Source organism: Aplidium turbinatum, chromosome 10, assembly GCF_918807975.1.
Source record: "Aplidium turbinatum chromosome 10, kaAplTurb1.1, whole genome shotgun sequence".
Classification (NCBI taxonomy): domain Eukaryota; kingdom Metazoa; phylum Chordata; class Ascidiacea; order Aplousobranchia; family Polyclinidae; genus Aplidium; species Aplidium turbinatum.
In genome coordinates, this window is record NC_137481.1 from 18358761 (window position 1) to 18430849 (window position 72089).

Below are 72089 nucleotides of genomic sequence, written 5' to 3' on the forward strand. Positions count from 1 at the left end.
TTATTTGTTTTCTTTGCTAGCCATGAAATGCGTTGCATTCTACGGAAGCACCACATTTCAAAAGCATTAATCTTTTCTGCCATTTTTGTTGAAATATTCCAGGTTTCATAGTTGTAATGAAAAACAGGATAAATATAGCACTTTAAAACTCTAGATCTTGTTTTAAAGGAGATATTTTTATTGCAAAGAATTGGTTTCATTTGTTAGAAGCTTGCTTTTGCTTGGGCTGTTCTTATGTTGAGCTCTGTTTCGTCTCTTGCATCCCAATTCACCATAGCATTATAACAATATATTTTACTTATTTAACTTACAAATAGTTTTAACAGTTGAACGTTTTCGGTTTAACTAAAGCCCTCATCAGGAATCTGAAAATATTTATAAAATGCAATAAATTTCAACTTCCTGAAGGTAAAATTACATTAGGAAAAGGCAACTACATAAATAACTACGAAAAAATTTGCTTCACAGGGAAGGTGATAACTTACCTCAAGTAAATGTTGAAGAGAATAGACACGCCTCCAGCAAATAATTGTTTATTTAAATTTGAGTTATAGCGTTTGATTAACAGTGCTTCCTAAATTTTGGTGTCAATTTGGGATTTGTCTTTGCATAAAATTTTAAATGAGTCGGCAGAGAATTTTCGATCAGAGCATAAAGAACACTTCATGAAATGGTCTTTAATGGCATTTTTCTTTAACTCCCTAAAGTTCAGATGCTCCTGTACTCTCGTGGTCAAATGTCTGGTGGACATACGTACCGATGTATCGTACATCAATGCCGAATCACACAGACATGTAAAACTGTATACGACGTTTGAGCAGAGAGACGAAGGTGTCTGGGACTTTAGTTGAAAATACGAACTAAATTTGAATGTTTTGTAAGTAGAAGAAACGTCCACATCAAATTTATTATTTGCAAAATTATGGTTATGTTTCAAACTGTTTTCGTGCTAGTTGTTGATTTGATTTCGTACTTATTTGTGTTGACAAATGGATAGCTAATTCTATTTTGTCATACATGACGAAAACGTGGAGATCTATAGAAGATTCCAAGAGTGGACGTAGGGATGAGGAAGCTGATGTTGCTAGTAGCATGGGGTTCACTAGGCCAACTTCTAATCTGATTGAGAGAACGAATCCTGATGTATCGGCAACCGGTGGGTTGGGGCTGTGAGCAGTGGCGTAGCCAAAGAAGGGGGTTGGGGGTTTCAACACCCCCTCTCCCCTTTGGCACGCGTGTTACGTCACGATATTGAGAATGATGCAAAACAAAGTTTGCCTAATTTTAAGCGAAACTGCATTAAAAGAGCGAGTTTTGCCAATACCAAACATTCAAATATCTCAGCCAGGAATTAGCAACAAGAAAACATAAAGACTTAGCTTTATTTCTGAAAAATGCCGAAGAAAACATGATCTTATCGTTTTGCTATGCCACCAGACAGCACCATTTTACAGGAATATTCATACCCACATTTGTGTTGAAACTGCTCTCAGAATGCACTAAATTCAAAGTAATTTTTCAAAATTTTCTGCGGGAGGCCCCCCAGACCCCCCCACTGCTGGGTGTCGTCTTAGGCGAACACACCGTCGGGCTTCGCCCGCCGGCCGTCAACCCCCTCTCCCTTTTCGAAGTTCCTGGCTACGCCACTGGCTGTGACTGCCTTTCAATATTAATCAAAGTGATTGGCATTGGCCTATTATCACTGTCACAATTGTCGCAAATCACTCGGCCGACATTTCTGAATTAGCTCCCCCCAAACTTTTTTTCTGGGTGCGCTACTGAGTTGGAGCACATGGCCACCGCTTCATCGAAAGATGGTGATTGGTCGAAGAGGATGGAAAAACTTCTGCAGACTCTGTAGAACTTCTGTGGACAAAAAAACACAAGAACCAGAAGGCTAGTTTTTTAATCACATCTTCAATATTCGATAATTAATTGGGGTAGAGCCAACAAAACGTTAGTAGGCTACACAAGGTGGAAGTAATTCAGAACAAATTTATTAGAGCGTGCTTGATTGGTGACAGGAAAACCTCGACGACCTTCATGTACAGCAAATTTCAAGTAAGTTTTATTAAAAGTGAGTGATCTTGCAAAGCTGGCATATGCACATAGAGCACAGTTCATGTTCAAGTACGAAAATATTATTTTGCCAGCATGTTTCTCTGGCTACTTTGTTAAACTAGACGACATACATCAATATGGTAGCCTACATGACATAAGGCTAAAGCCAGATTTTTTCTCCCAGGTTTGAAACAAACTTTGGCAAAAAAAAACACTCCATTTCTTGTGTGTGCAAGTGTGGAGTGACATTTCACTCGACATAAAACATTTACTGTTCCATCACTTTAAAAAAATGTCAAAAACCAACTGTTTCATGAATATACATGCGTAGCCTACCTTAAGTGCTCAATACAAAGGATAACTTTCCTTTACAGTATATCGTATCGTACTTTTTAATCTTTGTTCTCTACAGCATCGTAGTATCAAATTGTCCTGTTTTTGTAGGCCTATGATTTACATAATAATTGTTGCAATTCGGTAGTGGCAGCCTATTCACATTTCCCCCCGTTATTTCAGGAACACTTTCGCTAGGGACAACTTTCGCAAGTGCTGTAGGCTCTGTAGCCCATTCTAGCACACAATCACATATTGGTCGTTGGTTAATTCTTGGTCGCTGGTTTGAGTCTTCATCTTCGGCTTTCTCAGTCTGAGAATGGAGATTCAAACCAACAGCAGTTGTTTTTCAATCTCAGTGGCGAACCCTTTTTATTCATTGAAGTAGTGTGCCTGCCTCTGCACACTAGTGTGTATGAATGTGTAGTTAAACTTACTGTGGTGGGGTGGTGGCTGACTAGAAGATGGGAAAAACCTGAAACATCACACAACTCAGGCGAAAGAGAAATTGAAAAAAGAAAACTAATGGGGAAAAAATGATGGTTTGCGAAAATGAGAGAATTGAAAGTAGTTACTTCTATACTTGTGAGAAAGAAAAAGTCAGATGTTTAATTTTGCATCTAGTTTTCTTTTTTCAATTTTCTCTTTCGCCTTAGTTTGTGTGATGTTCTAGGGCTAGGCGTTACCGATTAGATCAGGGGTCACCAAATGGCGGCCCGCGGGCCGCATGCGGCCCGCCACGCTGTATCGCTGCGGCCCGCGGAAGGTATCAGCGTACAAGTATAACCAAAAATACTTTTCTTGAGGAGTTAAAGAGCACGAAGGCAAAAAATACTTTCCTGGAAGCATATTTTCGCATTGCATACGATTCCACCAACCGACCAATCAGATTATAGTTCTAGGTGGGGGTTGCTTAAAGTTATTCCAATGCGATGTCCAGCCACACTGTCCCAGTGGTTGATTAAAAAGTCTGTTTTCGAATTTTGAAATTGTCTGTGAGCATAGGGTTGCTTATTTTAATTTTGCAAACGTCATGTAAACACTAGTGCGAGTTTCACCGTTATTGTGTTTCACGAGCAGTGTTCTCTTTATGCAAGTTTTTGTTGGCAAAATGGGTCGGTGTGCCAATTCAATTTATAATAAATTGGCAATATATTACATATAAATTTAGAGACTTTTTCTGATTGTATTATGAAAATATTTAGCTTAGTAGGCCTACTGCAAAACGTTTTTTTTTAAGAAATATGGAACGCTTCAAGATTTTGCGTGTCATCCTTGCGCAGGAGCCATGCTAATCTGTATCGTTCCAATTATAGTATATGTACTGCCGAAGCAAGTACTGCAAAATGTTGTTAATCAACAAATTCTTGCCACGCTGATGAGCACCGCAAGTGACAGTTGTCTATAATAAAAGAAAGACGGTTTTATAGATTCTCACAAAAAGGATGAAAAACCAACTCATTGCTTTTTTAGAGGGAAGACTGTTCATAAATTACGATTTTTCGGTGATTTCCACAAGCGTTTGTTTCATGGTACCTGGTGTGATGATGTCTAGTTTAGCGTTGCTGGTGCCTTCAACATTTAGTTGCAGAATGGTCACTCCTTGACCTAAAACAGCTGGTGCTGTTCGCCCTGACAAGGGCGCTGTGCTTGGTCTGGGGGTGCCATTCTGATGATTGTTCTTCCGCATAACTTTATAGCGACAGTTGTAGCAAGTTTAGTTTCCCAAAGTCGGTATTTGCGGGGGCGGCCACGTGGAGGTACTTGCTTTCGTCGGCAGAGAGTGCTGCTTGTGAGTGTGGTGAAATGCAGATGGCAGCACACATTATCAAGGATTGCCGGCTATACAGACCTCCTCATGGTATGGAAGGCCTAGTTTCCATCGATGACGACACCAGGCAGTGGTTAACCAACGGATGCCCTGACATATAGCGACAACACGAGAGAAGATGGTACCTGGTTTCTTTTTCCCTGTTATTGGAGCCTATTTTTCGCTGATATGTTTGCAGGTCACTATTGTTGCCTGTATTGCGATGTGTCAAACATTTCCTTGTTTACTGAAACTGTTAATTGCAAGATATCTTTTGCGAAGCGAAGTAACAACACCACTCTTGCTTGGCGATGAATATTCTGATGAAACCGCTCGCCTCGCTATAAGTGCACAAAACAAGTGGCGTCTATTTATTAGGCATTGTTAAAAAAGTCAAAAGTGTTGTAAAAGGAGCTTGGCCTGGCAGTAGCGTTGTTCGATTAATTTTGTTGCTACGGTATTCTAACATAAATATGAACAACATGTAACGCTGGATACTGGGTACAAAATGCGTTCTTTTCTAGCATAAGAGTCAACCTACCTAACATTTTATTAGTGCGGCCCGCCACAACTCTCCTTAGTGCCAAAGTGGCCCGCATGCAAAAAAGGTTGGTGACCCCTGGATTAGATGATTGCTTATGGTCTTTCGCTACCATCCTGATTGCGCCATAATCTAACCAATAGTTGTACAATGCATTGTTTTGACAATTACATTTACTCTGCTTGTTTGTTAATATATGGCGCTGTTAAAACATAATAAATTGACTTGAATCATATTTTTCCGCAAAAATCAAGATCCGATGCTGATTTTCAATGATTCTTTTTACTGTAATCCGTGAGCGTGAACAAACTGGTAGGCACTTTAACATGCAGATATCCAATCCACCACGAACCAATCAGATGTTACGTTGTCTGTCCAATGTGACCATTCCAGCATTCAGCCAGAGACTTGATTATTACTTTGAACTTTGTTCGGTAATTACAGAAGAAAAAAGAGCTATAGCAGCGGTGAGAATCAAACCCACGTCAATGAAATGACTAGCCTACCACCACCCTAACCCTCTGCGCCAAGCCAACCGATGGCAAAGCGATGTCTTAATTCAGCTAGAAATTGCGTTTTTCCTTTGTTCTTTCTAAACGCAACCTTGATGACGTCATGAACAGCGTAGCTTCTGATTGGTTCGTGCTGGATTGGATATCTGCATGTTAAAGTGCCTACCGAACAAACTGAACATCCCTGGCAAAGTTGCCATTTCCGCAGTTTTCCCGCGGAATTCAATCAATCAATGTTTTATTTGTCTGTAACAGGAACATAGGTACATGTTTGAAATATGCAATTAATATACACAATGCAAAAGTTACACAAGTTCCCATACCGACAGGGAGACAACGAGACGACCATCAATCAATCAATCATCAATCATTTTATTTTTTGTCATTAACGCGTCCGGGACGAAAAAGATACTAACTACAAAAATTGATATAAACCTACCAGCACGTTAACGAACGGGAAAAGATGGCAAAACCTTGATAGGTTTAAAACGTGCCTGAATGAAAAGTTATTTAGTAGGCTATATATCAGTAGTTAGCACGGCCACAAAACCCAAAAAAACAAATAGCAAAAAATAAAACAAAAACAGAGAAGCACACATTCTCTGTTTTTGTTAGTAGACCGTATGGTCACTAGTAGACCATAGGGTCTACTAGTCAATTGCCACCCAATTTATTTGCATCAGACTCAAGATGGTCTATATTACAATCAAACATAAAAAGTAGAAACAAAGCAGATACTCAACTCCGAAGAGCTGAGTTGTAATGTACCAAATACAAAGATTGATAGTAACAGTCTGTTTGCATTAGTTCATAAATCAATTCAATTCAATTCAATTTATTTTTCTTTGTCAGAATGCAAAAGAAATGATATTGAGAAAAAGAAATACAGTAACAAAACTAACAAAAGGAAAAGGTGGCAAAACCTTAATGGTTTAAGACGTGCGTGAAAGGATCTAATATTGCGGTATATGCATCAATAAATATAGTCAAGCACGGCCACCAAACCTGATACTTTAAAATAAGTTGATGAATTAGTTAAGAATCAGTCGCCTCCTCGTTCCTGGAACAACTGGAGCGCCAATTCTTAAAGCAATGAGAACACGACTGAACCCAACATCACAAAAACAAACTAATATACACAGTTACACACACATATTGAAATTACATAACGGACTATCAAAACAAGGACTATTTACAGATTTCATACAGAAATAAAGTGTTCGCAGCAACGATATTAAGTAGCCTATATATTGTAGAACAAATACATAATATGGCAGCTCATTATCAAGATAAAATAGTTAAAAAAGCTTTGTTTTTTAAATTAATTTCCTGCGCATGTAAGAGCATAACAAGCATGATGATATAGCAGCGTGTTTTTGGTATTTCTAATAAGAGTTGAATCATCTTTGATAGCGTCAGTGAGGGATGGAGTGTTTTTGGTATCGCTAATGAGAGGTGGAGACTCTTTGGTAGCGCCGATGAAGGATGTAGTGTCTGAGTTGTTTCATGCATCTTTTCCAAACCAACCTAAATAATAATCTTACGAAAAGTCAAGCGATCCTCTGAACGAACATAATAGCTTATAATAATCAGGGGAGTAGTTAGATGCAAGCTGGTAGTAACTTAGTGATATATTCTTATCTGGCAAATATTAAATTATGCAATACGGTATAGTAGCTTATTCATGGAAGAGTAAAGATAGTAATCATCATCCTTATCCGGTCGGGTGTAATATATAAGATATATATACGTATAGTAAGATATGTTAATGTATAATATAGTAATATATGATATGTAGGATAAATTTACAAAAGTGGCATTTGGAAAGGCATGCTATACCAGGATATGGTGCAACAATCAATAATACAGTCAGATAATTAAAGAGTTACAGCATAGGTTGTTAGAGGTTAATTTTCAAAACGCAAGTGCTTTTTCAGGTTACTGCAAAATATTGAAAAGTTTTCAATTTCAGTTTCAAATCCATGTTTTGGAGTCGCGGAAACATTTTAGCATTCGATTTTTTTTGTTTATTTTTGTTCCATTTTTGCCAAAATTTTTGTGATTATAAATATATTTAATTAAACTACCATTCAACGTTTTATAAGCAGAGAAAACTTTTTCTCAAACCGTAGAAAATATATTTTGCGCGAATTAGTCACATTTTGAACTACCTGTGGCCTAGCTTTATCATTTGTTGGCTACTTTTGCGCTTTTTTTCAGTAGCAATTAAGCTGAAAATTGAAATAAATCTGGCAACTTTGATCTCTGGTATTATTTTTTTAGACCAGTTCAAGACGATCTCTATAATCGCCTTGGTCCAGTTCAACAATCCACAAAGTTTGATTTTATAACTAAATTAAGCAATCTAACTCCCATTGGACTAACAGAGTCTGAATCGGAGTAGAAAGCATAAACTGTATCGTGGTTTATCGAACTAAGTCCACCAGCACAAAAGTAAGGACACAGTTGTTCCTATTTCATGTGGGGAGTACTGGCCCTGCTGGGTATTTGTTTTTATAGGCTACAAATGCACTCAGTCTTAAGTAGAAAATAATATTGCGAATTTGAAGAAGAGTTTATTAAAACTTGTGATTAGGTCACTGTTGTTTGTTGTGCCAAACTAAAATGCTGGGCAAAGGGGATGCAACCTAGTTCGTACCCTGAAAAGATTGAAAGAAAAAATTAAAAAAGCCGAAGTCGCTGATCGCAGTTTTCGCAAGGTTGCACCCGGGCAAAGGTGACAATGAAAACAGAAGACATTTACTTCCATACATCACATGATGCCATTTTCTTGTCTTTCTAATGATCACCTCTCAAGACTCATATAATTGAACAGATCAAAACGTAGCTTGTTAATTTGTAACAGAAATGTAGTAATTGGTCTATGTTTTATTTATAAGTGATTAGCTTGTACTGGCAGGATGTTAGTTGAAGAATAGATAATGTCTGAATGCTTTGTTCAATGCTATTGGTATGGCAGGTATCGTAATCAATGTTATAATATGAAACATGTAAGTTTATAGTGTTAACAAGTCATTATTTTTAAATAAGCAAAGTCAGCAAGGTTTGGCTAAACTAGTTTTTGATAACTTTTATTTTGAATACTGCTATTTACATGACAAACCAATCTCATCATCAGAACTTCGATAGTTGAGATATCTTGCTATGTAGCAAAGATTTGGAAATATAAACATATTTCTGTATTTTACCCCTTTTGTTTTTATTCTAATAGGCTAACCTTAGATAATATTGAGCAGAACAAGTGCGGTCTATGTCAAATTACCGTATTAAGTTTGACTAGTTCTCTGCTCAAAATTGCATACATACAGTGTGCCTCTGCTATTTTGTTTTGTATGTTTCGTGAAAACCAATGAAAAATTGTTTTTTATAGCTGCTATGTGGCTGCCTGTTTTTTGGTGATGTACAACATCAAAAAGCCAAAAACAAATTGAGATAAGAGAGTTGTGATGAAATAATTGCTACATACTGATGTATATATAAATTAGGCTAGTTTGTATTTGTTTATAGTTTTATACTCACTTTGCAGAAAATAACTATAAAAAGTAACAGTTTTCTTTATTGCAAATTTTACAATGGCTGAAGCATCTGATAAATCTGATCAAGCAAAACAAAGCCCAAGCAAACCAATTCTTATGAGACCTCGCTTGTCACATGGTGATGGAGATGCCGCTTATGTGACTCCAACTCACTCCCCCAATTCTGAACATCGCTTTTTAGTGCCAAGTCCTATGGTAACTCGCCGTACAAGGACATTCTCAGCGAGTCGTCATGCCACTGAAGGTCCTATGCATATTGGAGAATGCAAGTTTTTTTCTCGTTCCAAAGGTCATGGATTTATTCAGCCGAAAGATGGAAGTTCCGATGAACTCATTTTTATGCATGTGTCGGACATTGAAAGTGAATATGTGCCTCTGCCTGGAGATACTGTGTCGTACAAACTCACTCGAATCCCACCCAAAAATGAGAAGTTTCAGGCGGTTGAGGTTCAAATTACTAGTCTCTGCATGGATGATGCTCAGAAAAAACATATTCGCTGGGACGGCACTCAAAGTCATACATAGATATCATTTCAGACATAACATTTGTCTTATCAAGTTTTAAATGAAAATAGGAAACCCAATCTGGTGGCATTTTGTAGCCTACTGCTTTTGGTTTGCTACGTATTTTGATTGATAGTCATTTGATTCTTTTTGATTTCTTGGTCAAGTTTAATTGAAATGTGTTTCTTTCCAATGTTTTTCAACTCTAATTTTGGTATACAGCGTATTTGTTTGGTGAAGCATCATGCTATGTGTGAAGACAGGTCACTGTATAAAAATGACATTTACGACAATATAACATCACTTTTTTGCCATTTGGTTTGATAAATTTTTTATAGTTTAAAATGCATATAGTTGGTTTTATCATATTGTATGTAGTCTAGCTGCAATTGCCTCAAACAGTAATCAGTTATTTACCTGCAATTAATCTGATAAGCCTATGTTGTTTAAACTTAAGGCTTGTCAAAGCTCAAGACTTACATTTTAATTTATTCTTTTGTCTGCTGCGGACCAATCCAACATATTGCAATGAAAATGTGCAGGTCTTATTTGTTAAAACAATATTTTATTTGATTCTGTATAACTTAGTGAAGGTGCAATAGCAATTCGCATTTACCCAAGCAGTTCTAAAATTACGGTGCACAAACTTATAGTTTCTAGCCTATCTCACTGCTACTGTTTTTGTACATTTAAAGCATTGTTTGCTCCACAAAGATACCACAATTTGTTTGACATCCCTATTGCTTTGCTTAATAGTGGTTTAGGAAAAACGTGCGAAGCTAAATTTCAGCCAAATTTTTGCAGCAACCTGTGAGTTGTGATTTGCGAAAATTTGTATTTTCTTGAAACTCTCTGTACTTAGGGTTCCAAACCCAAGATCCAAAGACATTTACAGGTTCTCGAATGCGTTGATTCAAGTATTTTCTATATGTATTTAAAGTAATGTTGCAAAAAAAGTTCACTCTTAAAAGTTTTGAAGATTTTTGAAATATGGACCCGTGATTACAAAAAGTTTGGGAACCACTGTTCTACTCAAACGCGTGTGCACTATAGTCGACCCGCGCATGTGCATCACTCTGCCATATTCTCTTGCATTGCTGGATACATTTTGATTGACATATTGTCTTCATCGAGTTGTAGTCGACCCACAACAGCTTTTTTACGAGTATACAAAATGATAACCCGCCATGATCTTAATTATTTATCACATTGTGTTTATAGTGCAAAATATTGATTTTAGATTTGGATCGCCATCGGGTGAAATATCGCACGACTTAACTAACGTGGGTCTATTTGGACGTAAGAATTAGTGAAAAGCGAATTAAATTTGTTTTAACTGCAATTGTACATAAAACTTTTATAAGCTTGATTACACTTGTTTTGTTAATTCAATCGCCATGTGGGTGTGTTTTTGCGTTGAAAGGCAGGTAGCACTAAGACTAGATTCTGAGTCAGATATTGTGTTGTATCTTACCGTACCGTAGTTTGGACACATGAAATGTAGTGATCGAATAAACCCCGGTTTCGATCAGACACCGGTCTTTTTTTCAACTACGACTCTGGGCTAAAGGCAATGGTGGCTTCAGATGTGTGTGCGGAAGTTGACTCTATAAACAAATCACGTTCACTTGTGAAATGAACATATTTCAAGTGTCAGTAAACTGATATGTAATTCAAACGTTTCCAGATTTACCTGACGTCAAAATTAAACCCCAACCGAAACTCCACGCCAACACCACTAGATTTAGCATGCTTGTTTGTCGTATCCAGGCTTACACCCGGTTACTACTACAAGCCAATCTTACTACTACTGCTTACTACAAGCCAATACTACTGCTTACTACAAGCCAATCTTCGTGTCCACCTTCAGGCATGCCTTTAAGTGTCCTGCCAGAGACACAGCCGCATGCTCTTGAGCGGTGTCGAACCGGCGCCCTTTCGATTGCCGTTCCAGGGCTCTCACCACTCGGCTATGCAGCCTACTATTTAGCATGATACGGCAGAAAACTAAAAAACACAAACGTGTTCTGCTACAATCTACCTCTAGCTCAAGGACTGGCAACTTTTTCAGTCGGCGGGCCGGATATGGAAAAATAAAGTACTTGGCGGGCCGGATTACTGAATCGATACATCAATCGCATATTTATCCACCTATGCAAGGCATGAATGGTATTTAATGTAAACTTTAAGTTTAAAGCATAGAGACCATAGACATCTTATTATAACTAGACCGCGCATCGTCACTTCTCTCGTTTACGATTTTTGAAGAAAGCAGGTTCAGACGTCAGCCATTATTAGTGTACCTATTCCGCGCGTTTGCCAATGCTTTTGTAGGGACCCGTAATGAATTTTCATTGTTTTGAATTCAATTCAATTCATTTTTCCTTGTCAGAATGAAAAAGAAATGATATTGTGAAAAAGAAATACAGGAACAAAACCAACAAAAGGAAAAGGTGGCAAAACTATAATGGTTTGTTTAAGACGTGCATGAAAGGATCTAATATTGCGGTATATGAATCGATAAATAGGCCTATACAGTAGTTAAGCACGGCCACCAAACCTGATACTTTAAAACAAGTAGAAGTAGATGAATTAATTAGTTAAGAATCAGTCGCCTCCTCGTTCCTGAAACAACTGGAGCGCCAATTCTTAAAGCAATGAGAACACGACTGAACACAACTTAACTTTCTACAAAATGTAATTCTCCTATAATATTTGCGTTTCTTAAAAAACTCAGTTGTTGTGAACAAATAATTGACAAAACAAATAGTTTTCTATGCAACAACACAACCGCAGCTTTTACCAGGATTCTGTTCAATAGAGATTGATGGCTTTCGATTTTCTCCGTTGTAGCAAAACGTTGCATTATGACGTAAATTCGTGTGATTTCATCAACAATAACTTTTAAAGAAATAGCTTCAGTTTCAAGTTGCTGTGAAATAACAACTAATAAATATCTCCGCAATTCACCTAGTATGACGAAATCTTTATATGATTTCACCTTTGCTGTTCTATAATCGCAAACATATTGTTGGAATTTGTTAATTTTAAATTACGTAATTGCTTCCTTTTTTTTTGTTTTGAAAGTGCTTTATATACCTCCGCACAAACAAGTTTTACATATAATATAGTAGGCCGTTTTGTCAGTTTACAAAAAAGCTGCAATTTCGTACATTGCTGGTTATGCTGCCAAAATGTGCGCAAAGATAACGTTATGTGCAAGGTGCCGCTTTGAACTGAGTTCACACACTTTACCTGTTCAACCCAGCTTCTTATCGTTTAAAGATAGAAGTGGACTTTTTAAACCTTCTTTCAGTGTTGTATATATTTGTGAGGAAACTGAATTATGCATTAAACGGTTACTAACTACCACAGCTGGGAGATTACCTCTTCGTCCAGGCATTGTGGAAGCTATTGCGGTAGCTGTGCTTGGAAATATAAATCATTCCAAGATATTTACTAATCTCACGGATCATGTGTATGAATGCACCGTTACCGATAATCACATTTTTACGCTAGTCAAAACTGTGTCCAAATGTTATTTAAAAATTAGGTTTTACCACATTGGTAAGGAAACCTGCAAGCAAATACAAGGCAAATTGGTTCGTAAAACGCTTAACAAAACAGTGGTTTTCAAACACCAATAAACCACTTCCTTTCGACATCACATCAGTATTGGTGAATATTTAATTTGTTTTGATTTTGTTGAGCTATAGGCCTACGTTATAGCCGCTATAATATAGCGTATCATTCGCTTAGGTTTGATGTAATAAACTGTTTGTTGCTATTTTTACAATAGGCTAATCATCAGCTCAGCTGTAACGCCAAATTGAATACGGTAAGAGTTCTGCTGAACTGCTGCATTCAGTGTATCGTATACGTGCTCTCGCATCGCAGTGTTTATGCTTTATATTATAGACTGTATGTATAATTCTGTGCAATTTAACACATGCTTTTATTCATTTCATAGATGAATAAAACCTCTATTACACCAAAGTTCTAAATTATAGTTAACAAGTTAGTTTTCTGCAGAAGCGCAACCAGCTCAGAAATGTTATCGTTAACAGCGCAGCTTTCACGCGAGTTTGAGACACTAACAATGGCCGCCGCCTTTTTTCAATTTCTTCAATCGAAATACGAGAAGCGCAGTCTAGTTATAGATAGAGACCAAAAGCAGTACTTAGCAGTAGAGATGTACCGATATATCGGTGATATCGGCCATTTTTTGAGTGTCGGTATCGGCAAAATTTGGCCGAAACTAAACATGTAAAAAAAAGCGTTTGCTGCGGATTTTCTGCTAAAGCAAAGATATAGATTTTTTAAAGTAATACGGTAAGTAACGTTACATTGATGTAGAAACATAACCTGTTTAAATTTTTGATACCTCACACTCCCATGACTTCATGCGCGCACCTTTTGCCATTGTTTGCTTACAGTGATTCTTTCACTCAAACAAAACGTTTTGTTTCAGCAGTTTTGCGTTGTTCGATTCTTAAGTTGTGAAGGAGACTCAATTTCTCCAATATTTATCATTTGTGTTTCTTTTTTACTCTCAGCAGAGAATAAAACCAGGCCAAGACTACCCAGGTAGCAAAAATGTATAACTTTGCATCGTTTTTACGTTGCTAAACGTTTAAAAAAACCATGTAACTTGATTGTTTTTAGTAAGCTGGTTCTATCAGTTTGTGATTTAATTTCCACCTTTATTTGAAATAAACTCACCAAGCTTAAACAATGTTATGGCAGAGTAAGTAGGCTCAAAATGAAAGCAATGGGACTATGAATCCCCCCGTCCCGGGAATCACCACTAAACTAATCAATAAATGGTCTTGTTGCGCCTGAGATGACAAACTCATTGTGAAGAAAGGAGCGTTCTTCCCGTCTATCAGCACAAGGCTGAGCACTCACTACTAGTACAGCGAGCAGTTGCGATTCGCTAACCACAACGGTGTAGCTTTCACGCTAGCCATTTAGACCATCCAATCAACTATATGTTTCTCGGCAGCCGTTTTGTAGCAAAAATTGACATCGACAAGAATTGAAATGGCTAGCCTACTTTTTAACAAGACTTTCGTTGCACTGAAACATACTGCTTTCTTGCCGACCTGTGAGAAAAAGTACTTGGGCAATGGGCATCCAATCTTTGTTAAATTCGCGACACTGCTTATCAACTTTATGTTTCTTGGCAAAATCCATGGGTAAAAAAATTATTGTACCTAAATTCCAAATCTAATTTTAACCGAAAACAAAAAGTCTAAAAACACAAAGAACTAAAGAATAACTAACAATCACTATTATTTGTGTCCGTTCCGCCTGTAACGATTACATTAATCAGCCAAATGCCACTTTGATGCATTTTTCCGGTTTGCGCTTGAGGCAAGGCTTGAGACTGAAGAAGATTCAAACAAGAGACAAAGAAAAAGATGAAAAGGTCTATGGCGGGACATGACATGCTTGTCACAAAAAACTAAAGAACAACTAACAGCCACTAGTATTTGACGTAATAAGCAAGTTGTGGGGGATTGTGGCCACGGGCCACATTATCACGTAAGACCGGAAACTGTATGCATGCCGCTCAAAATCTCGTTGCGGGCCGGGTCCGGCCCTTCGGCCGTATGTTGCCCGTCCCTGCTCTAGCTGCTTGTTGAGCACTGGTTAATAAAATTTATGTTCAATTCGAAAGGCATTTGCTAAAATTCTCTTGAAAATTCGAAAGAAGGTTTACTGTTTAAACACGCCTGACATTTCAGTAAGCCAATGTGATTTCTAACGGCGCTTTTTTGTTAAAGTAGTAAAACCTAAGTGCTCACTCTCGTGGCCAATTGTCGCGTAGACATACCCAGGCTAGGTGGAGACCTCACATCGCGTGAACAAGTGAAGTTATTGGCTTCGGTAGGTTACATGATATTCGAACGCAAGTGAGGTGATTTGAAACAAAAACAAAGAATTTTGCGTGGAGACAAAATAATTTAGTTTCAAACGCAATACACGTAAGGTCTATACGTCTTGAAAGGTCCATATCAGTCGTTCATGCTTTTATCACAGAGAAATTGTAATAACTTATATGCTTTTAGTTCTTCGAACAAAACGCATTGTTGCTTTAAAGTCGGCTACAGTAAACAATGAACAAGATCTTCAATACACCAAAAATATAGAATGATTAATTTTTCTTTCGCGTTTGCATATAGTGGCGTAACTTAAAGTTTGTGCTAGGGCGTTAGCCGTTACGTACCTGAACGGAGATACCAACCAAACGTTTAAAGTAAATACCGTACGCAAGACTGATGCAAAATTAAATAAACGAGGGCGCAGGTTTTACGGAGGAAGTTTATCTGTCAGTTACGTCCGGCAACTGCAGTTAATGTCGTTAGACATTGAAACAATGTAAAGAGTGAAACTTTACCGGTTGGTTGGAGAAGAACAATGTTTGAGAGAAGTACCGACCAAAAACGTCTGTTTAATTTGACTGGCTTAGAAAGGAAAATAATAGTGGCCGCACCAGAAGCCATGGTTTTCTTAAGAATACGCTTGGAGAAGTATGAAGACGTCTTCAAATGTATTGATCACCATGTGCACAAAATGCAATAGCTTACTAATAGAATATGTACAGTAATATAAATAAATCTCCAATCAAACGGAAAAACAACAAAAGGCTACCGTGTGCATTACTACTAAATAAAAATAGATAAGGGCTGTTCGAACACAGCTCATTCAGGGGGGATAGAAGCGTCATTTGGGGGAAGGGAAAGAAATGGTATCATTGGTAGGCAAACCTGCTTTAATATAACTAAAAATTGTTAATGCATACGATAAATCATTACAATTTGAAAGGAGGGATCATGATTAACAACAGTACAAGAAAATATACCATTTAGCAAGAGATTAAGGACATAAAATAGTGCATTCAAACAAATAGGCAGCCATTGTGTAAAGGTGCATCATGGAAAATGTCAGTGCGCATAGTATCTGGGCATCGAAGAAAAAAAGAAGAACTATTTGATCGTTCTAGGGACAAACGCCATATAAACAACAACTAAGCCTCTTACACCGCGTAGAAATGCGCAGGGTAACACATTAAAGCATTGTTCTTGTCACAAGCAATACACACCACACAAGTATAAAGATGATTATATGAACAAATGTGTTATTTGTACCAAACGATACTGCAATGTGTGGAAGTTTTCAACGAGCAAACATATGCAACGGACTGTTTCAATATCATATGACGCTCCAAGGGGGAACTGTCGAAGTTATCATATGGGTGTGAAAAAAAACAAAAATGTTGTCACATGTTATCTCAACGGCCCATTCCGTGTTCACAATGCAATTTCAAAAGGTGGGGAGGGATTTAATACTTCGCCACAGTTGGCAGAACATGATGAAGTTGTCGATTAAAAAACTTGCGCTGTCTATATCTCCCAAACATGCACTCGGAAACAAACACACCCTGCTGTGATGCACAAAGTTCTCACCGTGACGTCACGTGGGAAAAGGAAGTACCTGAGTTGTCCAGTGTCCACGCTGGTGGAACTATTGTCGAAGTTTGTAAGTCGAACTGCGACAAAAATTTTACAAATGAAAGGTAAAATTTCACAACAGTCTTTTTAAATAGCCGTATGGTTTGCATGAATGCCACATACAAACATACCTGAAACATAAAAGTTATGGGCAAACCTAATTAATGAGAGGTCAAAGCTGAATAACGTATCTGGAATGACGTTGCTAGAAATTGCCACAAACCGTTAATTCAACTTTGCTGTATGATAGGTGAGAAAGAGCAAGGGGAGCATGTAGGGATTGTAGAGTGCTAAGACAAATGGGTCACGATGACGTAGTAACACCAGACGGAAATTATAAAAAAACAAACAATGAAGCATCTCTTCAACATTTCTTGACCAAAATTAAAACAGTTTTTGAGTCAATTATATATATAATAAGTTGAACCTATTTGGTAACAAAAAATACAAGTATTCAAGTATTCTCACGATTGCCGTATTTTACTAAATATTCAACACTATTCACATTTCTAATAGTCTGCATACAACTAGTGGCGTATGCAAGGGGGGCATTGGGCCATTCCGCTCCTTTTTTTCAAAATTGTTCTTAGACAATTAAAACTTAAAGAAACGCGATTTGGTTGGTTTTTGGGTAGCAGCAGTCAAAACGACTCCAAAATTTTATCCAGAAACGAATAAAAACCTAAACCATGACCCAGTATCCCCTAATTCATCCATAATAAACCCAAAGTAGCCCACATGTTACCAATTTGAACATTGGTTTCGTTAACACATGTTAAGTAAAACTATCATGTTTTTAAAAAAAGGCATGCCCCCAAGAAAAAAATCTTCCGTACGCCACCGCGTACAGTATAATTGCATGCAAACGCAGTGCACATACACGACAACGCCAACAAACACGACAACGCCAACAATGATACAGTTGCCAGTAAAGAAACAATAAACATTTCATATACTATATAGTTGATTTCAATACACCTATATCGTCTATTGCAAGCACACACTAAACGTTTGATAGCAAATTTACAACATCAATAACTTTCTTTTCTCACGGTAGCTGCAACGTTCACCTGATCAAGGTGAAAGTTTCGCAGGTGAACGTTGCAACTGCTGTCAGAAAAGGTAACAATCCTGATGAACACGCAAACTTTTCAGTTTTCACCATGAAATTATGATTTTGTTACAATCAAAGTTTTTGTTTTTTTTGACAGACGATGTACCATTGTACCACCAGTGATGGCAGTTGTGGCAAAATCATAACATACGCTCAAAAGGAAAATTTATCTCTTGATGCAAAAAAATGTCACAAATGATAGATTGCACAACAAATGATAGTTATAGGTAGTATTATAGGGTAAGCGCTAGGGCTATCATATGAAAGGAAACACAAGAAAAATAAGGCTGATTTGCACTTAGTATGTCATAAAAAACACGTTGAATAATTGAGAATTGATCCAGTTTAAGACACAATTGATTTCAAATGAAATAAAAAGTTCATTATTCAGACAAATCCGTTTCTACGTTGCAATAATTTTGCTAAACGTTGTATCCCACAAACGTAATGTCTTACTCAACCTTAGAAGCAATGGCCTCATCTATCGAAGGAGCTACTAGTAATAGCTTCTGCAGCATGACTGTAAAGCTTCCCACCCCAGACATGGAAAAGAAACCGGATTTCATCAACCAGTACAACATTGTGAAGACGGTTATAAGCCCAAAGGTCAGAGCATACAGGGCTTGTGGCTTGAATATTAAAGGGACCATCACCAGGTAAGAGCACACGATCACTGCTAGAACAGCTGTCAATCTGTAAACCTACAAAAAATGAAATTCACTTTGAACAATGATTACTTTGCATGGTTGGATTCGTAAACTGCTTGTTTTTTTTTAACTCCGACAAACACAACCAACATAAATGTCATGGGTTTCTGTCTCAGCTTTTAGTAAAAAATATTTTTTTATGGCGTGGTGTAATACCAAGACAAACAATTAACGCGTAATGAGAAGCATGCAAAGTGGTGGAGCTAATATGAAAGTAAAACTTTTTAAACTCAACCTTGGAATAACTGTTATTCGGAAACTGAAACGCTTGTATGACGCGGCGAGAGCTTCGGCTACATGTCAGTGGGTCAGACAACCAATCATACAATCTTTAAACGGCCTCATTTCTTCTCCGAACAACTGAATAATTAAATTGGTCTTCGCAAGTTCTTTTTTGGGATTCCTTAATTCTTGTAAAAAAATTTGATTGGAAACGTATAGCTTCATCCCGATCTGTTCATCGAATGACAACGAGACTTCGGATAAGCCTCATAAAGACGCTCAAATTTTAATCATGTAGATTGTAGAACTAAAAAAGTAAGAAATCCTATCACGCCTCATTGTGTGAAATGTATGGTGGGCAACAGTGAAATTTTGAAGCTATTGCACGTTTAAATCTAATCGGTTTTTAAGTGGATTCTGCTACTGAAATCAGAAAAAAAACTCTTTTATCTTCAAATCAGCCCATACCTTGTAAGGTCGTGCGACGTGTTTCAGTTTCCGTCGAAGAATTAGGACGCCAGCAGCACAAAAAGCTCGACTAGCCCATATTGTGAAAATAGCAGCTTTGAGAAGCATGTCGATGTTACTGGGAAGAATCATGATGGCAGCCAGACCCGTCAGAAAGACAAGGGCAGGTACTGGTGAGAAATGTTGCACATGGACCATGGACAGAACCTGACAGAATCATTTGCATAAAAATAAATGACCGTTCAAAACTTAGTCAAATGGAAGTAAATAACACTGGGTTTGTGGAATATAGCAACTTGAGCAACAAACCACGGATGGTCTGCTCAGTCAAGGACGAAACAAGCCATGTCGTGTAAGCTCGCTGAGAAGGGGTTAAACTTTTACTCTTCGTCAATAAAGTTTGCCTAGGGACCTAGATTTTGTCAAGGCAAATTGCGTAGTTGATCTATATTATATCCTGCATTCAACGTTTACCCTTTCTAAATGTGCTACGGGCGCAGCTTTTAAAACGAAAAAAGATAAAAATGTTACGTCTCAATTTAGCGCAGAACATGTTGACTAAATGTAAACTAGGCTTAAATTTTACAAGCGCAACCAAATGCAATAAACAACGCAACAAATCCGACACACCTCTGGCATGAAACCCATTCTTCCAGCTACAAAAGGCATGCGTCCAGCGGCTAGAAACGTAACATTGATGGAACCAATCAAAGAAAGACAAACCCCCAGTGTGACCACATAGGTTAACCACGGGTGCACCTTTGCGGCAAAACTGACAGCAACTGCGTCCGTGTCCAACATTTCCTTTTCCGTTAAAACTAAAAATGAAGGAAACAGTTCTATTTGTACATCCAATAGCAAGAAGTACGAAAACGAGCAACGGTAGTGGGTGTTGGGTTGGGCTAAAAACGTGAAAGAATTGAAAACCCAAAAGCACAGATTAACTGCTTTGTATCTTGTGGTAAATAAAATTGTTAATCACAGTGGGACACTTGCTTAATTGTATACGGAATGGCCCGTTTCGGTGAGTCCGATTCGGTGAGTTCCCTATTCGGTGAGAGCCTTTTTCAGTGAGAGCCCTATTTGGTGATTTTTTTTTTAAATTATCGGGTACCGTAGCCTAATTATCATTGCTGTTTTAGGGTTAGGGGTTACGGTTAGGGTCTTATTTCAACGTTTAGCGACGTTAAAACGATGTAAAAGTGGCAATTATAATTAGGCTACGGTACCCGATAATTTTCAAAAAAAAACTCAAAAAATCACCGAATAGGGAACTCTACGAAAAAGGCTCTCACCGAAAAGGCTCTCACCGAATCGGCCTCACCGAATCAGACTCACCGAATAGTAGCAGACCCATTGTATAGGCTACTTTATTTATTTGTGCTGCGTGACAGAACGGGAGATTGTGAAGGAGTGGTGACTGGTGATCGCGTCTGGTTGAAGATTTCTGGCTTGACACTCATTAAGACTAAGTTGATTATTTGCCTCGGCAAGACATCAAATGGCGTACTGGATGAATGTATATTCCATCACTGCTTCCAGCCGCCTGTTGTGATGCATTTGTTACTATGTAATTACGCTATGCTGTAATAATGCAATCGTAATGTACATTGTCACAACGGACACAAAAATTAATATCTTACACTTACAATACAAAACAATAAATCAACAAGTTACGTAACACAATACAGCTTTTAGCTTATAGAATATATTTAGGCTTACCCACCTGCAAAATAAGAAAAATTGACTATGAGGTACAGAGCCATAACTGAAAATAGGGACACAATGATGATTAGCGGCAGTGTTTTCTTTGGGTTTTTGACTTCTTCAGTAATGCAAGTAATGTTATCAAATCCATCATAGGCCCATAAAGCTTGGAATATTGCAAGACTCAAGCCTTCTATGCCTGGTGATGCGCGAACAGATGCAAAAAATCTGCAAATAGTTGTACCTATATATTGTAGGCCTACTAATCATTACACAATTTCACCATTACTATAAAGAGCGATACTGTATAGGTTTTCTCGATAAAGCTTAGACGCTCATTACTGAGTAGTGAGTACATGGTTCTAGGACAATTGCCCCCCGGACAACTGCCTCCCCCGGACAATAGTCTTCTACAATGGTTACAATGCGAGCTGAACAGTCTTGATAGCGTTTTTTGGGCGGTGGTGCAGGAAATCCTACAACTATTTGGTTAATTGTTACCGTTGCTGAAGCCTGCTCGCTCTTTATTGCGTCCATAAAGTCCCAAACGTTTGGATGACATGCAGTAATGTTAGCTTGAAGGTGGATATGCCATCCTTCCAACGAATTGTTTGTGCGGGGAAGATCTTCCACTACACGATCATGCATGCTCCACATGCTGATCGGAAAACGGGGTGATCGTCTGTTGATGTGTAGCCTTCTTCCGATGAAGACATCTTTAAAGTAATCTACGATCGAGTCAGCTTCTATTGGCATAGTGTCCTGAAGTGTTTCAAACGCACTAACTACGTCATTTGGTCGAACGAAAGCCAGAGCTGGAAGCATACAAATTTTCAGAGCAGTCAGCATCTGCCTGTCTTGCAATCCTTCCGCCTGCCTTTGTTCGGTGTAACGAGTAACGATGTTGCCACTAAACGTCTTCGCGCTATGAATAAACTTCACCAAGTCATGCTTAAATTTTATTATTAAGAAAATGAATTATCTTCTGACAGGTGTCAAACCCATAGGACGTGTAGGATAATATTATCTACTTTTACATCTTGCAATTTTAGTCACTAAAAAAAATTTTTTTGTGCAGGAAGTTGTCAGGTTACCACTTGGATATCGTTTGATGTAGTTAATTCTGTAGATGTAGTTCTAGGTAATTTGATGTAGTTAATTCGTTTCATCATTATCGGTTTGAGCACAGACTTTATACCTTTTGTCATTTTAATCAATATTTTTCGTATTGTTGATGTGTTTCTGGTTAGGCTTGTGATGGTACAATTCTATACCATACTCTTTCATGCCATTTTCCTTTTATTTCGCCTTTGATTGTTAGTTTTCCATCAATTCTTTGACGAAGCTAGAGTAAAACGTTTTTTCATTCCTTTGCACTTTCATCATTTCATTTTTGTCCTGTTTGCTTTCAGCTTAACTGAAGATGATCTAACTTCTAGCTGATCGAAATCGATTTTTAGCTATATATATATGATTGAACTGACTCGTGTGAAAATAAACTTCTTTGCATTAAATTTTAATATTCTCTTGGTATTCATTGTCCGGGGGGCAATTGTCTGGGGGGCAATTGTCCGGGGGGGGGGGCAGTTGTCTGGATACCATGGCACATATTCTCATAAAATTGGACAGCAGAAATTGAAAACAAATTTAACGTATCACAGATTTCAAATGAAACAAACAGTCAAACAGTGATGCTATAATTGAAACATTTTCAACTTCACTGGGTTGTGAGCTGATACAGAGTCCGGTATTATAAAAACTAGGAATTGTATGAAAGTAACTAACCGCATGACTGAAGTATTGGTACTACACTTTAAAATGTTGGTACCAGTGCAACAATGCGACCTCAAATGCAACGTCTGCAACTATTACACTGCAAGAAAGTAGACCTTTCTATCCTCGCAGCAACATAATTGCCCAAATGCCAATGTTATAAGAATAGAGTAATTAAACAAACGATGTTGCAACAGTAAGGTTAGACACCAAAGATATTATACAACAGGATGACCAACTTTTAATTCTAAACATATCTCAAAATCTCTCCGATTTTACATGCTGAGTGACAATGTAGCCTATGGAAAACAGTGGTTATGTTGATAGGCTACTATTTCTTGACTTATCACAACAATTAGAGATGTACTGTGAACACATGTGACACCGGAATAAAACTGGACTACTACTACTACAAGAAAAATGACACCTACAACAAAACACGTTTTAAATTTAATTAACTTCTTACAGCCAGTAACAAACTGTAGTTGTGAAATTACTACTTATGCCATCAAATGCAGTGACATAAATATTGTAACCAATGTTATGTTTCTTTTTCTTCTCAATGAAAACAAAACCTTACACGTCTTTTACAGATGAGTTGAATGAAGAGGCCAATGCTGTTTCTTCCTCATTCATTTGACTGTACCTAAAGTTTTCCAATAAAGTCGAGCTGTCTGATGCTGCAACCATGATACCAACAAATGCTATAACAAGAAGAGCACAGACCTTTCCAATGGTACAGAATAGCTAAACATAAAATAATACATGAGGCATGACAAGTTTAAAAACCATTAAAATCATACCAAAAATGTGTAGCTTTCTACTAGCAAAGCCTCTCCTGAAGATGTGTAACCTACTGGCAGCTATATAAAATGGCATAGAGTCTGAAGCACCACAACGGACAGTCCAATGCAAATGTAAGAAATCTTCAAACACCTGCACCGTTTCAACAACAACAGGCTTAGTCATGTGTGCTACTGTGCTAGGGCTACTTATCTGCATATAAGTTAAACTGTTGTTTCTTGACTTTTTCATGTCTTTGTTTGCAGATGTATGTTTGTTGATAGGTAAATTCGACAAAAAAAGGTTCTGGTAACTTAAAGTACTGGTAAGTTGGTAGCTGCTATACTAAGTACCTACTCCATTACCACTAAAAAGTGCTACTTTGCTTCAGTAAGTAACATACAAAATGAGCAATGCATCAATCTCTTGTTCATCATAAACTTACCTGTAACTTCACAGCTAATCTCACATTTGTCATGTTGCATGCTAAAATAAGGAATGTAAAACCAAACCCAATGAACTTGGACATTGAAGAAGGAAGATCTTCAGCACAAAGCCCCAAACCAACAGCTATAGCTTCAGAAATGTAGTCACTAAAAATACAAATAATCAAACAGATATCCAAAAATTATAACATAACTTTCTGAAATGATGTATCTGTTTCTTGTATGGTACATGGTAATTTTTAAAATATACAGGGTCCCAGAGCTAAATTGGAACTTTTTCATTTTCGAATAAGTTTCTATTTTATTTCTCTAATCAAGATGAAACTTTCAGAAGATAATCTTATCAAGGTATTCTAAAAGGTAGTATAGTAATATTTAAACAAACTTCTTTAAACATGACAGAATTGACAAAATGAATAACCATATGCGAATTGAGATGTGCTGGGAACACTCCTTCGGATATTATGAAGAGCACGGCTAGCCGGGCCAGGCTCTTCATACAAAACTTTTCTGGCGGGGCTGAAAAGGTTGATAAAGGAAAACCCAAAATGGTCAATGATAAAACTGGCCTAAAGACACCATGTCAGTCACAGAACCATCAGAAGAGCAGTCAATGAAGACCTTGATATGAAGTCTTAAAGTGAAAACATGTTGCAACCTCCTCACTGCTCGCTCAAGATCAATCAAATCAGTTGAAAGATGTCCAAAACTTAAAGGACATATTTGCATTTTTGTCCATGAGAAAAAGTAGATGGGGGTGCAAATCGTCAGAACACCCCAGTTATTGCCTGTGACCATTCAGACGTTCCTCATCTGATGCAAAGCAAAAATCCTGCTTCTGTGATGGTTTTGCAGCCGTGGCAAGATGATAATGTCTCTTCGTTTCAAAGCTGGACTCAGAATCAACACAACGGAGTATCTGGATTCTGAATGATATATTGCTGCCCTGGATTTGTAGAATGTAGAAAGTGCGATGCTACCAAAGTCATGCTTGTTCAAGACTCTGTGCTAGTGGATGGAGCAACAAAAGTCCAGACTTATCTGCGCTTATCTGAAGGAGAATCTTCCCATGTTTGTCCGGAAAGACATTTGGCCTAGTAGCTATCCAGATCTGAACATTTGCGACTAACGGCTATTCAGCATGATTAATGGACAGTCTACAGCAGTGGTTCCCAACGGGGGCGGTACCACCCCCCCGGGGGGGGGGTTTGATTTTGCAAGGGGGGCGGTATGATTACCTCGGCTTAAGGGGGGGGGGCGTTTTGATTATTAGGGGCATGGCTGCCTAAAGATAAGGCCAGATTTGTCACATTTTGAAGAAATTTCCAAATTTTGCCAACTTTGGACGACTACTTTAAAAATGAAATTTTTTTTAAATTATATTTTTTCTCCTTCTTTACTGTTTTCTCCAGATGACACAATAGGTTTTAACATCATCAGATGTTGGAAAACAAAAACAATTTGATTTCGAAGATTTTAGTCAGACTGTTAATTTTTTAATAACAGTCTGATTGAGCGTTTTTCACCTTATTTTTTCTCATTTGCTGCTGCTTCCCCAAGGCAACAAAGAGCTTTTATATCATTAAGAGACAGCAAAAAGTAAAAACATTTAAAAAAATGTCAGTCAAACACTAGCATTAGCGGTAATCAAAATCTGCAAAATGTGACAAATCAGGCCGCATCTCCAGGTGGCCATGTTAGGGGCCATTCTGGTTTAAGCCATCTACCGACCAGCGTAACGATTTCATCGCATCATTGTCTGGGTAATCTACTCTACATGCTCGCATAATAGCCAAACAATTTCTCTTACATCATCATCATATTTGATTGACCAATCGTTTTGTTTGCAAACGCTGTCTATTTAAAATTTAAATTCAGTAATTTTTCAGTAATCACAAAATCTGGTGAGTTCCATTATGACGTAACCACTACTACCAGTATACTGTTTTCATGCTCGCAAATATATATCAGTTTTTCGTAATTAATCGTTTTTGTTGGGGGGCGGTAAAATTTTGCCAGTTTATAAAGGGGGCGTTGAGTAGGGTGCATCATCTCCCCCTTATTTTTTAAATCAAAGTTGTGCCATTGACAAATGGTGTCCATTTTAGGTCAGACTCAGCCAAAAAAATTATGGGGGTTGTGGGACCCCCCCTACCACCACCTCCGCAACCCCCCAAATCCGCTTCACTAAAATCGCAATAACTCAAAAACCAAACAAGATAGACAAATGGTGTTTGGTATCAACATCATTGCAACTACTTGATTTAATTCAAATCTGCCAAAAAATTTGCAATTTTATGTGAATTTTAATTTTCGATTTTGCGACAGGGTTTGTATGTTCATGTGTAATACGAAAAATATGAAAATCAATCTTCATGTTGACTTTTCCAGTCGCTTGTAGATTTCTGGCTGGTTAAGTTTAAGACTGCTCAAAAGTATTCTAGTCATTCTCAATAAATTCATAACATTTGAACTATTGAACTTATTCTATTACAGGGATAAGTACCTGTACCGGTACTGTAATTAAGCACGGCTATCAATCTTGTTAATTTCTAGAGCACGCTTCTTGTTTATTTTGTTGCAAGTTGTGCTTTCATGACTTCAAATAGAGCATTATATGATGATAACAACAAGCTTGGTGGCAAGATATCATTTGAGGATGCAGTTTTGAAAGGAGCTAAACTAATTCAGGTGTTCCCCAGCTCTAGTCGATAAATGTCTTGTTGATTGTTGATCGACATACATCGGTATGTCAACAAGACATTTATCGACTAGAGCTGGGGAACACCTGAATTTGAATTCTGTACAGAAAAGTGCAATTAAAGATCACATTTTCTCATGTACAGAATGCCAAAATAACGTTTCTATCAAGCAATTTGAGATCATGTCCAGAGGCAGGTCTGAGTATCAAACTAAGATCTTGGAAGCCTTGTACATAAAACGTCACAATCCACTTATGAACAGACAATTGTATGCTTGCGGCTCGTCTTTCTTGCTCTCTGTATTTTTAAAATTAGTTTTTTCACACCTTGCCTTTCTACCATATCATGTGATCTGTTTAACACCTTTTGATGCAGTTACCTTTGATTCTCGTGGAGCCTATCGTTGAGTTTGAGCTAGTCAGAAGTAATGTGTAGTTTTTTTGTCTTTTCCTGTTTATAGATTTAGTTTAACCATTGTATTTTATTCAGATGTAGTTAAGTTGTATGTATATTATTCCTGAAGAGGACATCTTGTGATGTCGAAAACGTTCGATACTTAATTTGTTGCGTAGTTTTGTGTTTCTATATGTAATAAACTTGAAGATGTTAAACTTGATCACGTTACTCGGCTTCGTATGCCTATATTTCCTAAATAAACAAAGAAAAGATGCTACAGACCTTGCTACTCAACTGCTGACAAAAAATGATAGCAGTGATATCCCTAGGGCGGACTATGAAGAGCTTTTACAACTACTTCTTTTTAGTTTTCAAACACCCCTCCCACACAAGCCATTCAAATTCAAAAAACCAGGTGCAAATTATAAAGCTCGATGGATGGCTAAAGTGATTTATGCAATAAAGCTTTCATTGCTATCTATGGAGGCGGAAAAAGTGATGGATCCAAATAATGCCAGAAAATGCTTGATTTTACAACCCAAGGACACCAAAAAGCTGAACAGATATGCATTATGCAATGTTTCTTTTGTATGTGTACATTCCTTGGTGGTTTCGTTGTGGTTCTGCAATATCTGCTCCACAGGCTGACCTAGCAATGATAAAAACATTGCATCAATACAAACAGATTGATGCAATAGCAGCGTCAAGTGCTTTAAAAAAGCTCCATTTACATATGTGGTACTTGACTAAAGAGATGGTCCCACTTTCCCTGTTTGATGACCACGTTAAGGATGAAGAGAAATGGGAAATTGCTCAAGCTCTGTTAAAAGTAAAGGAATCAGTCCCTCAAAAGAGACAAGGTAATGGAAAGCCAACATTTCCAATGCTGGTTGATGAAAAATCTTCCCTGGCAGACTTGATAGGAGAAGATTCATGGTACTTTTTTAAACTGTTAAAGTTGGAAACAGATTTTTTAAAAAGAGATGTTAAAGAGTGGCCAAAAGATGAACAATATTTAACTGGAAGAAAAAAATCAGCATCAATTACTGTTGTTAATGACTGCTCAGAGAGAGGAGTTAAGTTGGCCACAGACTTCCAACCATCAGCTAAAATACCAAAACACTTTGAGAATACACTTCAAGTGGTGGAGAAAAGCAGATCCAATAGGCCAAACTTAAGGAAAAAGCCGGCCATGGCCGCCTGAACTTTCATTAATGGCCGCCAATACCAACCTGTCAGGCAGCCACAGATGGCTGCCTGTAAAATTCGTACTAAAGATTATATTTATCTGAGATTTTTTTCTTGTTTCAGTGCCGCCAAAAACAAGACATCAAACAGCGTTAAGACTACTACCTTAATTACATGTCGTGCTACGTCTTATATGCTACGCAGGGTCTGCTACTATTCGGTGAGTCCGATTCGGTGAGTTCCTAACCTCTAACCCTAAAACGGCAATGATAATTAGGCTACGGTACCCAATAATTAAAAAAAAAAATAGAAAAAATCCCCCGTTAAGGGATCGGACTCACCGAAACGGGCCATTCCGTGCTACGCAACGGGAGGGCAAATGTTGTGCAAATTTTATGGCAAAATTGATGGCAAATGTTTTTCATAAAAAATAAATATGTTGGAATAAATTCTTGTACTTCAGTTGGCTGTGCAAATGGTTCATCGTTCTACCAAGCATTTTTTGGTTCATCAGAAACTTATTTTTAGAATTTGAATTTTCTCAATAATTAAAATAACCAACTGATTGAAATATCAAAAATAAACAGAGAAATTGAATATTTTTTGTTCCAAATCCAGCATTTAGGTTATTGTTGATCAAAACAAAATAATAGTTGAACATCATTACTAAACATGGAGGGTAATATTTTTAATTCAATGGAAAAACAACTTTATTCATACACTAAAAGGGTTTTGTCCAGTAATAGGTGGTCAAAACTGCCCGTGCCCGGTTAAAACCTGGTTTAAACCGGGCAGTCTTGACCACCTATTAAACCGCCCCGGTTTAAACCGATCAACCCTGACAGTCTAACCCAATTCCACACCATAACCTTAACTCTCTTAAGTCTTAAAGCAGCCATTCCAAGAGCATTCTGGAATCTCAATACCGATGAAGTGAAAAGAAGTTGTTCATGGTTTCGCCATTATAAAAACAATGAAATGATCTGCTTACCCCAAAGCAATAATTTGTATTGCACATGCCTGTGGTACAGCGGTTAACAAGAAAATCCACAAAAAGACAAAGCACGCTCCATTTCCATATATTGTCTTGATATAAGGTGCCATCCCTCCTGATTCAGGAATCAATGTTGACAGTTCACAAAAGCACAGTGCAACTAAAGTTGCAACAAAACCACCAAGTACCCATATTATCATGCTTAAGCTCATATCACCATTGCAATGTTTCAAAACTCCAGTGGGAACAATAAAAATTCCTGAACCGATCATGGAGCCAACTACAACACTTACTCCACTACAAATTCCTACATTTCGTTTCAGGGTAACAGTTTTTAATAAAGATTTTTCTTGATTGTCATTTAAAAATGAAATTTTTTCTTCGACCTTTGAGTCATTGATAAAACTTGATGAGATCTCATCATCATTTGAAGAAATTTCGTCCAACAGATAATTATTTTTCAATTTTTTATAACGACCACCATTGTGCATCATGCTACTATGATACCTGTATTGGTGATAAAATAAAACATTTTAAATCTAGCATTCACAATATTAACTCAAAAGCATGCACTATTGAAGGGTCTTATTGTTTCTATGTTGACTGTCATAGTTGCTAGGTCTTGGTGCACCTATTTCATCATCTGAACACTTTGTACCTCGATTCCACAAAGATCAAGACAAAAATAGAATAGAGTTGCTGATCGAAGTTGCCGCAAACATTTCAAAATTTCTGTCAATCTTTTTAGAGGACGAAATAGGTTGCATCCTTATTGAGGGTTAGGGTTAAAAATGTTTCTATTTTGAACCCAGGGTTGGGAATTAGGTTAGGGTTAGAAATGTTTCTATTTCTAACCCTAAATAAGGATTCAACCTATTGGTTAGGGTTATGGTTAGGATTAGAAATTTCTATTTCTAACCCTTAATAAGGATTCAACCTATTGGCTAGGGTTAAGGTTAGGATTAGAAATTTCTATTTCTAACCCTAACCCTTAATAAGGATTCAACCTATTTCGTCCCCTAATCCGGGAGACGAAGTGTTTAGGGGACGAAGTAGGTATCATGCATGTTATAACAACCACGTTTTGTCCCTTCTACCTTTTTCTGGACCTTTGCTATGTTTGGCATATATTGTTTTTCGTTGTGATGGTCAGAAATAAAAACAAACTAAACTAGCATTGCAGTTATCTGAAACATCACTATGCTACACAACCAAGAATCACTCTTTTAATTAGTCACATGTATATTTTTGCCACTAACCTATAATATCAATCAATCAAGTTTATTTTCGGCATAGCTCCACATTCATTTTCAAAGTTACACATCAGGAGATATAACAAATAGCTTTTTTTTATATGGAAACTACACCATGGAGGCACCGAAAAAACCACGCGGTTATCTAAGTCAAGGTGCCCCCACATGGGATGTTTTACTGGATACAATATATAATTGGATTAATAGTACAGAAAAAACAAACAAACACAAAGAAAAACAACAACAAAAAAAAAGGAAAAAAAAAAAAAGTTATCAACAACAGTAGCCTAAAGCAACAATATAATCACAAAATGACACTTAAATGGGTCAGTAACTAGTAGCCTAGGACAGTTTATCAATGCCAATAATGTAAATAATGCCAAAATCAGCTTTAGTAATTTGAAATGAGTTGTTTTTTATATTCCTTTTTGAAAGAAGAAAACGCCTACCCTAAAGCCTTTAGCCATCCTGATCGCCTGCAAAAAATAATGAAAGCTTTGCCTTTGAATGGAATAATGTTGCTGAAAACTGAAACCTTTCACCGAACAGTACGTAACACTTGCAAGTTGCAAACCTTGACTTGCATAGAAATAGCAGCGTTGCCAGTTGAGACAACAATGTTTGAAAAATGGTGTTGCCAAATGAACACTAACGATTTTTAAAACAACGTTTTTTACAGTTGTGTTCATTTATTTTCTCAGATTTTTCTGCGCGGCGCCGATGTTTAAAAAACTACAGGGAATTAATCAGCAAACCCACACTCGTTTCGGCTCCGTATGGTAGCTAACGACGTTTTACGTTTGCAGAGATACTCAGCATACCACCTCTATACTTCAAACTCCCAGTCCTGATTAAGCTGAAAGTTCTAAGCAAAGATTCAATCAATGAATTACTAGAAAGGATTAGCCGAGTCACTGAGCATACACCATTGTTTGGTTGAGGTATGAAATGTACGGTAACGGTAGTAGTCCGCAAAGTAGTAATTAATTCATTGATAACTAAAAGTGTTGAGTTGAGCAGTAGTGACCAAACTTTTTGAGATAGGGCCAGGTCATGCTATATTGGAGTGGCTTTGATTTTTATTTCTCTGTATGCAACAGTTGGCATGTTCGATTGTCACAGGCGAAGAGTTGTAAAGGAAAGCTCATTATTTTGTCCATACCAAAGTCTCATGTCCTTCATCTTCCAAAAACGGCTATTTTCAAAAAGTTTTATTGAAAATAAGAACAGGAAACAGCAAATTATATACTTAAACACTGCACACAGTGTTAACTTTTGATAGGATTATTATTTGGTTTATGTGTCACTTCTTTCCACTGATCGATGGGTGGAACTGGTCTGCTGGATGTAGTTTGGTCACATCTAGTTTAGATTGATGTAGTTGTAGGGATGTTCACTGTTCAGACTTCTGTACCTTTACTGTCAGTCATTTGTTTTTAGCCTAATAAAAAGAATATCCTTTCAGTTGTCAAGATACAGTACATCTTCAGGCTTAGGGAACGTTCAAATATTACGTAACGCCTTCGAGGGGGAGGGGGGGGTTTATGCAAAGCGTTACGTTAGCGTCACATCGGGGAGGGGAGGGGGTTCAAGCAAAACGTTACGTAACGCTTTCGAGTACGGAATGGAAGTTTTTTGTGATGAATTCGTAGTGAAAAAGCGTTACATGTTGGAGGGGGGGATTGAAAAAAGCGTTACGTTGGCGTTACATGGGGGAGGGGGGGGTCAAAAATTCGGAAAACAGGCGTTACATAATATTTGAACGTTCCCTTATTGATCAGAAATCTTGCAAAAGTTGCCCAACAATATTTGGGCCATATAAAATTTAATTTTTTGAAAATTATCCTAGATCAGGAATGTCACTTAGGAAAGCGTGTTTCTTGATATGCAAGTAAACTAACAAAAGCCAATTTGTTCTCACAAAACATTTCCAACTTCATGTGACTATGGGTGGAGCAAATCTGGAGTTTTTTCGTGTAAGTGAATTAAATGAGCATAATTATGTCTATATTATATATTTGTAGAAAGGTTGCATATGTTTGATTTGAGCTTGAAAAGTTTGCTATTTACTAAGTTGATTTTCAGATAGTTTGCAATTAACTTTTGCCCTACACTATCAAATTTTATCTTTTTATAAGTAAAACTAAGTAGGCCTAGTATACATTACGGTAGTTTCTATTTGCTGTCATAAATTTGTCTCAAACATATCATAAAAAACAGCATGTTTTGTCATCACATTTCATAAAAGCAACTGCTGCATTTTGACTGTTGAGCTACCGGTACTCCAAAGCACACTTGGTTTTCACTACTGTACTGTGCTTTGATAAGTTTTTGTCATGTCTATCTTATGCTAAGCACCAGGTAAATTGGCATTCTTGTTTAAAACATGTACAATTCCAAAGAATATCCAGTAACCTAGTTTACATATTTCAAAAGTAATGTAAAATATAAACATCTGCTGCCATAACTAAATTGGTAATGGCATGCCAATAGAAAAGAAATACTACCACAGCACCACTATTTCTGCTTACCATTTTCTCTCTTCTATATTATATATCTTTTTCTATTAAGACTATTTAAAAAAAAAACTGTTTCTGCAGTCAACCTATTTCAATTGTAATTTAATTCATATTTGCATCTTTCACCAAAAATGTTTCACATGTTTTGTTACTTTTGAGAAAAAAAAGAATACAGAGGCCATACTGCAAAAATTAAGCTCATGTTTTGAATATTCTATTATTGTCATCTTCAGTGCTATAAATGATATCAATTTCATGTTTGTCATTTTAATATCCGCTTATATTTCACCTGTTTTTTAGTCATAAATATGACTGAAAGAGCACCTTCACCTGTTTTTATGTATAAGCTTAGTTGTTATATTCTGTGTTTAACTAAAAGCATAGAAACATGAAAACATTTAGCATCAACTATCATAGGCTCTGTGGTAATTTGTAAGGTGTTTGTATGCATTTGAGTTAAAAGCGCATATCAATTCCACAAGTTTTCTTAATGACACTGTCATAAATAGATATTAAAAAAAATTTAATCACGGTTTACACCCTATTCCAGATGTGCCTATATGTCACTTTTCCAATGTTGATGTTCTACATTGCAAACACGCCATCAATTTTTCAGAAAGCACGACTTCCAATTCAAGATCAAGTTGTTGAGACTTCAATTAATGTATGTGCAATTTTTATTGAAAAACAAAGAATAGTTTCCTTTCTTGTATTTAATTTATACTTTGAAAATAGTTGTATGTCATTTTTTCCAGCCTTTTGCTTAAACCAGTTACTGTTTTAACATATGCAAACAATCTACTCAATCATCCTATGCATAATCATACCTTTTTTGACTGCTTCTATATTTATTTTTGCTTGGATTTTCCTGTTTAATAGATTCCCACATTCAGTTAGACCAATTCGGTATGGTTTTGATCTGGATGGGTGTTATTAGCAGTATCTACACCTAATTTTAGATTGCCCTCATAATTATGCACTGTATGCACTGCATAAAAAGTCCTTGTTTTTCTTTAGTATAATGGTATTGTTTCTGTTTACAGAAAGAACAGTTTGAAGCAAATCTGAAGTTATTAAAAGAATTGAAAGCTGTCAAGTCAGATAAATCTGAATAAGCACTGAACTTCATTTTATGCATCGAGTTTCTTGTAGCGTGACTATGTGTGAAAATATTACAAAGATCTATTCAGATCCCATTGAATTGCTAATCAAACTAAACAAACTGTGGGAAACGAAGAACATGAGAGAAGTGGACAGCTTACTTTCTAATTTTTTAAAGAACGCAAAATGCCAACCTGCCATATCAGCTTGCTTGGAGCTAATACAACACTCAAGGAATAAAAAGAAACCAAATTCTCTTGGAAATCACATCATGGATCATTTTGAAATTTTTCTGGCAACCAATGATATTTCAAGGGGGTCTGTTTCCGAGGAACTAAAAAAAGATGCGCTTGAAGTTGCCATAACCTGTCATCAAAAGTTAGCTTCAAAATTGATTAAATGCTTTTCAATTGATGTGCCTTCATTAGAGTTAATTCAAGAACGCATAAAAGAGATGTTTACCTTGAAAGGAAACTTAAATGAAGCGATTTCTCTCACGACAGCATTACATATGCAAGATGCTTTCAGCATTTTTGACATGGCTGTCCCGGCATATCTTCAGAACAAAATAAATTTGCTTGAGTCGTACATGCAAGGAAGTGAAATGGTCGTCATGGAGATGTTGAAACTAGTAGACAGTTGGCTTGTTGATTTTGACATTGCAACGTTTTGTGCTGATCATGGCATTCGCAATGTTAAAGGAGATGCTTTGCGCCCTCAGTTTCATGATAAATCTCTTGGAAGGTGGCTGAAGATGTTTGACAAGGAAAGTTCTGCACTTGAGCTTTGCCCTAATCTATGCAAGAGGCGGGCAGTTGGAGCTTTGAAGTATCTTCTGTATCGACACTATGTAGAGAAATCTGCTACTCTTGAAAATACCTTGGACCTTCTTAAGAAAACAGTTGGTGACAATGAAGCTTTACAAGAAGAACTTCTTTATCTGCTCAGAAACTCTTACTGTGACTACAAAACTTTGGATATTGTGGAAGGTTGGTTCCAAACAACTTCACCTTTACCTGCTGGTACAGCTCAAGATGAAGAAGATTGGGGAGAAATTGCTGATAGCGACGCCAAAACAACTCCTCTTCCTTGTTCTAAAACAAAGGAAAATATGACTTCACATTCTCCACTCATGAGACAAGCTCTTTCCAATGATGTTGCCAGTTTAAAAGTCCAGGAAACTTTTCATTCTTTGAAGTTGTCTGATAACTGTATAACAATCGTCGATGATTACAAGTCATTAAATTACTGTAGTAAAGTGCTTTGTGAAAATATTTCCAAAGTAGGTGTTGATGCCGAGTGGTGCATTTCAACTGGGAAGTTCCATCAGAAACAAAATGTTGCTCTTCTTCAACTTGCCACCACTCGACGCATATTTCTCTTGGATTTATATGTATTGGGACAAAGCAATTTTATACAGCTCATGTCGAAATTTTTGATAAAGCTTTTTGGGTCAAATAGTATCATGAAAATCGGGTTTGGCTTGGGAGAGGATTTGAAAAAGCTTTCTCTTACTGTGCCTGGTCTGGAAAGACTTCCGCAGACATCCTGTCGAATCATTGATCTTCATACACTTTCAACTAAATTGAAGAGAGTGTGTCCACAAGCAGTAAATCCAAACTCAGAAACTTACCCGTCCTCTGTCACCGGTAAAGACCTTACGGGGCTTAGCAAACTTGCCATGCAAACACTGGGTTTTCCTTTGGACAAAAGTGAACAAATATCCGATTGGGAAAGGCGTCCTCTGCGCCCTGCTCAAATAAAATACGCAGCTCTTGATTCTTACTGTCTGTTGGAAATTTATGAAGTTCTGTCTTCAAGAATTTTACAAGCCGGATTAACAACAACTCTGGAAGATATTCTTCACAACAAGAAACAGAAGAATACTCCTCAGTGCTCTTCTGGACTGGGCAGAGGAGCTTTGCTGAAAAAGTATGCCTCTGTTGCCGAGAAAGCTAAAGAAGCACCTCCCCTCCCTGCTGATAAATTCCGGGTTGTCTGTGATAACATGCTTCAAGGTCTGGGTCGACGTCTAAGAGGATGTGGGATTGACACTTGCATCTTGTCCAACCTGGAAGATCATGATGTGGCTGGAAAGATTGCCCAAAAAGATGATCGCATCATTTTAACATCCGGGGCTCCGTATCAAACTCTTTCCTCACAAGTTGCAGTTGGTCGCTGTTTTGATGTGCCCAACGATGCGAGAGTAAACCAGCAGGTTGCTGCTGTGATTGAACATTTCAATGTGAAACTCAGCATCTCAGATATTTTTAGTCGGTGCCAACTCTGCAACAGCGGGAAATACTTTGTCGTGTCCCCAGATGACATGTTTAAGTTAATACAGCAAAAAATTGCTTCTCCTGAAACTAAACCTACTTCACCCATCCCTTGGGAGCAGTTCAGGAGTTCGGAGCCTTCACAAAAAACAGATTTCTCAGTCGTATTGGAAGAAGATCTTTATTCTGATGATGACGATCCATACGTGTACGACGATTGTGATGCCCACAGTGCTAGAGATCATGAAAATGCTCACGAAGCATCTCCCAAGCCTTGCATTGTAGAACCAGAAGTTCAAAGTGTTGAAAAGGCGATTTTTGCTTCTGATCCTGTAGTCCCGGATCGAAAATTGTTTACCAGACCATCCTATCTAATCAAATCGTCGTCATTGTCGAACTCATCAAAGTTAGATTTTAAAAACATTGCTATAGTGACAGAGCAACCAGACACTGGCCAGATAATATCAATTCCCATCCTATCCAAGCAAGTCCCCACTGGAGTTTGTAAACAAGTGACAGAATTTTACTGCTGCATTGGATGCGGAAAGGTCTACTGGGAAGGCGCACATTTTGGAAACGCCATAAAAAATTACAGTGATATCATTTCTTCTTAACACAGTAAAAGGTGCATAAAATGTTCATTTTGCTGAAAGGTTGCATTTGTTTTGCTTGAAACTCAAGCATTTAGTTTTTTTGTACAACTTTATTGAAACTTGAAATTGGTGGTCACTGGTCAGACACCCAGTTTTGCAACAAAAAAGCACCAAATCATTCAATGATAATCAACTTTTTGTGTACTTGGTCAGCGCACTTAGGACAGCTCTCCTTTCAGCAGCAACTTGTGAATGGAATAATTTATCGACACCCGATCACAAGAAGATTGCTCTGTTGGTCTCGGTGACGGCCTCCGTCAGTAATTTACTTTGATGTATCTGCAATTTACATTCATGTACATTGTACATTCTACAAAGATGCGAAACTACCAGGATTAAATTTCCAAATAGGCTTTCAACTCAGAGGATAATGATGATTCCCACCATCCAATCACGTGCTTCCATAACTTTGCGTATATTTAGCCCCGCCCCGATAGCTCAATTGGTTAGCGCGTCACTTCTGGAACGAAGAAACTTCAAGATCAAGCGGCGCTGGTTCGACTCTCGGGGTGTGCGCTTGAGCAACGCACGTTAAGGACTGCTCTCCATTCAGCGGCATCTAATGGATGGAATAGTTCCCCGGCAACAAGACTTCAACAATCGGAAAATTCACTAGCTGTCAATCTCGGTGACCGGGCCTGCGTCAGTGATTCAAAGCCTCTACAAGTATGCGAAACTGCCAGGATTAAGCTCTGCAAGAAGCTTTCCCAGTCCGAGGATAAAGATTCAATCAATCAACCACTTGAGGCACACACGTGTCTCATTTTGCATGATCTTGCTTGCTTATGCGTTTCCCTCATGTTTTATAGTTTTTCTCTTTGCATGAACTTTCAGCAGTGGAGGTTGCACCCCCGTTTGTGCTTTTACACTTGTTTCATTGATCGCATAGGATTTTGATCTAAGAATCTAAAATGTTTTCTGGTGTTTGTGTTGATCATTCGAATTGCTCTCATCTGATTAAACGTTTTCCCAGTTACTTTTTCTTATGAGAAGTTTTGCTACTTTTTCGTTTATTAAGATCTGAACTTTTTTTTTATCGAATTCAGCAATGAAAATTTCATTTCTACATAAAATTATTTGGAGGTGTTTTTGAATCATAGGCTTCATTGACCTCTCAATCTTCGATTACACCATCAGCATATTCAAGTCAGATGAGTAGAGATTTGCAACGATCAGTGTTACAATTACAACTTGTACATTTTACACTTCGTCTATTTTTGACAATAAGATCGGTGTTCAATGCTCTGTCAACGATTAGCATTTCATGAACAGATATTTGAAAGAGTGATTCCAAAACTTTCTGGTCATGTTTGTCGTGTTTTAATGAAATATTTTCAAAAGTTTGTGTTAAAGGTCATTAACATATTTTTCAATCGCTTCTGAATTTGGTAATTTGTCTGGTGGTGTTTGTCCTGTGGAAACAGGCTAGGTCTGTATTGAGGGGTTTAAAACAGTTTTGTGTCATCGCAAAATTCCTTCATGCTTTTACTTCAAGTTAAGTTTCATACCGGGACGAGTTTCATAGTAGCCTAAATAATTTCTTGAAGCATAGAAATCCTGCAATGAGTGAGAGTGCAAGGTTAGCTGCAGAAACGTTTTTTTTTTTTTTTTTTACAACAACATTGTTTTTGTTTTATTATCTTTATCCTGCATTTGCGGGAAAGCGGACTTGAGCGCTATGCATCGGTGTACGCCTTCCGACGTACACCTGACCCACGCTGCAGCCGACGGCAATGTCTGTTTCCGGTTTACTCTACTTATGACTTAAATTTGGTACTACCCATTACTCGAAATCGAGCCCAAGTCTCGAAATCGAGAAGCGGCCCAAATGTTAAATTACGATACAACATTTTCGAAGCTCGTTTATGTGAGATCTGCAGAAGCCATCGAACCGTTTAAGTTAATTCTTAAATGTCACTTCATTCAAGCAAAATGTCAAATGCTTTGACTTAACGTAGAAATGTTAACTTCAAATTTTCGATTGAAATAGGTAGGCCTAGGCTATTTTGTTTTTAGCGGAATGGCATAATTTAACAAAAAACTTATTGTTCAAAACCCTTTGATATATTATGCAAATAAATGTAAGAAAAATTTCCATCGTTAATGCATGCCATCATCAAAACACTTTGCCCGATCATCGTCGCTTTCCAAGAACTCAGTTTTAAAAAAAAATGAGACGAAGAAACATATTTAGCGCGAATAGAAAAAGCAGGATTAGCTGGTTGCAGTCTAGTTTTAATCCGGTGACGTTACCGAGGGTGGCCGGATTCACCTCCATGTGGTTTCCAAATTTTCTTGGGTCTTAGTTCCTACGACCATTCACTCGCAACTCCTGCACTCTCCTCAAAACATGCCCATACCACCTCCTCCATTTGCCTTAGCCAACTTCAATGGTCTAGCTATGTTCCAAGAGTTATGGGCAACAGACGAGTCAAAATGGAAGCCACTTTAACAAGTCGAAATTCTGCCACTGCGAATGACTACAATGCAACCGCCAACCAATCATAACATGTTATAAGAGGCTACCGTCCAATTGTGACCCTTCTAGCACTCATCCAGAGAATTAATGCTTGTTTTGGACTTTATTTGGTAATTACAGAAGAAAAAGAGCAATAGCAGTGGTGGGAATCGAACCCGCGTCAATGAAATGACTACTTTCTAGCCCTAACCCCTATGGGAACGTTCAAATATTACGTAACGCTTTTTTTCCGAATTTTTGACCCCCCCCCCTCCCCCATGTAACGCCAACGTAACGCTTTTTTCAATCCCCCCCTCCCCCATGTAACGCTTTTTCACTACGAATTCAGCACAAAAAACTACCATTTCGTACTCGAAAGCGTTACGTAACGTTTTGCTTGAACCCCCTCCCCCCCGATGTGACGCTAACGTAACGCTTTGCATAAACCCCCCCTCGAAGGCGTTACGTAATATTTGAACGTTCCCTAAGCCAACCAGCTGACAAAAAAACCATCTCTTAATTTGCTTTCTATTAGCCTATCTTCTTTTCGCCATTTTTTACGTCACTTAAACCGTAGCTTATGATTGGTTGGCGGTTTCATTCTAGTCAAGTTTAGAGGCAGAATTTCGACTTGTTAAAGTGGCTACCAGTCAAAATGATCACGAAGTGGACAATAAATACTTGTGGAAACAAATAGAAGTTGGGAGAGTGATGATGAAAGAATATGGGTTGCCTATCAACTAGATATGAGCAGTAAAATATAGAATGCTGTAAAGCATAATGTGAACATAATCTGTGAGGCAGGTCGCTTGTCAGGATTTGCCTGGTGCTGTTCGTGAAACTTTTTCTCTCATCAAGAACAGACCATAAGTTTTTAGTTGACAAATAAGTATTTTCTAATTGCGCACGTCCCCTCATTGTCATCATCGAATGTTATTTTTAATCAAACATCAATGTGCTGTTGGATCTTTCTGTGTGTGCCACAAACAGCATAATTAATTTTGCCTGAATCTTGTCGTTCTTCAGTCCTGTGCGCAGATTAAAATTCCATTCTTGGCTTTCTTACAGCATCCCTCATAAAATGTTTTAAGTTCGTCTTATCGAATTTATGGGGCATATAGGCCTACTAGTCACTGTATTTTGTGCGGAGATGCGTGAAGAGTGAATTCATGCTGAAAACTTCTTTCTCCTAATTCCTAGACTAGATATTGTAGATAATAATGCCGGCAAACTTTCTTAATGCCGCAAGAAAATCTGCACCACATTTAAAAATTTTGTTAAGCAACGCCAGTTTACCAAGAGCAATCCACGAATAGGCTATTGCACTTGACGTTACGACGCAGTCAACTTAACGCAGTAAAATCTCAATTTGAAATGTTAGCTGACAACTGAGAGAATTTTGAGAAAATAACTGAATCAGCCAGAGTAAAATTGTAACGTTTACTCACCAAAAAAAAAACAACTGTAGGCATACACGTTGAAAAGCGCGTTTATACGACTTTAAAAGTTCCTCCCTTCCAAACGTTATTTCAAGCTGATAAGGTCTCAGACGAGCACCAGAAAAAAATTTGATTAATTTGCTTTTATTGAAACCCAACATGTTCTCAGAAAATATCGGAATTAACAAAGCAAATCTTGCCAAATATCTTGCGAGGTGGACAAGTACCCAAACAACAAATCAACCGTTTTTTCACATTGACTCAACGTAAAAGCAGTTGATTTGATGTCTGGGTATCTGACAGCAGATCAGCCTGAAGGCTGGTTTGCTTGCTGGGATCGATTAAAAGTCAGCATTGTACCAGGTAAAAATAACTTTCTGAAACGTCAACCCAACATTGTTCAACATTAGATATACGAACAGAAAAAGCATTTGTTGGACCTCTCGCAGGTTTGCGTGATCATTGCAGCACGGACAGACACAAAAGGGAAACAGGCACTTGTCACCGGATAACAAAAATTGCTTTTTCACGTTATTTTAACGTTTGGTGACGGTAAAAAACACGCAAAATAACAACTAAGGTCAATTGGTTCATACAGGACACGAAGACAAAGCATAATAGCGACCATCAAAACTGCAGTCAACACAAAAGACGCACATTCGAAAAGACAAACACGGATGTTTCGATTGATCGGAGATTGACACATTACATCAACATGGACAGTCGCTGTTGCAGTGCCGCGCATGTTTCCATCTAGTTGCATTTAATGAATAGATCATAAAAAAATAGTAACTACTGCTAAACAGCAAAGCAGTTGTGAGACAGTTGTTATCAATAGAGCTTTATTGAACTTCGGTTCAAAACTAAAGGCACAGAGCGCTGATACACCATGCAATGCTTGCTTAAAAATCTTTGCACACATCACAAGTGACCAAGAAGAGATAACACAGTGTACAATTTGTTCCCACGATCTAGCAATAAAGCCCCGGACAGCAAAATCCGTCGTTTTTGCATTGCAGACGTCTGGAGACGTTGAATCAATGTAAAAACGACGGATTTTGTTGTCTGGGTCGGAAGTCGATTATTTCTTACGTAAGTTGCCAGCTTGAATCAAAATGGGAAAGAAGTTCTCATGACGTTCTTAACCGAAGTGACAGTATGTTTCGTGCTGGTTTAAGTCTTACGACGGATAGTTTACGTCAAAATAATGATACAACGTTAACACACCAGCGTTTGTATACTTTCCACAACAGGGCGATACAAAACGATGACAATGTTACTGTGGCCCCTTGCCCAACAAGAACCTTACCAGTCAGCAAAACCTTTTTTGAAAGGTTGGAGAGACTTGGTAATGGTATTCACAAGACTCCGGGATGATCGCTCCTTAAGCGAAGTCTGTCCAGATGTGACATGGGACCTTTCAAGATTGAGCAGAAAATAGGAACAGCAAAAAAACTAACTGAACAAATGTCAACAAGGCAACACAGCAACGAATAAACAAAATGGCCGATGAAAATCCAAAAAGCGAATGCACTGGACGTGTTTACATGAAGCGGGTAATGATCGTCGTCAGCACAGTGACGAGGAGAACCTCAATTTCAGGTCCAATTACGTTCAAGACTTGGATGTCCTCGGTCAAAAAAAGATTCCGGGGATGGGGAAAGGAAAATTTTTGTAAGCCGAGGAAGGTTGTTAGCACATGCGACAGAAAGATTTAAAAAAAAAAAACAAGTGCAAGAAAAATAGCAATTCATAAATCGTACTCTAATTTCGAACGCACTTTTCTGGATAATTGATAACCAACGTGTTCAAATTTTGCTTTTTTTTGCATGGTTCTACGCCGTGCAGTGTACTGATGATGCAAAAACATACAAAAATTTGACAACTTGGTGCGAATTCTGGTTATACACAGTGACTGCAGTGCTGGTAAACAGTTGTCAAGTTTTGCACAAACACAAAAGCAATGTGTTGCTGCAAATGTTTTCCATCGATTTTAACCAACCAACAGGAAAAATACAACTTTACCAGCTGAATAAACCAGTTTCCAGCACCGCACAGGCTTATAGCCGAAGGTTGATGGCGAAACGAAATACACCTTGACGGAAAAAACCGAGCAAACGTTTTACAAAAAATCTTTACAAAAAACGGGATGTTTCAAGAAGTTTAACGGATAGTAGCACCTTAACCGGTGTTGTCGTTTGTAGAAACGTCCCTGAATTCCCGCTGCCAAGGCAGCAAAATCCGCCATTTTTACATTGATTCAATGTCTGTAGACGTTAAATCAATGTAAAAATGAAGGATTTTGCTGTTTCGGTGGTTACCAAACACCTCGGCAACAAGTGTTGCGTAAATTTCAATTAAGTGTTGAACTATGATAAAAAGGTATATCGAAAACAATCCATTTCGATGTGACTAACATAGTGTAACCAATGCAGGAAGTATACCGGAAAATACTGGTTTTATCTTGTTTAACCGGGTCAATACATCAGACGGTTATGCCGGTGCAAAACAAGAAACCTCGATAGCAAATCCAAAAAGTAGCAGCGTTCAAATATACAAAATGGCTCAATGGTCTGCACAATTCGTGCAAATGAAACAAGAATATCAATCCAATCCGATTCTCGGTAAATGTATGTACAATTTTAAAGCAAGTCTAAATCTGACCGGAAAATCTACCCTTCTTTACATTGATCTAATGTTTACGTTGGACCAATACAAAAGGACTGATTTTGCTTGGTAAGACAGACCACAGCGGGTATAAAATTCTATTTCGAGACAATATTTTGTGAAAAATCCGATTGAAAGAAAAGTTTACAAACTACGGCGAGAGGCAAACTGACAAATTTTGTACAATTTGAAAGAAAAACTGACGTCGCTTCAAAGCTAGGAAATCAGCTTTTTTACATTCCGCTTTAGAAATATCTACAGTTTTATGTACATGAAAAATAAACCGAACTCACACATAACCTAAATCCTTTTACATTAAAGCATTAATTAAATGCTTTCATAAAATTAACTGATACATGCCGCAAATACTTCTTGAAACGTGGAAGTATTGTTTGGAAAACGAAGTTAAAACGTGTTCAAAATAGAAAAAAATGATTTGCAAGTTTTGGCCATTAGAGAAAGGATAGTAGTAGAGCAAGTAATATGGTGTCGAGAATAAGCCAGACATATTGCAAGCATTTGTAACTGCTCTACGAGCTCTGGAGTCCAAATCCAAGCGTGGCTTTAGCAGCTCCGTGAACACCGGTAACCAATCTGGCCATAGTCCCGCATGTCGAAGGGGAGCTTTGCGCTTGACTGCAAGTTTCAGAGTTATTGGCTTTGATTTTCACACCCAAAATATCAGGGTCAATGGCCCCGACTACGTTCGTTCTGCGTTGCGCCAAGGCCGACTTTTCAGGCGTCGCAAGTCTCATGTTCGTGAGACCCTGTAAAAAGACCACCATTAATTTAGGCATTAGTGGCGAAGGATAACCAGGCAAGAGCTTGAGCTCTATGAAACTGTAAACAATAACAAAGCTCTACTTTTCAGGGTGAGCCGGAAGATAAATATTTAATATTAAAGATAAATATAATATCTAACGCGATAAATATTCTAAGCCTCGTTACAATCTTGCATTTTAGCCATTCAATCATGCGTTGCAGTGTTTGATTGGAATAATCTTTATTCTTGGACTGAGGAAGCTTTTTTGATCTTAATCCTGGCAGTTTCGCATACTAGTAGAGGCTTTGAACTATAGACGCACGTCCACTCACCGAGATTGACAGAATGCCGTTTAAGATTGTTGCTGGAAGTGTTGTCTGTAACTTATTGGCGAGAAAAAGTGTTTTTATAGCTCGAAAACCTTAAACTGCTTTATAACTTCACTACTCCTATATAGCCGATAAAAACTACAATGCTTTGAAATTTAGAAATATGACCCATGTAGGGTGGCGGATAAACTAAAAACGGATGTAGTCTCTCGAACCTAAAATCCTAATAGAAACCTGCCTTAACGATTGTGTTGTCGTTGCAAGCTAGATTGCGGTTGTACGCGATTGCGTTTGCGGCAAATTGCGTCAGATCGTGCGTGGAAGAATCACGACGGCACAAAAGGTGGGGAGCCGACAACGCAGATTCGCAAGAGGTCTGAAAAGATAAACGTGAAATAAACTTTGTTTCTTTTTAATTACAAAATAACACACGTCAGGAAAACGAATATTTGAAAACTACATTGACTTCTCATGTCAACTTACTCGCTGAACCCATGGATGAGCCAGAACTTGGTGAGCATTGTACCGAAGTGACCTGTCGCGCACTAGCAAGTGGGAAATGAGATCTTTGGCGTCGTTTGACACACCGCCCCACTGTTCCTCGGGAAAGCTGTACTCACCACTTTTAATGCTGCAAAAATAAAGTACCAGTCACACTCATTGCTTGCAATTAAAAACAAACAAGACGTCAAACGCAAATAATCGCTTACTTTGTTACTCCCACAAACCTCAACAACATTCAACACGAAACTCAATTTGAAGGAAAAACTGCAAGTTGTTGAAAAAGTAAACATGTTTACCTCGCAAAGAGCATGTCCTGACATGCTTGGCAGGCCTCGCCGTTGTCCCAGCCGCAATCTTTGCCACAAGCACCAACAAATGGTGGAAGGCCGGATAGCATGATGTAACTGAAACAGAAGCTACTCTGTAAGAATTTGGGTCTGTTCCGTTGGCGCAGTAGAATAATCGACAAACGTTTTTGTAGTCAACGTACAAACGGAAAAATCGCCGAGCTTTGACAGAACATAAATAACTTTTCATGCGATGAATGCTGCTCAAATGTTATTACTGCGACTTCCCTATTTATCTCTTTGTTTATACTTTAGGCTCCAGCAAACAGATAACTTACGTTATGACGCCAAGGCTCCAAATGTCGCATCGCTTATCATAGGAAAGAGATTCCTCAAAAACGAAGGTATCGACCACTTCAGGGGCCATGTACTCAGCACTACCGACAGGAGATGAAAGTTCAGGGGTTTTAGTCGGTTCTAAAAAGCTACGGCAGCCAGACGCCAAATCAAAATCACAGATCTTCACAGGAGAGACCTGGAGACAAACGAACGTCAATTTTCTATAATAAGACAGCAAAAAATGAACTATCTCAACCCAGTCGTTGCGTCACAATGTAAACATGGCAACTTCTGCTGACCGAGTTGGAACTTTAAATAGAAAGAGCACTCAAAACGCAAACAACTATAGCGTGATCACTGATCAGTGTATCATCTTCAAATAATCGAAAAAGCTAGTGAGCACACGTACCTTTTCGGCAGTTTCACATAATATATTTGCTGGCTTAAGGTCACGATGAGCAATGCCTTTGTCGTGTAAAAAAGCCAGAGCAGTCGCTATATCTTTAACCACGCGCGCGGCTTCGCATTCGTTGAAGTGTTCGCTTTGTTCAATTCGATGCAACAGTGTTCCTGAATAATAGAACATGACAAAATAAATTGGCTGTTGTAAAATGAAATGTAAAATGCCACGACAGCAGTCGCAAAGACTTTAACATTCTTTCTGTAGTCACCATTCCGATCAGCAAATCAGCTCCTTTCGCATTGATGATCAATATAAAAATTGGGACTCGTAAAACTACAGGTTTGAAAACTCATTCAAAAACTTTGTCATAATAAAACGGAATTTTGTGGCTGGGTTACTCTTTTGTCCAATCAATCAAGAAGATAAAAGATGTTTTCTCAACGAAACTATAATGAGCCTTCTAGACGTTTCCTCCGTATCATATTCCGCTGTGTTTACAGCAGTTAGCATGACGCAATGAGGAGCTGATTTGAGACTAAAATAAGCGAGAGAACGAAGCTGTAAACAAGTCAGTGCGATTCACATCAGCGCACAGCAATGGTGCAATATTGGGCCACGTATCGATAAACGAGAAGTAAAAAGAAAAAAGCGAAAGAAAATGCGAATCCTCGCAATGTTTCGAGAATGTTGCAACAGCTCAAAACTTACATCAAAAGCCAAAAATATCAAGTCATCACGATGAACATGAAATTTACACCGATACCTGCAATGTCCATTTTGTTGATTTTAATAACATGATCTGATAAGTTTGTCTTTGTTTGAAGACCTGATAAAGGACACCAAAGCCAATGACCAAGTCCCTTGAATATTGCACCATTTAAAAATTCGATCGCATTCCATTTGGTCTGCTATGCTAATTTTGTTAACACGCATGTTTGATCATAAAACAGGAAAATAGGATATTTGATCAATATCAACAAGGCAAATCAAAGAATTTCACAATTTGTAATACAAGAATCGGATTTTTTTTAAAGTGTGTTTTGGAAGAAACAAAAATGCGAGCATGAAGACCAAGCGCATTATGCTTTGAAATATTACATCACACTGGAAACAGGAAAGAAGAAAGGTCTTCGCAACAACTGAAAATATTGCTCAACTGCTGGCAGGCAAACTGATGCAACCGCTCGTCAGCTTGCGCCGTCGAACGTTCTCGAAATCAGTCTCGCTGAGAAGGCTTTTAATTCAGCTATGATTACGCGCACGTACCAAAATTAAACTTGAAATTTCATCTGAAACCGCAGTTTTTCGTTCGAAATTTTACTTTAAAACAATCATCATGATACAAAGTAAATTTGAACGAAAAACAATTTGAAATAAGTAGCCTTCAAAAAGCTTCAAGCTAATAAAGCAACTACATGCAAAATTGCAAATTAATGCCACTACAACTATTTCGGACAATAAAGTTTAAAATAAAAAAAATCACAAAAACCATGACAAACTAAACATACCGTATACGTATTTTTTCAAACTATAGCAACAGCTGTATTAAAACATGATAAAAAGTTTAAACCAAAACATTTTCTCTTTTTCGATGTAAGAGGACTCAGCGTTGAGTGGGCAGGCTGACAACTCTTCGCGGTCGAGCTGAAGTTTAATTTTAAACCTTTTTCTGCTAAACAGTTTCACTAACAAAGGATAACTACCACTTTTTATCAAGTACTTAGAAATTAAGTTGAATACTGTGCATTCTAGAACAAAGAGTGACTTCTAACATATCAGCTGTTGCCAGCCTTTCGGTAACCAAGCCAATAAAGCAGTCCTTTTTACATCGATTCATTACATTTAAAGGGGACTGATTTGTGAGTAGTCTAAGACAAAACCCTGCATGGAGAGGAACTCCACCAAACATAACAAACCACAAAAACAAGTGATTTACCTCCATACATCTTTTCAAAAACGAGGTAAAACTTTTCGTTGTCTTCAAAATATTCAATTAATTGAAGGATGTTAGAACGACCAGCACACTGATGCAAAAGTTCAACTTCCTTGAACACCTTCATGCGACTATGGCCGGCAATATGCTTCTCGATTACCTGAAAGAAGAAAGCTTGTAAGATTTTAAAGTCGATGACAGTACTAATTATTATACTTGACAAAACGGCAATCTTACCGATGTAGATATTTGAAAAATATAGAAAGAACTTTAAACCTATTAGAGTACTTAGTAAAGTGTACAATAAACCACTTAGTATCACTTACTTTCACAGCATACTCCTTGTTGGTATATTTATTGACACAAGTCCACACAGTGGCATAAGCACCTTCACCAAGCAGCTCTCCATTAATGTAATACAAATCATCAAAGGTACCATTACAAAAGCTATCAGCAGCTCTAGTACGCCTCTTCTTTCGCCTTCGTTGTCTTGCAGCTTGAGCTGCAACCTTCAAAAACACAACATAAAATTACTAATAAGCAAAGCAATCTTGCATCATAAGAAAGTAAAAGTTTGTCAGGTACATATTCAGGCAAGTTAGTCATAGTGCATTCATACGGCAAACATACATACCTGCATACGTTTGTTTTGATTAATTTGAATGGGATCACTAATAGTGGATGTTGATGATACAACTGAGGCTTCTGCAAAATTAATAATAAAAAATTATCAAACCAAACTAGAGTATACGGTATATATATCCTGTGAAAATTACCATGTTTGAATAGAAACTGCAACAAAATCAACCATGTACAAATATAATACCTGTTGCTGAAACTGGTGGTTTTAACTTTGCTGTGATTATCATTTCACTTGAATTGTCCTTCATTGGGCAGTCATCGCTGCTCAATTCACTTGGGCTTGTTGGTTGAGAAGATGAATTGCTTCCGACTTGGATTTTCATGTTGTTTTAGAGGTATCGGTGAAACAATATTAAAGTTGTGATAAAACTCGCAACTAAGATGGTATGATTGATTTTTCTTTGAAGAAGTAGTCCCAGGCAGGAATAACCAGGACAGTATCTTGTTATTCGTCTCTTGTATGAATGCTGATGCACTCAAGTGTTCTTTGTTATTCAACCAAATTCTTCACATATACAAATTCGTATTATGAGGTAGGTATTGCACTGTTGAAAAAATAAATACAAATTACTGCACACTATTAAAGTACATGATTAAAAATGCAACACAATGCACCTTGTTCGTCTTTGCTCAGCCATTTTAAACTAAAGCATATATTGTAAGCTAATTACTTGTTATCTGACTTTCAACAGACACTGAACATAGAATTCATGACATTGCCACAAACTGTATGCACCTAAAAAGTTGAACTCAAAGTACACAACATAAAACTTTGTTACGTAATTGTTTTAAATAATAGTGATTCATAGCTTTCAAGCTACCATACTCAAGACTCCTCAGTCCTCATATTGTGCTGCAACTTTTTCTAAAATGTAATTTAGCTTTTGAATTAGTGAAGTTAATACCATAAAGCAGTTAATACCACAAAGATATGAAGCCACACAATCATCATTTCATCTATTTGATACCATCTATGGTGATAACTGATTCAAATATTCACAATAATCACAGCATTCTAGTGGGAGCTGAAGAATATGAGAGAAATATTCCTTATCCACAACATAGTTACATACAATATTATACAAATCACCAAAGACAGCATAGGCTTTAAAACTCATGAGTGATATAAATTCAACTAACCTTTCCACAGTGAATGTTTTCTGTGACCCTATGAAAGATAGGAAAATTCAATTATCGATTAATTTATTTGCCGGCTTCGCTTTCTTGTGAACTTAGCTCTCCTCTTTTTGCAAGATTTCAATTCTTCTTGATGTTTCTTCACCCTTTCGCAGACAAATCTTCCAACACAAAGGCACACAACCTTCTATCAAACCAGCTTCTGTTGTCTATTCTTTTAGTCTGGCACAACAAGTCGAATTTAACAGAAGTGCTTGGAAAAAAGACTGACTCAAGCGCAGCCTTTTTCTCTTTAAAAAAAAACTCAAACGAGAATGGTATCTTTATTATCTTAACGCTCACTGGCTGAGTTTCTCACTAAAATCATCCGATACAGACAAAAGAGCATTGTTTAGTTTCTCTTACGAATGCTCTCTCTTTTTCAATTTGAAAACAAATTCTCTTTCTCTATAGGGTCCTTTAAAAAAGTTCGTGTTCTTTTCCACGTATCTGACGTCAGACATGCACACGTTACAGATATGATGCTTCTACTTCAAGTTATATTTTTGAAAATGCCATTCGAGAAAATGGCTGTTTGATATTGCAGTCAAGACAGTAGGTCTCTTGCAAAGCCATTGTAAATCAAAAAAACTATTACAGAAAAAAGTATATTAAAGTCATAAAACATTTATCCCGAACAACACCTCAAACTATTCAACAATTTACGGAGATTTAACAGTTAAGTACATGGACTTGTCGTTGTAGAGAAAATGCAAGTTTTCTCTTTAATTTCACGCATAGCACCAGTAGGAAACACAAGCTATCCACCGCAACCAAATCAAGAGAACTTCAAATTAACAGCTAATAGTTTAAATTTTAGTACAACGTTTGAAATAACAAAATCTTAGCTAAAAAGATTCATTCAAACTCTTCAAGCAAACAACCTTTACAAGTGCAGTTATCTAGACAAATCGCATTCGTACAGCAGGTCTAACTTCCTGCCACTAAGGTTGCTGACATAACCGCTCCATATCAAATCAACCGTGTCCTACACTGACAAATCTCAGATATATTCTGCATTTAATGGGAAGAGTAAACTATTACAGCGCACGACGCATACCTTCTGAGTTAACCGTGAATCAATTTTTTAGACAGCGTCCCTTGAAAGCTTGCGATGCCCACAAATCATCGCAAGTGTGCGTTCAGCAACTGTATACGTCAAACAGTACATTTACAATGAAACACAGCGAAAAAACAAATACATACGTTGCAAAGCGCATGACGAAATACATTTGTAATAGGCGAAATGTATACGTAATCGTTAAAGCGCGTGTGACTTAAGCCAACGATTATGAATAACGCAATCATGGTCAATGCGTAACAAAACGCATTTTAGTGGAATCCGTTGAAATAACACATCATACGCACGTACAATTAAACTACCACTTATGCATCAGAACATGGCCAACTTCATCTAAATCTCATTAAACTATGACTTAAGGCGTGTTGTTCCAGTTACAGGAAATGCCAAAATATCCCGGAAATGAAATTCTTGAAAGCAATTTCCGCAGCCAGTGTTGTCTATAAAATAGCCCGGGTGAAGATGAGGCAGACCACAACTTGTGAACCATGACGAATTCTAATTTTACTGTCCATTGATTAATGGACATCATACAGAACTGAATACGTGATGTCTACCTCATGTGTCTACAAGTAATTTATCGCGCGTCAACTAATGTGAATGCCCATGACAAATAAGGAAGACTTGCACATGAGGTATGAAAACAAAGGTGAAAATTATTTTCTTTATTAAATTATCACTTTATGTGACACTTTTTCCAGGTGTCAAGTTTTGCACAATGGACGCTGTGATTTAGAACTGAAAATGGTTAGAAGTGTGAAAGGTGAGAGAACTTATTGTGTTTTCATTGTGACAAAATGCCAGGCACGGCTTTTTTCTGTTGTTTTTGCACCTATATCCCAAAATTGTGACTCGAAGTCACCACTGCTTTCAAACCATACAACAAAAAAGCAAGCTCCAAAGTAAATCAATGGGCCATCTTGTCGCCATTAGAATTGCCACTTACGAAATTTCAAAAACCTTACACGCGCTTGCAAGAGTTTGTGACACTGCATATAATTATAGTTAATATTAACATCACAAATACAATTTCCACTTTTGCAAATTTTACAAGCCAGTGCCTCATAGAAAGTTGTCTCCTGGTCTTCAAACAAATAACTCCATATAAGCATAAAAGACTATTTGTTAGCAAATGTCAACCCAACAACCATAAAATAGATTAATTGCCAGAACCAGAAAGAAAGTTTAATTGTTGTTTATTGGTCTTTATAGTCTGTTTAGGGTTAGCTTATGTTGCTTTGATGTGTACTGCAGCAGCAGAAATTGCTGACTTGGGTTTTTCAAGCTTTCCTTGGACTTGCACGTTTCCCATCCAGCAAAATTGGCCCAGTTTGCGATAAACTTCTCATTACCAAACTAAACCGCTTATCAGAGGAGTCCTTTCAATAAACAAATCACTTAAAGTTCCTGTGATGGTATATAACATCGAATTAATGAAAAATACTGGTTGGTTTAACTAAACAGCAACCATGCCCAGATACGAAATCTGCATTATCCAACCCAATCGCCTTATCAATCAATAACAATGCAGGGGATTGTTTTGAACAAGTTTGAAAAATGCTTATTTCAACCAGCAAGACCTATCTTTTTGCGACGTTGCAACGTACCAAGACAGATATGAAAAATTCTTTTTTCGTCGCTTTAACGTTTCCAAACAGTGATTAATGACAAGTTTATGTTAGCTGAATATTCTTCTGTAGTGTTTATCATGGCTGCAAGTAATTGAGAGGTCAGGCAGCCAATGATTAGAAAGTTTTCAAAATCTGCTATGCACAGTAGGACAGTGGAAGCAGTCAACGCACGGTGAGTAACTAACAAGCAACTCCATGGCTGATAAAAGCCCCGTTGTTATGAGATAATGGCGTGATGGCACTTTAATTTCGATGCATCGAAACTAACAACAGTTCCATTATAAATGACTAAACAACACGAGCTTCAGCAGTGTATTTCCAAGCGCAATGGCTTTATAAGTCAGCAAACATCACCAGATTTGTGTTAGTGTAACGTTGTTTCAACATTAACTTTCGCAGAACAAAAGGTTCTAATCGCAACATCCAAATGTCGACTGCGTCGGCATTGATTGCTGCGAGGAATAACGGTTTGGTTTTTGCACAAGTACGTTTGTTGCTGTCGCTTTAGTTGCGTTTGATTACCCAAACAACAAAATCCGTTATTTTTACATTACTTCAACGTATGCAGACGCTAAATTAATGTAAAAATGACGAGTTCTGCTGTCTGGGTATAATATAGTGTAATGCCTATGAAATCACTCGAAAGCCACAAGCAACAATGACAAAAATTTAACGGGTGCAACCCACCCTGAATAACAACAGAAGCACTGTGGTCCACAATCTACATGTGTGATATTTCGATTCGCAAATGCTACCTTGACTGGCCTACAACCACAGAAGTGACAGAACAAGAACGACTCTTCGCACACAGTCACAGGAACGTTGAAAGCCTCTTTGAAAACCGATAATGTGAAGTACAGAAAACAAAGTTGTGTGACTGGGTAGTTGATGTGAACTTGTCAATGTATTGATGCAAACTATACAAAGCCGAGGTTTTCATAAAGCTTCTTCTTTCGTACGAGAGGTTGTTTTTTTGGACTACATTTCATAAAGCTGCTACTGTATAACACATGAATACTAACTTTTACATGATTTGCTTAGTTAATTATGACCCCTCAATAAAAAGTAATTTTCTTTATCTTTGCCACTTTCGATACTCAAGGCTGAAACAGTCGATCAGAAGGTAAGCGAAAAATTGCACAATCTGCGATGAGATATATCAAGAAGACAACATTGCAACATCAACATGTAACAAGTCGATGAACGACGACTGTTCTACAGGTAGATGAAAGCAAAATCTTTTCTGGTCGATCCATCCTTGCTGCCGCAGAAACGCAATCACAGTTTGAGATAGCCATGTTTTTAGCACACTGGTAAGATCATCCTTCAAACATTGAGGCTGTATGAAAGATACGATCACAAACGAGGCATCAACTGTTATTTGCACCCTGCCTCTAGGTACAACTTTATCACACCCAGAAAACGATGCCGCAGTTGGATGACAACAGTCATTCCTTGAACAAAATTAATTCAACACCTAAAGTTTTCAAAATCATCGGAAACGCAGTCCTATTAAATGTGGACTCACGGTAAAAATTGCAAAAACCCGTCGTCATCATTAACCAAACTCGGTGATGATGATGACGTCAATCCGTAAAAAAACAGTATTGTCATTGGCGGTTTTTGCAGCTATGAACACAGGGTTATATTCCGTCAAGCGCTGTTGCAAATATTTACACGGGCTTAAATTCGTGGATCATCGCTGATTGAATGTGTGAATTTCCAAGCGTTCAATCAGGCTATAAGAACTAACAGTGCGTTTGACATTCGAATACACAGTATTCAATTGATGAAGTGACTTTCTTGTAACAATCCATCTAAAGATTGTCAAATGATTGCAGACAAACGCATTGCTGGCACATCAACAACATTTTAATCCGAATACAAGGGTCTGCTACTATTCGGTGAGTCCGATTCGGTTAGTCCGATTCGGTGAGTTCCTAACCTCTAACCCTAACCCCTAACCCTAAAACGGCAATGATAACTTAGGCTACGGTACCCAATTATTTTAAAAAAAAAAATTAAAAAAATCACCGAATAGGGATCGGGCTCACCGAATCGGACTCATCGAATCGGACTCACCGAAATACAATGTACCCAACTGTAAGCGTCTAGTTATTGAGCAGTAGTCTACTGTGTGGATGCGAAATGTAGATGATACAATCCGTTGTTTTCGTTGTGGTGTGACACTACAAGTGTAAAATATTAAATTCGCAAAGTTTTGCGTAGGTAGGAAGCAAGTCATTGGACTAATCAGTAGCTTCTTTGGAACACATTCGCACAATAGGCTGATGAAAAATACAGTTGATTGGGGATGGGTCACACAGCATATGAAACATCCCAGTCAGCAAATCGGTCCTTTTTTTATTGATTCAACCCCTGCAGACGTTAAATCAACGTAGAAATTACCAGATTTGCTGGCTGGGATTTCAGACGGGAACGTTAAGAGAAACATACTGCGACATGAATGGCCTACATTAGTTCCCAGTGTAACTAAATCTATCAAACTTTGTCACACAAAAACCTTTTCTATAAAAAGAAGCAGGTTTACATGTTTTTGTCGATCTGATGTAATACAACGCTGTATTATGATATGAATCATGTATTTTCAATTAGCTTTCACAGATTCATTGGTGAGACTTTGTGACGTGAGTCCCATTATTGGAGAAAATGATAACAAACTGGGCGATCGATTTCAGAGATTGCAGACGCAGCCACAAGCAACTCAACGTCAAACAAAATATCTTTTTGCACTGATTCAACGTCTCCGCAACAAGAAAATGGCTGATCGGAGACTGGTCAGCAATGCAAAACATAGTCATGATTTCTACACAGTCGCTTTTACATCGTATCAACATCACCAAAATGGCAAACTTTTCAGGTTAGAAAGTTTCTGCAAACCAAGATGGGTGATGAAGCAATACCTTCTCGAGTAAGAAGGCCCTTTCATGAAAAAGGCAAAACTTGTGACGTCATCACGAGTAGTTCAGATTGTCAGCGAAGCGCGTATGGTGAATAGAGTTCTGCAATGGCTTTTAAGCTTGCTTCACTGTGTTTTATTGTAGTAAACCAGCAATCTGTGTCTTAATGTCACACGAATGTAAGAAATCATTGTGACCCCTGTGTCTGTAAGCAACTGTAGGTACCACAAATCAACACTTTTTTTTATTTTAAATATTCATGACCATAGTTCCACGCACGCAAACAAATACACTAGATCAAGTGATAGCATACACAATGCTATTGTATTGAAACATGAATCACAATTACAAATGAAAGTCAGATCTCATTTAAAATTTAATGATTAATCAACATGCTGTCAAAAATCATGCAAAAATAAACAAATAATTGTTGTATTCAAACACCAAATGCCACAATACTGTAATAAAAATTGATACGCACAATTGATAAACATTACAATTTTCTTATAAACTATTATTTGAGAAAAGAGCATTATCACACATTAAATGTTGTACTTATATACAATTCTATCACAGTTGGCGATCAACATCATGCACATGATTAGTGCTATTGTAAGTGATTTTGAAATTCAAATAACAACATAAAATATTTAACCTATTCAAAGGCAGCATTGTAAACAGACCAGAGTAGGCCTACATAAATTGCACAATCACTAAATGCCATATAAATGACAGCAGATTACGAATTAACAGTTTGCAGTTCACGTTTCTTTGCCAGTCTTTGTTGAACAATTACATCATTTTCCTTGCGACAAAAATTATTGAGTAAAGAATTTGTGAATGCCCAGCAAGTCATGTTTGTTATTGTTGACACGCTGTGACCATTTTCACAAGTGTTTGTTGACAAGTAATCAACATCGCAATCCAAAATAGCACATAACGTTGTTTGTAAAACCACCTGCTGTTGGTTCTTTGAGAATAGAAATTATTTAGTTGCAGATAGTTGCTCCACAATAAGATAATTTATTTGAACAATCTTTATAATCTTATCATCAAGGTATAATAATCCTCCTCTAGTGATTGCACTAATACTTGTACCATTTACATTCGACATTGCACAAGTCATGCGTTCTTTGCATTCCTCATATTTCATTTTTTACTAGCGGTATCACAACAATATCCAGCAAGGTAGGTAATGACAGGCAACACAGTTTCACATTTCACACAAATAAGGACAAAATATTAAAAAGTCTGGTGGACAAACCGGTAGCTTTTGTGTCATTAAAATTAGCTGTTGACAATTAAACCAAATAGCATTTTCATAATATAAACAACCTTTAATAGACATTAAAATACTAATAACAAGCTTGCACTTTAATGCAAAATCACTTTTACTTGGTAAGGTACAATTTTCAGAAGACAATAACAACAATTGTAATACACTCTCCAATGTGGATATGGAATTTACATGCAATGATAAAACGTAATCACTAATGTTTAGGCAAATTTACTGAGCTTCTGTATACGGTCATGCTCAATTGTTCATCTAAAACCGCTGCACTGGTAACAACAGGCACAGCTATAACATGGCTCTTTATTTCACAAATCAATATTTTATCACGTTCGTCCACAATCTGCCATGAAGAATTGAATTTGAACTTTTTCCTCACAGATCTTTAATTGAAGTCAAACTGTCTTTTTCCAGAGCAATGGTAAACTCTTCTTTGCTGTTTGCAATTGCTTGAGAGAGCTGAACGTTATCTATTGTCTCAAGTTTGTCATCATGATTTGCTCTTTTGGATGTGGAAGGTTTGCTCAAATATGATGCGCGATTTGGTAATTGAGATGGTATGGCGCCAGGTACTAATGTCGAAACTTTCAAATCATAGGACAGCTGTTTTCCTGTTCTTACCAAATGCAGAAACAGCCTTTTTGATGTCATGTTTGTAAAAGAAGTTCACATACCTAAAAATTAAAAATATTTTTAAACAAAACCGAAATTGCATTCAGACTCATTAATTTGCGTTTACTTGCTTTTGTACATATTCCTCATTTTGCAGCTCAGCCATTTCCCAGACTGCAAATCAGACGTTTTTTCATTGATTCAACGTCCACAGACGTTAAATCGAAGTAAAGAAACGAGTGATTTGCTGTCTGGGTTGTGAAAGCTGTAATCTAGCTAACAGCTCAGCAGTCTGCTAAGAGCAAGCAGCTAGCAAGCATCTAACAATGTAAAAATGCTGTTAAAAGGAAACATTTGCTGGCTCAAAAAGGCATCACACTGTTTCGAACAATTAATCTATATCTAAACAAGCAGAACAACGCTATTCAAGCGTAAACTTAAAGTGGTTGTTTCTTTTGCCAAGTTGCCCGCTTGAAAAGCTATTTCTGTGTTGGCCTACAGAGAACATTACAATACATCGAAAACACGTTAGAGTCTAGAGAGGATTACTAGAAAATTTCGTGAGAGCAGAGAAATCAGAGCAGAGAAAGCAATGCCATTATTTATGAATAGGATTTATTTGAAACAGTCAAACTAAACTAAATGGTTCAGCAGTCAGACATTACTTCCCAGACAGAAAATCGATCGTTTTTTCACATTGATTCACCGTCTGCAGACAATTCAAAAAAGGACTGATTTTCTGTTATGATTGAAACAATTAAGTTGACAAAATAAGTTGAGAGTACATACTCGACTTGACTTTGTTGGAACAAAATCCTTTTTGATAACATAGAGCCACTTCTTTTTTAATTCCTCATCTTTTGGAAAGCTGAAAACTTGCACTTTTAATCCACCATGATAATTTCCATTGCAGTTGGGAACACAACTTTTTGTTGTTTTCTCACCAGAGTTACAGAGTTTATTTAAAGATACATTCTAGCAACTAAAACACACCAAAAAACCAGAGCAAAAACTAATTAACCAGCAAAATTTAGAAAATTTCTACAAATTTTAATTTTTCAACACAAAGATAGTTTGGTCATCCATCGCTGCCTTTCCTTTTAGTTTGCATTTATAACTAAGTTATCCAGCATTCACAATACCTTGCAATAAGGTAACAAAAAGAGCCTGAATAAATGTGTGAAATAACCTACTCTAATTATTTAGTTTTCAGAATTATTAACCTGCTAAGTAAATACTGCTATAATTTCAGATTTCTGTTAGATATTAACTTCTCAAATCTCATCCACTGATCAACAGTCAACACATTACACTGCATTGCGCCTTGCGGGTCTTGCGAATTGCGATGCGGTTAGGAAAAGAAAGCTTACTTAGTGAGGCGTAACGATCTACCAGTGATGACGTCAATACGCAATGAAACGGCCTTCTACCTCTAGGTGGCGTTGGATGAAGTCGGCAATGATTCTTGCACGAACTGAAGTCTGTTCGAGAGAACATCCTTGAGTGTCGTGTTCATTAACTTTTCTCTTGAAAAGCAATTCACATAAAAACACGGCTCAGCATAGCTGTCATTGATGGGAATTCTTTTATCAGCTCCATTTTGAAAAAGCTAATACACAAAAAGCACAGCGAAGTAATTAAGCTGGATTGTATCTCTGCATCAAATATACATATTGAAAAAGTTTTCATTGTTTTACATATTGAAAATAAATGCGGCTTTGATCAACAAGAGAACGTCATAACATAGGCTGACGAAACAGGGAAATTCCCAAAGTAAATCTGTCCATGATCTAATTTCTGTTTCTTCCTATCCAGTGTCCATATTACATTTGAATTAATTCAATGGGAGTGGAAAAAGCATTACGCCTCGTATCAATATTTCGTTTATAATTATCACTTGCGTCACAATCTTGGTGAGGTAATTCTGAGTGTTTGCATCATAAATTATTCCAGAGCTACTTTTGAGCCAAAAATATATAACCACAAAAACTGGAGACAAATCCACCAGGCAACAATAGCGGCTTTGAAATTAGCGGTCCAATCATGATTTGTTGCACAACATACACTGCATCAAGATTTCAAAAGCAACATTAAAATTGCAGGACAGGTCACATTTCCACAGTTTTGGCCTTAAATGAGGGTTAGAAACAAATCAGCTTTTTAACGTATACTTTCATTAGTTATAAAAAAGGTACTTCAAGGAAATTTAGACTAAGCATTTTGTGAAAGTGTTATGCCATTAAACTACTAATTTCAACATGAACTGTACTGTAATTATTTCCTTCAAAATAGCTTACTCTATTGATAAAATCAACGTTAAAAGGTTTTGTAACAAAATTACAAAATATGACAAATGAGTGAATCGCCTTTACTGTACTTATGAGATTTACAACGCTACATTGAACCAAACCGTTTTGGAATCAATCCAATTTGCGTAAAATCATGAAAAAAAACCTTGATAAATTTTTCGAGATCATAAAGCAAGCAGGATTGCAGGGAGGAAACTACAAATTTATTTTATTTATTTCATCGTTTGTCCAATCCAGCAAAAGGCATATTTGCGCTTGGCAAGCAACTGAAAAGGCCAGGTTGGTGGAATATTTCAGGGACTTATAAACGCGAAAATTCCCCTCCGTTTCTCAAACAAAAATTTCCCGCAGCAACATTTCCCACAACACATAGCCTGCCCTACAGGATGGAGTGTCAAAATGTTTAGTGAACCAGACTGAAAGTTCAATAAGATCGGGCGAGATCTGCTGCAGGTGTCTGACGTTGAAACAAAACAAAGCTGTAGGATTTTTGAAAATCACTCTTTCTGGCAAAAATTCACTTATTTTTACTCAATGTAATTACAACAATTCAGAGGGGCAGCAAAATGCTAGGTACGCCAATTTCATTACACACAGTGGATTGATTCCCAGGCTGCTTGCGATGTTCTGCATTTACGAACGCCCTTACTACAACGTTGCGCGGTTAAAGACATCGTCGCTATTGGCATATTTATTTAGCAGCCCGCAAATTTGACTTGTTTATTTCAAACAATAGTCACTGAAAAGTTTACCACAAAGCGATTGAAACAACATGGCGTTTGAAACTGAAGAGGTTGATGTTAGCAATTCGAGCTATCCAAGCACAGCAGCCGTGTGTTCATCGAGCGTTGTTATGTCTATGTAACATGTAAAAGTCTACATGTCTATTACCTTGGGTCGGTATACAGGACATTGATAATGTGGTAAGCAGTCTGAAAATCTGAACCACATGCACGAAATAGCGAGTCGGCGAGGCCTCATAGAAACATGTTACTATTGAAACGACCCATCCCAGTTCGCAAGCGACTGAGCTTCACCCATACCTTCAGAGGCCGTTCTACTCCAGGTGGTGTATTGGTATTGGGAAGCAAAGAAGATTTAAACCCACACATGCAAGGCAGCAACGTATTACTTGATTGAAAATGGTGCTGTATGCTACGGCACAAAGAACCTTAGTTAAAGAAATAATTATAGACACTAAAACGCACTCTTTAGTAAGTTCTACTGTTTTCAATCTGTTGAGTTACCAAACGTAGCAGGGCGAAAACAGATGCTTTGATTCACAACACAGGACTTCCCTAGGAAATACGTAAGAGTTTATTTTAGATGTATTCGTGTTAAACAAACACAAGATGTGATTTAAATAACAACCAGTTTAACGCCGCCAAAAGACACAACAGATCAACTACACTTACAGTACCGTATATTAAAATAGTGTCTCATCAGGCACATATTTTGCTGGTTTATTTATAAAAACATATAATTGAAATGAATGCTAAGTATTTTCTGTGGAGAAACTTTTCCAGAGCAAACAAAATTTGCAAACTAGAGTATTCGCTGATAACGGTAGGCAAAAGCAGAACAGCAGAAGACATTGGTCACAGATGAAGTCCTGCGAAGCATCAAAATTATACTAACATGCAGTAGAAATGTTAGCAAAAGACGTCAGTTGCCATTGGCATCAACACAGAATGAGATATCACCATTCGCCAAATGACTAAAAATTGTATCGTCCAGCAGGAAAAAAGTTGTCTTCGGAAAGCCAGGCGCATGTATTATGTTCACCTGGACTGAAGAGTGAAGAGAAAAACAAAAACCATACTTGAGATGGGTGGTTGTTGCCTTTGCGTAGCAAGCGTGTTTGAAGTGGATTGCTGTTTACTTTCATAATCACCAGAGAAAATGCTAATCAAATAAAGTCTAAAAACCTGCGAGCATAGTTGGTTCTGGACTTTGCAATAAGGGTTTTGCAACCACTGCATTAAGAACGATTTTGTGAAAAACTTTTATACTTAAGTAAAAATCCAATTTCATGGGTATAAGCTACAGTCCAAATGTTATTCAACCTATGCAGAATTTTGCAACCACAGCAGGTGGAAAACAGGCGTACGATTTATGACTAAAACTTAATAAAGTCCTTACACTAAGCGAAAAGCCAATCTATCAAAAGCGAAGATGATTGCATTAGGTACGTTGGACTAATTGCACAGCCACAGACGCTGTTGAGCTGCTACACCAGCTACTTGGAAGCACTTCATACCAAATTTGCGCTTCATTATGCAAAGACAACACCTTCATGCCATGCCAACAATCAGTTGTCTCAAATGCGTACATTGTTATCGAGAATGCTGGAATATACTGCTTCATGTGTCACTTCACTGAAGCTGACGAGCCAATATTAGACCCCTCCTTTGTCAGAAGAAGTCTGTATTGCAGCATTGAAGTTGCGTATTACTTTATTAGTCGCTTTCTTACAAAAAAATGTTGACGTTGTGAAAATCTTTCAAATCTAATCGCTGCACAAGAATTGCAACACAAATACTACGAACACAAACAAGACCTTGATAAAATAGCTGAATCTTGTAGTGCTGCGGTAGAAGTTGCTGATTCAACAACTTCGCGATGCAGACGAAGCACTACTTATCCATGTGTGCGCACTGCCCTGTCTGATTGCTACGTTTTCCTTCCGCACGTAGACCTTTGAAGAGTGGGTGTGTGTAGAGGGTGTGTCAATTTAGCAGCAATTTCATGCGAACAAGTCATACCAATGTGTTTGTTGATACCTGTGATTGGCCCAACAAACGCAATATATAACTAAAAGTTGAAGTTGACTTACGTTGAATCAATGTAAAAAACGGTTGATTTGCTGTCTGGGTAGTAAAGGCAGCCCCATACTTAACAACAACCACCGAAAAGAATGAGAAAATAAGGAAAAAGCCATTGGTATTTGGGTGGAGTGGCCAGTTTCTTTCTTTCGGGCGCCTTTGTTTCAACAACTACGTCCAAATAATCTGTACACCCCAGACAGAGACGAGGATTGCATTTTTTAACAACCAGCTTAAGTCAAGAGTCAAACTAAGATCGCATGACTGGACAGCCAGCGCGTTATCAAATGCGCAATTTCACCTTTTATGCTTGGATGAAATATTACAATTGTGTGATGTGAACGAATATTACAAGATGTGAACAAATATTACAATTCGTTGGCCCTCGCTTCAAATGCAAATATGACTAGATGAGTATTAACGTATGCCCTTCGACTTTTCTGAATTTTATTTTTATAAACTCTTAAAAGAAACCTTCTGGATGTGAAACTCACAACGAAAACGTACGGAAGTGCTATTCAAGATGGACGTAATAGGTCAGAACGTTTCAGAAAGGAAAACGACACTTCAGTCATATAGCTTGCACAGATCATTAGCTTGGCTCGGACCGAAAAAATCTGCTGAAACGTTTGCAAGATAAGGTGATATCAGATAACCAAAACGTTTTCAATTTGTTTTTTTGTTGCAATTTTTTTTCTATTTTCAGACGGAAAACCTTTTTTGAAGATCCACCGTAAAACAGTGAAAAAAGTGTAAGGTTACAGCCTTGTCAGCACTCAGTACCCATTTAATAGCAACAAACAGAGCGTTTTTTTTTTGGTTGTGCTTGAATAAATGTTTACCAAAAAGCATTTGTTGGTTTTTCCAAGAGTTGGGGTCACGAAAGACTGATATTTTTGTCATGGACGGTTCTTATCTTTTCTTTCTCTCTCGCTTCGCTCAATCATGAACCATAGTCATAGTTTGAACGATTTCTTTCAACAAACTCTTCAGTATACACCCACAGCAATGAATCCTGCTATCAGATATTTCTACGTTAATTTAACGCCTGAGAACACACTTCAATCGTTTTCGTAAAACAGCGGTCGTTATTGTTGGAGGGATGCAAAAAAAACATCACATGATAACATAAACTAAAGATAAGCCGCTGACCCATGCAAGACACGCAGTAGAAATTTTTTTCAGAAAACGTGAATAAAAAACTTATCATCGATCAAAAAAAGGTAAATCGTGACATTGAAAAGACCTTAGGAAATGAAAAAAGAACGTGTTTATCGCCAAGGAGAATCTAAACATCAGTTAGTTATTTCTGGTAAGAATTTGTCCACAGATGACGTTTAAAAAATTTCATGTTTTAATAAAAGGAGAAAAGCAACGAATGTGTGGCGTGAATTGTCACGGTACTCCGCTTTTAGTCCTCTCTAGGTCTTAGAAGTTAGAACACAACAAAAGACCAACAACATTGCGGCCGCAATGCATCCAGCGTTGCCAACATGCAATTAAAACGAGAAAAGAAGTGATCTCTCTTGCTACGTTTCACTCAGGACGTTGAATAAATGTAAAAATGATGTTTTTTGTTGTCTAGGCTGTTCCAACGCACCATAGTGGTGTGATTTTTCCAAGTTCTATTGTTGCTGGATATCCGTACAAAATAATATTGTAATACCAAGCAATCGACGTTGTTACTCATCTTGGTAAGGTATCAATCACGTGCATTGCGATGCCATGTGAAGCTTATACCAACCACATTTCTTATCACCATTCTTGCCCTCTGACGCAAATTTAAAGCAAAATTAAAATTACAGCAAAAAAGCCTTATGCTCACGCATCAAATGCTGTATAGTTTCAGTAACCACCTCAATGTGAGACGTGCTTCTAAAATTTAAATGTGGCTAACTATCCCATCTTTTATGTCAACTGGTAGGTTTGTTGTTGCAGATGTCAACCAGGTTGGTGCAGATGTCAAAAGAGAAAAGTTGAGAAAGCTTTGCCCAAAGCTGTTGGAATGTGCATGGTGCATCGTCATATTTTTTATTCTGAAAAACGTTTCAGCACGAAGCATTTCATTAAGCATAGGCAGAGTAAAACTAAAGGTAGTCCCATACTCAGTTATTGAACTTGGGGAAATGAGAAAATAAGATTCGCATCACACAGTAGCGCAGATTAACAACCACACGAAACAAGTTTAGAAACTTTTTTATGCAGTCGATAAACTAATTTTTCTCTTTACTGCAGTATGAAAGCTGTCGCTTTCCAGCTTCAAAAAAAAAAAAAAAAACGATAAAAATTCAAAAAGTTGATCTCCACACTAGAATTTCACTTTCATGTTCAATTCAACACCTGTATGACAATTTGGTTCCCAACAACAACAAATTAATAATTAGACGCGTATAAAACGTGCTTATGCGTCTTTGCTAAACACACAGATATTGACTCCGAAAATGAATTGAAGGTAAAAGCAAGTTGGCAACTTGTTTTCTTGGTTTTAGCAATCTATTGAGATATTTACTCTGCATGTACCGCCCATAGCTGGAAACAATTCAAAAGATTCGAAACGCAATCACATTCAGAAAAAAACAAAATTCGTTGAGTAAGGGCTTGAGACAATACGTTGTCTGAACATTACAAAACAACGAACTGATGTATACCATGTAAAGAAACGGAGTGCTTCATAATACCTGAACAAACAATCGGCCAATTGTTTGAGGTCTGCTGACTTTTAACCAGTTGAACAACACAAGGTTTAGACGTAGTTTCAACGTAAAAAGCTGTTTAACCGACACAGCATGAGCTGTAGAAAAACTGTAAATCATGACGTTTGTTGGAAAAATAACCCAACCGTTAAAATACATATTTCTGAGTGCTTCCATTGGTCAATTGGTCTAAACATGACAAGGAAAGACAGACAACAACTTGTTTTGTCGTCGAGGCCTCACAACCCTGTAAACAACTTGCAGAAAGAGTAAAGCAATTGTTCGGGTAACTGTCATCAACTACCCTAGCCAACCGCAGTGGTCCCATTCATATTGATTCAACGTCTGCAGACGTCGAATCAATGCAAAAAACAATAACTTTGCTGTCTGGGTCTGCGTTCCAAAGGTTTAGATATAGTAGGTTACTTTATGCGAGCGAACGATATTTTGAAGGCAATAAATTATGCGTTCTGGTAAACGCGAGATTATTTTGTAATTTGAAGGCTTGTCTTACATCGAAATTATGACTAATGCCGTAATCGGGGAGCTAGGTTGAAGAGATAAATATTGTTGTGAGTTTTGTTTAACACATGCATCACGTGATCTCAAAGTTACGAAGTGTCTGAACCCAGATAGGGAAATCTGTTATTTTTACATTGATTCAACCTCTGTCGTCCGATCTTGTACTGTTTGGGTTGGTTTAGAAAAGTTGGTATGAAAATTGATAATTGAAATTTCAGTCACGATCCATCAAATTAGACAATAATAACTATGCTGTTGCTTGGTGAGTCAGTGAAAGAAAATAAAAGGAATAACACAATTTGTTGGTAACAAAATAACTTTCTGACATTATCTATTCAACAACCATCATGAACAGCAAAATAGAAATATAAAATGTTGCGAAATATTTCATTTTCCACAGTAATTCCAAGCAGATGGGAATAGCTCAAACAAGTCCATTTGGTAAATGGACTAGCTAAGTCACGCACATCAAAACTTCCACATTTGCCAGACTGAAAGTGGCCATACCTTATTAGTCAAAAACAGATGAAAGATTTTCACCGAAAATATCGACGGCTAATGGCATAAAACACTACGTGACAAATATCGGTTTGCCCGTTGCGCACAAACGCGTCATTTGATCTGTGTAAACTGAACCGTCACTCGAGAGCGCAATAACAACGTGTTCTAGCGACGATTTGACGAACAATAATAAGTCAGAAGAACGATTCAAGCAATACCTAGCAAATAAACTTCCAAAACAAAGAAATGGATGAAGACACGAAAAAATGCAAGTGATATAATTTCTGAAAAATTTAACTTTCCACCGTTCGTAATACAAGGGCGCTTGCTAAGACAACGATTGTTGCCGGTTTTATGACATAAATAGATCTGAAAAACCAAAACAGGACTTTTTCGCTGAAAACCTAACCGACTGACCAATAAATGAGTCATAAAAACACCACAAAACCTGCATAAACTGACCACAATAAACAAGATTAAGTTCGTCATCGCTGCAGTTCCAGTTGTCATTGCTTCAAAACATAAACTGTAAGTACGTTTTGGTAAACATATTCAAACTTTCAGTGGAACAAACGTTTACAAACGAAATTTTAAGTATGTTACCAACTTTTGCGGCAGAATATCTGTTTACTGGGTGATCTTTGTTGCCATAACACACGCAAAGGGCGAAAAACGACACAAATATCTGTGCACTTAATCATTTGTTCTAATCTACTGGTGATAATATGGTAGTTGAATCACAGTGATGTTATGAAGTAACAAAAATGGATTTTTTAGCTTAATGTTGGCCACATAATTCAGTTCTGTGCTCAAAATGAAGCAGACAAGCAAGAAAATTGTTGCCTCTGGGCATCTCAGCTAATCATTCGTTAAATGAACCCAAAAGTGCAGTTTAGATTAGAAGAAAAAAAAAATTTGTGAGATTGTTGTAGTCCAAAATAATCGTCGCAACGTCTAAACCAAGTAACAAAAAATAAGCGACATGCTTTTAAATACGATTTAGCTAAGAGCAAAATTACGCCAAGGGTGGATACCGCCTTTTGAAACGTCACAACTTGGGGCAGTAATTATTGGCTCACCAATCGTCAGTGTGTGCAATAAAAAACTGATGAATTGACCTCAAGTCATTGGCAACCGGTTTTCCTATGAAACAGGTGAAATGTGCTCAAGCAGTTCATACAATTACGTCAATGCAATATAAATGAACTGTTTGAACAATCAAAGAGTCGTCAACTGAAGACGTGAGAGGAAAAGCAATGTTTCAAATTCTTCCGTCATTTCTCGGCTCATGCCATTCAGTGACGTGTTGGAATTGTTTGTACAGATTAAGAGGAATTGAACATACAGTATCCTGTTCACTCACTACTAACATTTCTTTTACGCTATCTTCTCATATAAGCTACGTTTATTAAACGTCAAATGAAGATAAAGATTATTATATTTATTATATTAACAGAGAACCCAATTCATAATGCACCAGCATTTGTTTTCCAGTAGCAGAAGATAACATACTTCACCACTCAACTGTCACTCATTGGAAACAGCGTCTGTGCAACACTACATTCTAATATCTCACATTCAGTTATAGATAATACAAGACAATTTTGATTCGGTAATATTAAATAATAAATATATTACTTCTGTGCGGTGAAGAGCTGTTTAGCAAAGGCACTTATTAGGAAATTGCTAGGTGATTATTCACATAAAATTTAACTACCCATGATTAGGGGTTAGCCTAAACCTTAATCAATATGTTTGGCACATGTTCTTCCAATTTTATATGAGGTTTATACGATAACATGCTTTGTTTTAAAGCTTGGATGTAGTTTCTGTTCAGTAGAGACATTTACCAAGTCTTGTTACAGATGGAATATCTCTAAATTTGAAATCATGTCACCAACTGCATTTACGCTTAATTCTTTCATCAACATGGTTTCTTGTGATGAGAATGTGAAATCGATATCAACCATGTCTGAGATACTCATATGAAATAGCCTACTCACAATAGCGCAATAATTATGACATATCCATTAGACACATTTAGTACCGGTAATAAGAATGAGTTAAACAGTAATTCTTATTCCAAAACAAAATATTTGAGACAGGCAATTAATACAATTTTTTTCTAAAAATTGGCTTACACATAGCAAAAAGGTGTATCCTCAAAACAGTAACTTGTCGGAACTCGAAAGTTATCGCAATGAAATGTAAGAAAGCATAAGACGCAATTCTTTAGTTACATCTAGATAAACTTTATCTAATAACTTAGTCTTAAAGCATATAACTAATTCTCTAACTTCATCTTACATATTAAAGCAGTGGTTCCCAACCTGGGGTTCGCGGACCCTTGGGGGTCCGTGAGAAAGCATTTGGGGGTCCGTGATTACCTTGGTGAATTTAGGGAAAAAAAAACTTTGTTCTATATGCACGGGTGGAGCACCAGCTATGCTCGAGAACAAATCCGGGTTTGCTGCTTTAGTAAAAAACGAAGCTCCTTGCGTGGTTGTTACCCATTGCTTCTTGCACAGGTACGCCTTAGCAGCAAAAACTTTACTAGCAAGTCTCAAAGAAATTCTGACGAATAGAGTAAACTGAAAGTCGTTAATTTCATCAAAAGCAGAGCTGTAAACCACCGTACTTTTAAAGCGCTCTGTCAAGAAGTAGGGTCAGATTACGAAGTACTTTTGTATCATTCTGAGGTACGTTGGTTATCTAGAGAAGTTTTAAAACGACTGCAGCAGCTAAAAAATGAAGTATCAACACTTTTGAAAGGAAAAGGAAGTCCCCTATCAAAATCGTTCGAGAGTACAAGTTTTCTATACGGCATGACCTACTTAGCCGATATTTTCGGTCATATTAACAATGTTAATCGTGGCATTCAAGGACCAGGTGTGACAATAATTGATGCAGCTGAAAAACTGAAAGCGTTTTTAGCCAAGTTACCGGTTGGAAACGCAAATTGGAAGCAGGTAATTACGCTAACTTTCCAATAGTTCTTTATCAGAACTGACGATGCACTAGCAAGTGCGAAATATATTTTCTGTTACATCTACTGACTACTGATCCCTGTTACCTTAGCAATTGAGGTTTTAGCTAACTTCCAATGTTAGAAGATCTTATCTTGATGGATGAAACTCAAAGAGAATGTACTCTTTTGATCTCTATGAGAGAAATATTTTGCGCACACTTGAAACCCTGCAAATTTCATTTCAACATTATTTTAATTCAGAACACCTGCTAAACGAAGTTGAAACATGGATTCGAAATCCTATTCTTTTTGTCTTGAACAACATTAGCGATGACGATCTCAGTAAAGATGACCTAATTGATTTGAGATCAGAAGAGTTATTACGCATTGAGTTTCATTCAAAAATTGTGGAAAAATTTTGGTGCTCACAACTGCAAACCTACCATTCTTGGCAAAGCAAGCAATTATTGTTTTGTTACCATTCATAACCACTTAACCTTTGCGAGGCAGGATTCTCAGCTCTTGTTACAATAAAAACAACAGCGAAATCGCCTGGACAGTGGACGTTGAAGATGACGTGCGTGTTGCATTGTCAAAAACTCAACCGCAGTTCAGTCGTTTAGTTCAGGAAAGGCAACAATAACCCTCTCATTAAATTTGCTTACTTTGAAAAAGTTTTGGCATGGCACTTTGGGTCACCTTAATATTCAAATACTGTTGACATTTCTTGAACAATCCATTCATTTTCTTATTTGAGCAACTGTTTAACCTGATATTTGCCGCAGGATTCACAGCGGCAATGCAATATGACACCGTACAGTAGTGGAGTAGCATAATCATTACAATAGTCATAGTACTGTGATTGAACTGACTCGTGTGAAAATAAATTTCTTTGCAATAGTCAATAGTATGTTAATTGAGTTTCAGGCAAAATTTAGGTAGGGGTCCACAGAATTAATAGTTTGTCAAAAGGGGTCCGTGACAACAAAAAGGTTGGGAACCACTGCATTAAAGGGATAGCTTCACAATAAAATTGTCATATAAATTTGATATAAACCACACACCTGTAGTCAAGCAGTAATTATAAGAAGGCAACGAGGCAAAAGACTGTCAACCTTTTAAATTTGTGCTGATGATATGGCTAGGAAGTGTTTCCAAATTTAGTAAAAGTTCTTGGTTTAATAAGATCAATTGACATCAAATTGTGTGTTGAAACTTTTAGAGTAATGACACCCTCTCTACAGTATGCTATTCTTTAATGATAACTTAATCGGTCAATGAAAAGAAGGAAAAAATTCCTCAAGTCAGCCGCTACGGTACCTTTGAACTGAAAGAAATAAAGACAGGAAAGTATTATTGAAAATTAACCCTTTGAAGAACATGTTATCCTGAAATTTTTTCACACTTGTGATAAAATAAATTTGGGTTGAAAAATCTTTCAAGCAATGATTGGTAGTAAGTGGCAGGATGTGGTACAATTACGGATGCAACACAATGAACACAAGAAAGTGGCAAATAAATACTATGTATAATTGTATATAGTTATTGATTGAGCTGTTCCCATTTGGGCATGCCATCAAATGTCTTGCCGTTTGTCAAAAGCACATGGGGTGTCACCACTTAACAATGTGCGCTTGGAAGGATATAAATTATGTCTCCAAAATATTAACTTCAGATGTACGCACATCAACAATGCAGCATCTTTGATGCCATACTTTTGAAATGTCCTTGATGCCAGTATGTATATATTAACAAGTCATACACCATTATGCAACTAATGCAGCAAAAGCATTTTCACAATCAACATTCAAGCTGCCAGTCTAATAAGACCCGCTGCTTATGTCAACTTAAGATGCTACAACACTTGGAATGCCATTTTGGTGGCAGTGTGACAAATATCACATCATTTGTGAATGGCACCATATGCCAAACTAACTGAACTTAAAAGTGTAAAGGTCAAACACAAAAATGTGAACCACTGCAAAAGATGTTTGCGTTAAATATCAGCTTCAACATAAATTGAACAGCAAAGTTCATGTAATTCACAAGTTTGCCTGTAGCCATATAGTACAGCTTTAGAAATACCTATGCAATCAAACAGTAACTAGAAATATATGGTATATATATATATACCTAATGAATATTTGTAATTCATACAGAACATACTTGATAAAAGTAAAAACATTTCAAACTGATCTATTCATTGCAAAGGATATATGTGAAACTGTAAGGTTTAGTGTTTGTACAACAGGTACTTTGCAAAAATTTTATTGATGCAACTGCAACACTATAATATGATTTATCTTGTACTCATGTTGGGATTTAAACAACAACCCAGCCTTCGTGTAAACAAAAAATTTAGTACATACAAACGACAAACTACACAAATCAAGACAAAAATTGTTTAAAACGTTAATGGTTGTGCAGGGGCGGATCTACCGGGTGGGCCTGATTGGTACAGGCCCACTCAGATTGACATTGGGCCCACCCAAAATCAGATTCATGAAAAAAAAACATATTAATGTTTAACACTATAGAACAACCAAGTGCATAAGATAAGATATTGCAGTTGCTTGATGTATTACTGGAGGCTCTGCTGGCTAGCTTTTCCGAAACCAGTGGACAACGAACATAGAAGCAGAGCAGCTCCTGCAGCAG

At 37.4% G+C, this 72089-nt stretch overlaps 4 protein-coding genes and 1 non-coding gene across 5 annotated transcripts; 2 read left to right on the top strand and 3 right to left on the bottom strand.

The window, feature by feature from the left end:
* Window positions 1-3632: 3632 nt before the first annotated feature.
* On the bottom strand, window positions 3633-3734 carry LOC145779186 (U6 spliceosomal RNA). The gene has a single exon (XR_014290534.1). It is a non-coding gene; the product is annotated as a U6 spliceosomal RNA (small nuclear RNA).
* A 5075-nt stretch (window positions 3735-8809) lies between these two features.
* On the top strand, window positions 8810-10710 carry LOC145778186 (calcium-regulated heat-stable protein 1-like). Its single transcript, XM_082589627.1, has one exon. It carries the CDS (start codon window positions 8851-8853, stop codon window positions 9337-9339), a length of 489 nt encoding a protein of 162 aa, XP_082445753.1. The 5' UTR covers window positions 8810-8850; the 3' UTR covers window positions 9340-10710.
* Window positions 10711-15861: 5151 nt separating this feature from the next.
* On the bottom strand, window positions 15862-29707 carry LOC145778801 (b(0,+)-type amino acid transporter 1-like). Its single transcript, XM_082590384.1, has 7 exons — window positions 29333-29707; window positions 24055-24202; window positions 23407-23573; window positions 21073-21281; window positions 19977-20164; window positions 19347-19553; window positions 15862-18650 (listed from the first exon to the last, which is right to left on the bottom strand). Exons 1-7 carry the CDS (start codon window positions 29605-29607, stop codon window positions 18402-18404), a joined length of 1443 nt encoding a protein of 480 aa, XP_082446510.1. The 5' UTR covers window positions 29608-29707; the 3' UTR covers window positions 15862-18401.
* A 2729-nt stretch (window positions 29708-32436) lies between these two features.
* Window positions 32437-38522, top strand: LOC145778748 (exonuclease mut-7 homolog). Its single transcript, XM_082590315.1, has 3 exons — window positions 32437-32564; window positions 33658-33771; window positions 34151-38522. Exon 3 carries the CDS (start codon window positions 34240-34242, stop codon window positions 37096-37098), a length of 2859 nt encoding a protein of 952 aa, XP_082446441.1. The 5' UTR covers window positions 32437-32564; window positions 33658-33771; window positions 34151-34239; the 3' UTR covers window positions 37099-38522.
* A 2556-nt stretch (window positions 38523-41078) lies between these two features.
* LOC145778170 (MAP kinase-interacting serine/threonine-protein kinase 1-like) lies at window positions 41079-51486 on the bottom strand. Its single transcript, XM_082589602.1, has 11 exons — window positions 50042-51486; window positions 49086-49446; window positions 48894-48964; window positions 48586-48768; window positions 48263-48419; window positions 46333-46493; window positions 45923-46119; window positions 45594-45701; window positions 45277-45424; window positions 45032-45169; window positions 41079-44468 (listed from the first exon to the last, which is right to left on the bottom strand). Exons 2-11 carry the CDS (start codon window positions 49222-49224, stop codon window positions 44232-44234), a joined length of 1539 nt encoding a protein of 512 aa, XP_082445728.1. The 5' UTR covers window positions 49225-49446; window positions 50042-51486; the 3' UTR covers window positions 41079-44231.
* Window positions 51487-72089: the final 20603 nt, after the last annotated feature.

Excerpts from the sequence above, each read along its gene's own strand:
- LOC145778170 (XM_082589602.1), bottom strand. The coding sequence starts at position 49,224 with ATGAAAATCCAAGTCGGAAGCAATTCATCTTCTCAACCAACAAGCCCA. Across the intron at positions 48,420-48,585 it reads ACAAGGAGTATGCTGTGAAA|GTAATCGAGAAGCATATTGC; the intron begins GTAAGTGATACT and ends TTCTTCTTTCAG. Across the intron at positions 45,425-45,593 it reads CAGGACATGCTCTTTGCGAG|CATTAAAAGTGGTGAGTACA; the intron begins GTAAACATGTTT and ends TTATTTTTGCAG.
- LOC145778186 (XM_082589627.1), top strand. The coding sequence starts at position 8,851 with ATGGCTGAAGCATCTGATAAATCTGATCAAGCAAAACAAAGCCCAAGC.
- LOC145778801 (XM_082590384.1), bottom strand. The coding sequence starts at position 29,607 with ATGATCGGTTCAGGAATTTTTATTGTTCCCACTGGAGTTTTGAAACAT. Across the intron at positions 24,203-29,332 it reads ATACAAATTATTGCTTTGGG|TGACTACATTTCTGAAGCTA; the intron begins GTAAGCAGATCA and ends TTGTATTTTTAG. Across the intron at positions 21,282-23,406 it reads AACTCATCTGTAAAAGACGT|ATTTTTTGCATCTGTTCGCG; the intron begins GTAAGGTTTTGT and ends AACTATTTGCAG.
- LOC145778748 (XM_082590315.1), top strand. The coding sequence starts at position 34,240 with ATGCATCGAGTTTCTTGTAGCGTGACTATGTGTGAAAATATTACAAAG.